Below are 71,764 nucleotides of genomic sequence, written 5' to 3' on the forward strand. Positions count from 1 at the left end.
TGTGCACGTGGACAACATGCTCCGCCGACCACCCCAGGGATTGCCAGCAGGGGGAGGAGGTTTGGGGCTGGCCCTGTGATGTCAGTGGGGCCGTGCCCGGTGACACCGGCTGGGCGTCTGGCCCTGTGATGTCAGTGAGGCTGTGCCCGGTGACACCGGCTGGGGGTCTGGCCCTGTGATGTCAGTGGGGCTGTGCCCGGTGACACCGGCTAGGGCTCTGGCCCTGTGATGTCAGTGGGGCTGTGCCCAGTGACACGTGTTATCCAAAATTGGGCCAGCTAGTAAGCTTAGGGAGGACTAATGACCCACCAGAGTTTGGCAGAAAGCAACACTTTCATTATACTGATAGCTAAGCTCAAAGGGGGGGGGAGGCAGGTCACACTCACACTTGCATACTCATGCTCCCAGGACAGGCACGGCATTGGAGATGTCAGGATTCTTCAAGGTAAGTGTCCCACAGCACAGCGATGGATGGTGCAATAAAGGTAAGTCTTCCCGAAGCATGATGGATTGCAACACGGCGAACCACTGGCCAGGCAGTCCGGGCGAAGGGCCTTCACGGGAGGTACAATCTTGCTTCGACTGGAGATGACTTGGCCACGTCTGGTTGGTCACACTCCACCTCGGGCAGTGTCAATGCAGTGTCCATGCATTGGGTGTGTGAGCGCTGCCTAATTAGAGTCCCAGACACCTTGTCTACCTGGGAGCTTTTCTGATTTTCCATCTGTTCAAGCAGCCCATTCATCCCACAAGCATTCCAGGAGGGATGGGGAGAGGGAAAGCCACTTCACAGGTATTCAGAGAGGGAGAGGAGACAAAAGGTGTGTTTGTGGGGGGAAGTGTAACAGACCTTTTGAGCATACAGGTTATACATAGCATACAGATCACTGGTGCTCCTACAACAATACCAGCTGCTGGGGATCAGGCCTTATGTTCTCATTTTGGGCGATTTCCTTTTATTCTTTGAGAGTTCTTCATCAATAAGAGTTGGCATCACTGTGTTGAGTTGGTTGAATTTCCTCTTTAGGGAAGACACTCAGGCTGTGATATTTTTCACACACTCACTTCCCGTTGGATTGCATGGGACCCAGGTCTCCAAACTAGGGCCTTCTAAAATCCCAGCTTTAAAACCCAGGGAATAAGGCAAACTCATTTGGCCTCTTCAGTGTTACAAATCCCGAAAGGGCACTAGCAGGCTGGGTCGATGGAGGGAGATTTTCAGTGCTGATAGCCCTTCCTCCTGATACAGAGTAGCATTATACAGTGCCCTGGGAGAGCATGTGTTGTTGAGAGAAAAGATGGCTCTGGACTCTTGTATCTCTGCTAGTGTGTGATGCAAGTCAATTCCCGCAAGAGACAAAAATCCAGGGTCCTTCAGCCCCCTCCCCCAGAATGTGAGTAACTGCTCTTGACATCAGTGGGAGTCACTGGTCTCCTGCAGTAGGGGAGCCTACAGAAATCTGCACTGGGATCTGACTGGTGCAGGGAATAGTTACAGGCTGTTAATTCCCTGGGCATATGAGGAGGAGCCTCTGAACTGAACCTAAAAACATGCACTCTGGACACTCATAAAGAGGTGCTTCCATTGCACAGTGCTGTTGCATTGCCTGGTGCTGCAGTGTACTACCATAGAATCATGGACATGTAGGGCTGGATGGGAACGCATGAGGTCCTCTAGCTCAGTGGTCCCCAATGTGGTGCCTGCGGGCGCCATGGCACCCGCTGGGGCATTTATGTGTGCCTGCCTAGTGCCCAGCAGGGGAGAGAAGCCGCAGCCCCGTGCCTGACGGGGACAGAGAACTCAGGCTGCGGGCGCAGTGTTCTCTGTTCCCGGCAGGCGCGGGGTCCGCCTAGTGCCCAGCATGGGAGAGACGCTGCGGCCCCGCACCTGCCGGGGAAAGAGAACTCCAGGGCTGCAGGCTGCGGGCTCCGGTGTTCTCGGTCCCTGGCAGGCGGGGGGCCCGCCTAGTGCCCAGCAGGGGAGAGAAGCCGTGGCCCCGCACCTGCTGGTGACAGAGAACTCCAGGGCTGCGGGCGCCGATGTTCTCTGTCCTCGCGGCTTCTCTCCAGCTTCTCTCTGGATTAATATATTATGGAATATTAAATATGATGTTTTTTTGTATTATTTAATGTACAAATACAAAATAAGCCTTGAAAAATTGTTGGCGCCCGCCACACTCTTCTGAAAACATGAATGTGCTACTGGCCACAAAAAGGTTGGGGACCACTGCTCTAGTTTCTGGTCCATTCCACCCCCCCCCCCCCATCACACTGAGGCAGGACCTCGTCCATCCCTGACAACTGTTTGTCTAACCAGGTCTTAAAAACACCCCACTGACGGGGCTTATCTGGCCGTGGGGTGCAGTACTGTGTGGTATCTTGGGGTATCACATTGCACTGTAGTACTGACTGATAGGATAGGCTTACCATTCGTCCGGATTTACCCGGACATGTCCTCCTTTTGTGTGCTAAAAATAGCGTCCGGGGGGAATTTGTAAAGCACTCACAATGTCCGGGATTTCCCCCTCCCCTGGCAGAGCAGAGCGAGCGGCTGGGAGGGCTGCAGGAAAGTCCTGGGCTGGACTCCGGAGCAGCTTCCTCCTCCCACCCCCCCTCCCTGCATTCTGAGCCGGCCGGCAGCTCCTCCTCCTGCAGCCCGCTCCGGCAGCCCTGTGCAGGGCCAGGGACCGGGTTTTGTGTTGTGCTGGGGAGCTCAGCCATGTGTCCGGCTGGCACAGAGCCCAACACCCTGTTCTGAGCAGCAGGGTAAGGGGGGGCAGGAGAAGGGACAGGGAGGTTCTGGAGGGGGCAGTCAAGAAACGGGTGGGGGCTTTTGGAGGGGAGTGGAGAAAGTTTTGGGCAGTCAGGGTACAGGTAGGGGGTAGGGTCCTGGGGGGCAGTTGGGGGGGGGTCTTAGGAGGGGGCAGTTAGGGGACAAGGAACAGGGAGTCTTAGGTAGGGGGTGGGGTTCTGGAGGGCAGTTAGGAGCAGGGGTCCCAGGAGGGGGCTGTCAGGGGGCAGGAGTGGGGAGAGGGATCGGAGCAGTCAGGGGACAGGGAGCAGAGGGGTTTAGATGGGTTGGGAGTTCTGGGGGGGCTGTCAGGGGGCAGGAGTGTGGAGAGGGATCGGAGCAGTCAGGGGACAGGGAGCAGAGGGGTTTAGATGGGTTGGGAGTTCTGGGGGGGGCTGTCAGGGGGTGGGGAGTGGTTGGATGGGGCGTGGGAGTCCCAGGGGTCTGTCTGGGGGTGGGGGTGTGGATAAGGGTTGGGGCAGTCAGGGGACAAGAGGCAAGGAGGCTTAGATAGGGAGTGGAGTCCCGGGGGGCAGTTAGGGGCAGGGGTCCCAGGAGGGGGCAGTCAGGGGACAAGGAACGGGGGGAGGGTTGGGGGTTCTGGGGGGGCGGGAAGTGGGAGGGGCAGGGGCAGGGCTAGGGCGGGGCTCCTCCCGTCCTCTTTTTTGCTTGTTGAAATATGGTAACCCTATGATAGGATCATCAGTAATATTACTACAGTGCCGTTGAGAACTGCTGCCACGGATTGTCTCACCATATTACCTCAGCCCTGTCAACCCTGTGTGGAGACAGACCTGATGAGGTTTTTCTGACTGGAGTTCATGCCTACTGGGCTGCCCCAGTGCACTGAGTAAGGCCATGTCTACACTAGCAAGCTTACAGTGGCACGGCTGTACCGATGCAGCTCGCTCATGTAGCCGTGCTATGCCAACGGGACAGAGAGCACTCCCAGCGACATAATTAAACCACCCCCAACAAGCAGCGAGAGCTACGTCACGCTGGCCACACTGACATGTCTGTCGGTGGAACGTATGTCACTCAGAGGGGTGTTTTTTCACACTCCCGAGTGACATATGTTCTATTGACAGAAGTGCTAATGTAGACATAGCCTTAGCTTGTGTTACAGCGTGACGCATTGTGTTGCACTGTGCTAGACAGTCCACCACAATAGAACAGCACACTGCATAACATCAGACCAGGTTGGCCCACACGTGCTAGCTGGTGGGCCTGATCCCTGGCTGCCTGGCACCCTGTGTTACCATATGGGCTGTGCCAAGTAGGTGTAGGTGTGCAGTGCAACCTGCCCATTCTCACACTGGTAGGATTACCATACATCTGGATTTTCCCGGACATGTCCGGCTTTTTGGTCCTCAAATCCCCGTCTGGGAGGAATTTCCAAAAAGCCGAACATGTCCAGGAAAATAGGTAAGGGGACCCCGAGTGCGAGTGGCTGCAGCAAAACCTACAACTCCCACGATCTGCCGGGGCACAGAGGCGGTGGCAGCATCTGAATGCGCAGCTGCCTCCTCCCCGGGCTCCAACTTTCCCGGCTCCCGCTGCTCTCTACCGCGCGGCGGGGCAGAAGCAACTTCCCCAGGACAGCAGCAGCCAGAGCCCGGGGGGCGGGAGGGAGGAGGGGGAATGCGGAGTGCTCAGGGGAGGGGGCGGAGTTGGGGTGGGGACTTTGGGGAAGGGGTTGGAATGGGGCCGGGGAAGGGGCGGAGTTGGGGGGCGTGGCCCCCGTGGACTGTCCTCTTTTTTCAGTGTTGAAATATGGTAACCCTATACATTGGTGGCCATGTTTGACGCTCACTTTATGCAGGGGTGCATGATGAGTAATGGCGGAGCGTGCTTGGTATTTATTGCTAATTTAGCCTCTTTGTTGCATAGTGAATCATTCACAAGTGGATCCTGCAGCCTTTCAAATGGGTTTGTAACCAGTCGCTGAATCGTTTGGACAAATCAGTGCTGCTTGGCCTATTGTGTGGTTGAGAAATGGTCACTTCATATAGTCTCTGCTGCCCTTCCCCCACCCTGCTCCCCAGCTCTGCTCCTCCTGCCTGCTGGACTCTGCCCCTTTCCAGCCCTGAGGAAAGGGTAGCTGATGGTTTCCAAGGAGATGGCAGATTCTAGCATTTGACCTGAGTGATTTTTTTCAGAGGAGGTCAGGCGCATGACTTCAGTGGCCTGTATGTGTGCTAGCCTCAGACACACAGCTTCATCCCTGCACAACCCAGGACTGGAGTAGCAGGTGGGGCTGCAGAACAGGCGTGGGATGCCTCAGCAGAGCTGTGTGGGGTTTCAGGACTAGACTAGCTGGGGTCACTGCAGGTGAGGATCGGGGCTGCGTTGGCAGAGCTGTGTGGGGTTTCAAAACTAAAATAGCTGGGGTCACTGCAAGAGAGGATCAGGGGTGTGTCGGCAGAGCTGTGTGGGGGTTTCAGGACTGGACTAGCTGGGGTCACTGCAGGTGAGAATCGGGGGTGCGTTGGCAGAGCTGTATGGGGTTTCAAGACTGGAATAGCTGGGGTCACTGCAGGTGAGGATGGGGGGTGTGTTGGCAGAGCTGTGTGGGGTTTCAGGACTGGAATAGCTGGGGTCACTGCAGGTGAGGATCGGGGGTGCGTTGGCAGAGTTGTGTGGGGTTTCAGGACTGGACTAGCTGGGGTCACTGCAGGTGAGGATTCAGGGTGCATTGGCAGAGCTGTGTGGGGTTTCAGGACTGGAATAACTGGGGGTCACTGCAGGTGAGGATTCAGGGTGCGTTGGCAGAGCTGTGTGGGGTTTCAGGACTGGAATAACTGGGGGTCACTGCAGGTGAGGATTCAGGGTGCGTTGGCAGAGCTGTGTGGGGTTTCAGGACTGGACTGTCACCTTAGAGCTGCATTGTGTGGCCAGAGCTGCGTGGGGTCCAGATCAGGAGGAGTGCAGGTCGGAGCCTGTATTGGCAGAGCCTTGTGGGCTGGCTCACGGGGAGCTTGAATTTATGTCCTTCCCCAGCCAGCACTGTCCATCTCTCATGTGCTAAGGCCCCTTCGTGCTTCTCCAGCTTCTCCCTCCCACAGCCACAGTGTACCTCACGTTAGCTACGGCGAGGAGACACTGGCTGACGTGAGCCTTATTGGGGAGGACGGGGGTCGGGTGGTGAGCTGTAAAAAGGGAGCTTTCCTGCCTGGGGCCTGCTGAAAATGGCACTCGAGGCCCAGCGTGGAAAAGGCCCCTGGGCACCAGCCATTTGCAACCTTCCTAGTCCGGTGCCCTGGATTGCCCGTTGACTCAGGCTGGGCCTTGTGGCTAATGCTTTTCTGGCCCTCATTGGTGGCCGCACCCCCGCGTCCCCACACGCACATACCCTAATCCCCTCTTGCCAGCCCAGCAGCGAAAAGAAAGGAGGGAAGAGAAGAGGAGGAGGGGATGGGGGGAAGGGCAGGCGACAGAGAAACTTCTTCCAACTTCTTGGGAATAAAAAGGCCCTATTCACTTTGAAGAATAGCAGTGCAGAGACGGTCACCTAGCAACCTGGAGCGATTCAGCATGGCCCAGACGCTGCCGGTAAGGAACAATGATTCCTTGCTACCCTCCTGAGAGCTCAAAGCCTGGGGGCCTTCCCAAGAAGAGTGGGGCGGACAGCGGGGCTGGGAAAGCCAGGCGTGTTCAGCATGAGAATGGGCTTCCTTTGAGACTGGAAGATGAGCTTGTCCCAGTGACTGTGCAGGGGAGGGGGGCGGGGTCAGGCCGGATTCTGATGCTGACGTAAATCGGGGACAATTCCCCTGGAGCTATACCGGGTATAAGAGAGGAGAGTCAGACCTGCAGGTCTACTGCTATGCTGGCATCCTTGGCAGGATCCTCACCTGCGCCCTACACAGCCCTATTTCAGCCTCTTCTACAGGGGGGAACACCCTGATTCCTGCCATCAGCACATGGCAAAGTCCTGCGGGGTACAAGCAAAGCCTTGATTGTCACTGGTGGAACTTACCCCTTGGCCGGAGGGTGGGCAATCCCCATGTAGACAAGGCCAGTACCTTTCTCCCACGCTCAGGGGGGATCCAGACAACTGAGGGGTTACTGACAGACAGGACCCAGTCACAATACCCTAGAAGGGCTAAAGGCATGATCCAAACCGTATTGAAATCAATAGGAGTCTTTCCATTAACTCCAGTGGGCTCTGGGTCAGACCGGTAAAGGGTCAGTCTGGGTAGGCGCAGATTTGGTTTGCTGGGAATTGCCTCCTTAGAGCAGCTTTGGGGGCTGTGCAAAATATTCACAACAGGGGACACTGCATGTTTCAGCTCAGCTCCAGTGGGGATCCCACGGGTAGCTGAGAAGCCCCGGGGAGATGCCAGTAGAGGCCACACCCAGCCACCATAAACACGTTTTGATGACCCCAGCGTCAGAGTTTTTTTCCCCCAGCAGCAAATAAATGGACTGACAGACACGTGTGAATCTGGTCACCCTTTGTAAAGCACCTGTATAAAAATAATAAAACAACACTGGTCCGAGCTGGCCAGATGATGGTTACAATTCGTGTTGCCAAACAGTTCTGAAATTCCTCCCCTTAGAACTCAGGTGGCGTTTCCATGGCTTTGCAGAACGGCCTGGCAAAGGGAAGTCGTGTCACTTGCAGCCAGAGAAACTCCACCCATGCACCCAGGCTGAATTCACAATTGGGTTCGGACCCAAAGCCCAGTGAGGTCTGTGGGAAGACTCCCGTCTGCTCTTCGGGCCAGGCCCTTGGTTTGCAGTTGGCTGCCACTTGGGAGAAAGGTTTCTGCCCTTTGTAAATGTCTGAGTCATGTTAATAGGAATGTCTCCACATCCCTGTCCCTCACCCTCTATCCCAGTTTCTGCAGAGCATTAAAGGGGGTGGGACGGGCTTGCTGGAGCATGTGTATGTGTGAGTGAAATAAACATGCTTCTCTTGAGGTTGCAGTGAGCAAAAGCCTCCCTAGCCAAAACACGGCTGTGTAGTTCGGCAGCAAACCCCGTCTAGTGCTAGCAGGTCCCAGATTTGCCATCTCTATATGACACTCAGCGATGAGCGGTGGTGCAAGGAATTACCACAATCGTTGGCCTTGAAATATCTGGGAGGTGCTAACTGCTGCGAGTGCCTGATCCTATGAGATGCTGAGCGCGTCTGACAAGGTGCTGAGCACCTCAACCGCCCCTTAGGACAGGACAGGGCCGCAAAGGAGTGAGGATGATTAATCAGATGGGGGAAACTGACAGCAATAACAGATCATCTTACCCCACGCAGTGTTCATCGGCATCAATGACCGGCTATAGCTATGCCGGAAGAAGAGTGTCTCCTGCCAACATAGCGCTGTGCAAACGAGTGCTTTTGCCAGCAAAAGCAATGTTGCTCACCGGGGGGTGCCTTTTTCACAGCTCTGAGCAACAAAAGTTTTGTTGACATAAGTGCTAATGTAGATGTGGCCTAAATGTCTAGAGATAAGAGTATTATACTAATAATACGACCTCATACTCTTGCTTCTTCTGCCAGAGGGGCTCCCAGAGCTATTCTGCTAGGTCAACCTTGTAAGTAGAGCTGGGCAAAATCTTTTGGCTGAAACTTTTCTTCGTTAAAAACTGCAGATTTAGGTCAACCGAAACATTTCGCAAATTCATGTCAAATTCACCAGATTGTTTTGGTCTAAAATAGCAAAAAACAAACAAAAAGAAAATCCAAAAAACCAGAAACAGATTTTTTTCAGTTCAAAATGTTTCATTTAGAATTTGACTTCATTTGTTTGAAAGGTTAAAGCTCAAAAATGAAACAAAATATTTATTGCTGGGTTGATGTGAACATTTTTTCAACCTGAACTAAATTTTTTTTTTTAAACTTTTTTCAGTTTGTTGAAAGAAATATTTTTGTTTCAGGTCGAACCAAAACAATTTTCGGCCAGCAAACCAAAAAGCCAGTTATTGACACAGCCTGAGTCACTTGAGAGAGAAAGCCTTTTTATGCCCATTTTACTGAGTATAAACCAAGGCACAGAGAGAATATGTGACTTACTCGAGATCATCTGGCAAGTCAGTGGCAGAATCAGGAATGGAACCCCGGAGTCCTGGTGCCAAATTCCGAGCACTAACCATTAGACCATATTGGTAACTGCCTGGAGAAAAACTAGCCCCATCTTAATGGGCGCAGTCTCTAATTGCACCCAGGCAAAAAGGAGCTAAACCAGAGTGGGACAATCAGTGCTGGATCGGTTTGGATTGAGCTCAGGCACAAACCTCCCTCCCCAAAACAATCACCGCCAATTACACGGGGGGACGGATGGTGACACATGAGCTGCAGCGGAGGAGTGGGGAGCAGGGCAACGGTTAGTCTGTGGGCTCAAGCGGGGGGTGTTAAATGGACTCCTGGTGCTCCATGCAATTGGGACTCACCACAGCAGTCCAAGCAGACTCCCTGTCCCCAACGACTGCTGCACCTCTCCCAAGAAACCCAGCTGAATGCCAGTTCAGATCCTCCACAGACATGTCTACTGCTAGCAAAAGGCTTCCAAATGGAATCATTCAAGATCCCTCCAGCTTGGAATCCTCTCTCCCAATGACAGCACTGCAAACCAAAGAACCTACAATGGCTTTTGTAGCCCCTAGAGTAATGATCAGCCCTGCACTGGCTGCATGTGTGCTCTGAGCTGGGGAGGTCCATGCTGTTTGCTTAGTTCTTCCTTCCTGCGCTGTTGCTGAGGTGCATGGGGTGCATATTCCTGGAACCAATGCCCTGAGACAGAAGATTTCTGGTGCCAAAGAATTAACGTACCTTCATGAAAATAAGTAGAAGATGACTTGAAGTCAGGACGCACCCCTGCCTTTCAAGTTTCTTTCCCACACGACCCTTTTACCAGAGAGGGTCAAACTCTCCAGCCAGTGTCCCTTCGGCCCCAGGTCAGGATCGCTGGTAGAGTTTCATGACATTTGCATCGTGGAGTTTTTTCCACACCCTTCGCTCCAGATCGAAGTCGTGATTGGTGTAGAAGATCAGACGTTTCCGCTCCTTGTCGTAATAGTGATCTGAGTACTTCTGGTAGCCATCTGTGATGAAGCCATAGGCACTCACCTGGAAAAACCAGAAGGGTCCAGTGGGTTAGAGGGCTTCAGAAATGGGGAAGTCAAGGGCTGGAGGGGTGGCAGGGAAAGAGCTGGATGGGCATGGCTATCACAGAGGGGAGCTGCTTCCAAATGGAAAGGCGAGTCTGGGGTCCCTGCAGCTGGGGCAAGGGGCCTTTTGCCTCCCACATTGCTATATGTAGGATTCCAGTCAGACCAAGCTAGGAACTTTCACTCCAAAGAATGTCCTTCTGCTCTCACACCAACTCCTTGGAAGTCAGGGGAATTATACTCCCAGCCACACAAGAGGAGGACCAGGTCAGGTCTTCTTAACCCGTAGGGGTGTTTTTGCCATTTGTCTTATCCCCAAGTCACTGGGACACTTAGACTGTCTGCCCCATGTCAGTCTGCAATGTAGTTCCAACTGGCCAACACAGGTGCTGATGCATGACTTGTACCAGGCCTCTTCATCCCATTCCTTCCCCCCTCCTCCAGCATACCCAGAGGCTGAGTGCCCTTCCCATGAGTCTGCCAGGAATATGCTCTTCCTGAGACACTATAATCAGGAGACTTAGACCTGTCTGTCAAACCTAGGATTTTACTCCTTGAAGATTTACGTTTCGCAAGCAGCACCTATCTCATACATTGTTATTATTAGGCCCCATTGTGAGTTTTCACTGAGTTCAAACTCCCATTGTTTATGGATACCCATAATACCCATTTTCCAGATGGGGAAATGGCAAAGTTAAGGGCCCCTGATTTTCCTTAGTGCTGAGCACTCACAACTCCAAAGGAAGCCCACAGGAGCTGCAGGTGCTCAGTGCTTTTGAAAATCAGGCCCTAAATGACTCACCCAAGCCCAGAGAGGAATTCGGTGGCAGAGCTGGATTAGAATAGAGTTCCTGGCTACCAGCCCCGTGCTCAATCCCCCAAACACGCTCCCTCTCACCAGCTAGGGGCTACGGGACACTGCCTTTTGCCCATCCCAGGCAGTGTGGTGGGATCAGCAGCCCCATGGAGTCCTTACCCGGTCACAGAGATGGAGGGCAGTCAGCAGTAAGAAGGCCCCTGTGGTGGGTCTGTACATTGCCCAGTAGGACTTATCCAGACTTTGGGATCTTAGAAACCTGCAGCAGGACATAAGAAGGAGGAGCATGGTCTCCAGGTGTGATGGCTTGATTGTGGGGCAGCCTGTCCATCCCCATGTATCTGATGCATGATGCACACATTCTGAAGGCTCGTGCTTTCCACAGTACATTGGGCATTTCAACATTGAGATAAGGGTCAGCCAACCTTTGATTCGGGTTTGGTCCAGTGCTTAATTTGTGCCAGGGCTTGCCAGGGCTGAGCCTTGACACCTCTAGGCTTGGCAGTTCATAGCTCCAGTACCTCTGGGGGCTTGGCAGTTCATAGCCCCGGCACCTCTGAGCTTGCCGCGTCAGTTATGAAAGTAAAAAAATTGCTTGAGCCCCAGAACCTCTTTCATTGCAAATTAAGCACTGATTTGGTCCAACCACAAAATCAGGCCAGACAGCTGGAAAATTGGGGGGTCTCTATCACCCACATGCACCTCCACCCCTCTGAGATGCTACACTCCCAGATGCAGATTTGGTTTCCTAGGGCCCTGGGGCAGAGTAAGTGGGTGGCCCCCTCCACACCCCTTCCGCCTACAGTCCCGCCCCCATTCTGCCTGAAGCCCCGCCCCTGGCCCCCACCCCTTTGTGCCTCTTCCCCCATGTCCCGTCCCTGTCCCACCCAGGGTCTTTCTGCCTCCCCCACTGTGGCCCCAACCCATTTGCTCCTTTTTACCCCCACCTCCACTGTGGCCCCAAGACTAGAGAAGCTCTGTCCCTGTGCCACACCAGGGCCGCAGCAGGGAGAGTGAGAGCTCCTCCAGTCCCAGGGCCGCAGCGGGGATCCGGGTGCTGGGGCTTCCCCTGCCACTCCCCATGCTTCTGCAGGGGACCAGGGTCGGGGCTCTGGGGCTTCTCCTGCCCCACCTGCTCGGCGCTTCTGCTGGAGTGTGGGTCGGACACAGGAACTTCCCCTGCCGCCCTGTGGCTTCTGCCAGGGACAAGGTCAGGGGCAGTGCTGGGTCTTCCCCTGCCGCCCCGCGGCTTCTGACAGGGATGGGGTTGGGGGGGGGGTGCGCTGGGTCTTCCCACATCCCACGGCTTCTGCTGGAGAGCAGGGTTGGGACGCAGGGGGCTTCCCCACCCGTCCGGAGGCTGGATTTTTTCTGGGGGCCCCCAGTTGGCCAGTGCCCCTGAGCATGGGCCCTGTGACTAATCTGCCGCTGTACACTCCAACGTCTTGACTCATCCTGACCCTGGGCTCACTATGTGCTACTATAGAGCTCAGAATTACTCCCCCAGGTGCCTAACAGGACTCACCCTCCTTCCCCTGCACAGAGGGGTGGGGTGTTTGTCCTGAAGATTGGGTGAATGAATAGCTCCATGATGCACGGAGTCCCATCAGGAAGTACCACCCCTGAAAACAACATGGGACTGCCACGCATGGCTGACTGGCTGCCATAATGGTGCCCCATCCAGAAATGCTGGTTTTGTAGGGCTGGTCTCTAACGTTGGTCTCATCCATGACGGTGTGATGCGCACACGCATAGGGAGTCCCCTGGATAGCATTTACGGGGCGTTGCACTGGTCAGGTATCCCATGATCCCATCCACTTGTAGGACGCAAAGAGCAGTTGTAGAAGAGGCTCAGAGAAGGGGAATGAAAGCTGTTGGGGGCCTGTGTGTTTTGTGTAATGATGCATTGATGAGAGACACAAGGTAGGACACAATAAAGCCCTTGCACTCATTAGCTTGGAGGGAGCAGAGTCAGAGGAGCTATGGCTGATGTCTGCAAAATAAAGGATGGTCCATTTGGGCTCCAGTTTGCCTTTCCAGGATCTAAGCACAGGTGGGCACCCAAAGGAATTGAAAGGCATGTTTTAAAGCGGGGGGGGGGGGGGGCAAAGGAAGTAGTTTTTCCCTACGCACGGAACCTGGTACAGGTGGACATTACCACGGCAAATCACTTTGTAGGTGTCTAAAAAAGATTAGACAATTATAAAAGACTAGCAGTGGGAATCACACTAGTTAGAGTAGTAAAAAATTATTCACCCTCATCCTTCAGGACATAGAATGCTGGCAGGGTCAGGAAGAAAGTTCATTTTAGGGGGTTTATGATTTCCACTGAAATATCTAGCACTGGCCCCTGACAAAGGCAGGACACTGGACAATTCGGCCCTTATCCTGCAACTTGACTTCAGAGGAACTCTGTGGGTGGAACCCCTGCACCCATGCACTGATCCATTGGCAGGATCGGGGCCTTAATTTGTTCTGATGGGGCAAATTCGATACTCTTTTCTCTTGTATGTTGAAAAACAAACTGCCCTGCAGTCATTCCTTCTCCACCTCTCAGCTTCTTATGGGGGAAATCCACCCCTTGGCAGAAGGCCAGCATGAGGGCTAGATGCCATTGAAGTTCTGCATAAGCATTGCTTGTGTTTGCTCTCTGCATGGGGGTGAATTTCACTCCCTGTATGATTGGGGCTGTGAGGAAGAGGGCGGGGATGAAAGAATGAAGACGACGAAATCCGGCAAGCGGCCTTTCAGAGACAGCCTGACAGATGGCGCTCGCCATGGCAAATAACCCCCTGCTACTGACCTGTTTTTCATGTATCTGAGGAAATCAGGGTGAATGACCAGATAATTGTCCAGACTGAAATCCTTACTGAATCTGTCCCGTGGTCTGGGCCTAGGGAAGGAAACGGAAATAGATTCAGGATAGGTGAGTGCTTGAACCACTCATTTCACTTTGTGAAAATAATCAAGCCCCATCATGCATGCTGCTAAGCAGGGCCGGTTCCAGACACCAGCTTGTCAAGCAGGTGCTTGGGGCGACCGCTCCGGAGAGGGGCGGCATGTCCAGGTATTCGGCGGCAATTCGGCGGACGGTCCCTCACTCACCTGGGAGCGAAGGACCTCCCGCCGAATTGCTGCCACAGATCGCGATCGCGGCTTTTTTTTTATTTTGTTTTGGCTGCTTGGGGCAGCCAAAACCCTGGAGCCGGCCCTGCTGCTAAGAGCTGAAACAGACAGAAATGATGCCAACTGATACTGGAGCATTTCCCAGAACAGCACAAAAACTTCACCTTCTTGTAGCTTTATAATATAAGCAATTTGGGGCAGGGACCATCTTTTCATGGTATGTGTGTACAGGAATTAAAACAATGGGGCTCTGATCCCTCAATGGGGGATAAAGGACCAAATAACAATAAAGATGTGCCCATAATGGGTTTTTTGTTTCAACGGCAGCTCTGAAAAGCTCAAAGAAAAAATGGAAACTGAATTTTTTTAGAATTTTCAATGCATCGAAAAGTTTATAAAAATACTAGTTTGGGGTTGAATAAAATGTTTAGTTCGACCCAAAAGGAAACGGTTCATGTTGATGTTGAGATATTTTTCCCCTTTAAGTTCAAATAAATAAATGAATATGGTTAAAGGTTAATTCAAATCAAAAAGTCAAAACGTTTCATTTTGAAAACGTCAAAAAACATGAAACAAAATGTTTCCATGTGTTCAGATTTTTCCTTTTTGGGTTTTTCCTCAACCAAAACAATTTGCCCAAATCTGCACAAACTTGGGAAATATTTTGATTGGCCCAAATCTGCGGGGTTTTTGCTGGAAAACAGTTTCAGTTGAAAAATGTCACCCAGCTCTAAACAGCACATTTCATTCAGGAGAATCACAAAGTATTTGACAAGCTACTGATGTACAGGCTGTAGCATTCAGACACCCATCACTGAAATGCAGCCACTTCTGGGGCAGCACGCGACAGCCATTCCTGCAGCAATGCACAAAGGAGCAGATGGGAAGTCTGACTTCTCCAAATGAAATGACAAGGGGAATTTTTTACGTAGCTCTGCACAAAGGGAGGTGAGACTGCAGCAAGCTTCAATGTTCAAAGACAGGGTCTATGGCAGTCTGTTTTACCCGTACTGGTCCAAAAATCCCTTCCTGACATTCTTGTTCAGCAGGAGAGCCTTCAGCCACTCAAAATCCCTCGCGCCCTCCAGGAAGTGAAGGTACTTGATCTCCTAAAAAACCCACCAAGGAAGAGTTAGTGGCCAACATCAGAGGGAGATGGGCATTAAAAATTAATAGCAAACAAAAGCCCGAATTCGCTGGATTTCTTGGGCACAGAGCCAAGGTTGGTTGTTGCTAATTATACCCCCTGGAAACAAAACAGGAATGTAACTGAGCAGCAAATGGTTAGGTAGTTTGAGTGCATTTACTTGTAAAGAACAGCAAAAGACACACCCATTAGTTTCAGGGCAAAAATGATTGACACAGGTCTGAGCTCTGATAGCACAGTGATGAGCAAGACATAGGTTCATAGGTAGAGAGACAGGTGAGAGAGAGTATCAGGGGGTAGCCGTGTTAGTCTGTATCTACAAAAACAACAAAGAGTCTGGTGGCACCTTAAAGACTAACAGATTTATTTAGGTGAGAGAGAGGGAAAAGACAGATTAGATCCGATCTATAACTACAGACAGAGAATCATTAACTCAGTAGTTCACACCCTTTTCAATACTGGACGCTCCCACCACCCCCAGATTTCCCCTCCCATTTAGCCAGGTAGATAGGGCAGGGTTGTCATGCTGACAACTGGCAGACATTTGTTAGATAAATAGTTTATTTGTTGAAGAATGAAGTCTGGGGCCATCCAAAATTATTCAAGAACTTGACTCAAATTCACAAATAGTTTTGGCCAAACAAACAAATAAACAAAAAATTAGAAAAGTTTGAATCACTTTGTTTCAACATTTTCAAAATGAAACATTTCAAATTTTCATTTTAAAACAATGTTTCATTTAGAAATGTCACTAGATTTATTATAAAGAACAAACAAACAAAAACCAGTAAAAACCACCCCAAGAGAAAATGAACAAAAATTGTTTCAGGTCGACCAGAAACTAGTTTTTTGGGGGGATTTTTCGATTTGGCCCCAGAACTGAAAAATCAATTGTTTGCTCAGCTTTAGTCATGACCCCGATGTCTGTTCCCAACCCCCAGCTGACAACCTCTCAAATCAGTTAGATACAATTAGGTTCGATTGAACTGAAAAGTGATCCGAGGCCAACTTCTACCCCACAGCTTCCCCTGGATTTTCCCCAATAACCCAGCCATCGGAGCAGAATTCAGTGCACCAGAGTAACCTGATCTCACACCTCTACGGCAAATTTCATCTCAAAGGTGCCCATACCACTTTACAATGACTCAGCTATGAACACAGATCACGTCATCCACCTCTGGGATGAATTACAGTAGCTGATTAGCAGCCTACAACAACACTGCATAGTGCTTTAGAACAAGACGTGAAGAACACTATTTCAAACTGAAATTGCAGGGGGGGCGGATAGGTAAATGACACATAATCCGGCCATGACACTGGGAATAGTGCCTAGCTCTTGCCAAAATAAATGTAAAGGGATGTTTAATAACCATAAATGGTCAGGGCCTCAGTATGACGTCTCCTCCCAAAGGAGGAACATCCAGCATCGCACGGCACTCTACCACCAGGCCACGTCAGGGCTGACTGAGGGGAAGAGCGACCCAACATAGCTTCTCTACAGCACTTGGGTGTTCCATGAAGACTTTCCATCCAAGTATTGACCCAACCCATCTCTGCTCAGCTAGGAGAGCTGACAAAAATCACAGCACAAGGTGGCTGCAGGCCAAAAGCCTCTACCTTGGAGTGATATAGGGCAGAACGGAGTTGCATTAATGCCAACTGCCTGAACAGGTCATGTTTTTGAGTTGGATCCATGCCTTGCTACTGGCTGGGACAGAGGCCACGGAAGCGAGGAGCGTAGCAAGCCAGAAATGCTTTACTTTACTGTGTTGGCTGGCTCAGAGCACTTCCACAGCACACTGCAAAACAACTCCTAGAGTGACACAGATTAGTGCAGTGCTCAGAACCAGGGCCGCCCAGAGGATTCAGGGGGCCTGGGGTCTTCCCGCCGCCGAATTGCCGCCGAAGACCCGGCACTTCGGCGGTGGGTCCCGGGGCAGAAGGATCCCCCCACCGCCAAATTGCTGCCGAAGACCCGGAGCGGAAGAAGCTCCGGGGGCCTGGGCCCCGCGACAGTTTTCCGGGGCCCCCGGAGCGAGTTAAGGACCCTGCTCCAGGGGCCCCGAAAAACTCTCATGGGGGCCCCTGCGGGGCCCGGGGCAAATTGCCCCACTTGCTCCCCCCCGGCGGCCCTGCTCAGAACCCTGGGCTACACCCCCAGCACTCCTAAGCCCAGCTCCTCCAAGGTGCCTCACTCAGTGGGAGTTAGGGGCCTAAATACCTTTGGGGATCTGGACCCTAGCATCTAAGTTGGGCTAGTGCAGCACCAGTTTGGCCACACCTACTTGGAATGACTCAAGTGTGCCTTGTCAGTGTGGATGCTTGACTGGGCTAACTCAGGCTCCCAGACCCAGGCATTCAGACCTGGGCTAACTCTGCTGTGACCTGAGATGCCTCTGCCCTGCTGCCCTTCACATGGGTCAGGATCAGAAACGCAGGCCATAGGCAAAGCAGAACTTTGCCAAGGGCATGTTACACAAGTCATCTGCCTGACTTACTTTTCCCATTGGGATCTTGCTGAATTTGCTCCCCAGCACCACAATAGAGGCCACCAAGGAGTAGGCTGTGAATCCATAGAAGGACGTTTTTGTTCCCACGTCTTTTTCGTAACCTTTGATCACGGCACCACTCACCCTGGGCCAGAAAATCAAACAGAATTGCAAAGTCAGCAGCATATTGGTTTAATCACTGGGCTGGCATTCCCAGCAGGGCTGGGGGAACTGGTTTGGCCAAAATAACCTTGAACCAAAACAAGCGTTGAACCTGAGCCTCCTAGGAACCGCCTCACACTCTGGGCTGGACAGCCACAGCGGGAAATGAATCCAGATGGAACCTTCCCTGAGGCTCAGAAACATGCTGTTCGCAGGGCCGTCCCTACCCATACGCAAAGTACGCAGCTGCATAGGGCACCAGGGAATTTGGGGCACCACATTTCCTGGTGCCCTGCATAGCTGTGTGCTGCTGCAGCTCTTGCTCCGGCTCTTCCCCTGGGCCCCTGCCCCGCCCCCACTCCACCCCTTCCCCAAAGCCCCCACCCCTGCTCCGCCCCAGCCCCGCCTCTTCCCACCCCTGCTCCGCCCCAGCCCCGCCTCTTCCCACCCCTGCTCTGCCCCAGATCCGCCCCCCCCACTCCCCTGAGGACTGCTGCCTGGGTCGGGCCTGCACTCACTGGCGGCGGTAAGTGCAGCGACCTGGCCCCAGCCCGCTCCGCTCCGCCGGCTCCCAGCTGTGCCGCTGGTGAGTGCTGGGGGGCGGTTCCCTCTGCCTCCCAAGGCTGGGAGCCAAGGGAGCACAGCGGGCTGGGGCCAGGGCCAGCCCCCCCATGGAGGCCTGGGGCCCCACACAACCCTCCTGCAGGGGGGTGCGTAGGGCACCAAAATAGCTAGGGACGGCCCTGCCTGTTCACACTGTTTTGGATTCCCATCCCCATTTTCACTTGCAATCTCCGCACCTCTAGATCCCAGTGTGGCACTAGAAGTGACAAAATACCACAGCCACAGCTATAGTTTTTTGTCCCAGCCAGAAATAAGATGACCTGGGAATAGCATAAGAAAGCCCATCCCTCTGAGATTTCCAGTCTGAACTACAGACCAGGGAGGTTTAAATAAGGTTGAGCACATAGGTTATTTAGCCTTGGACTTCGCAGGCCAGTAGCAATGACTTGGAAATATGGTTAAAACATAAAAAGAACGAGGAGTACTTGTGGTACCTTAGAGACTAACAAATTGATTTGAGTATAAGCTCATGGTTAAAACATGGCTCTGGAGTTTTTTGTGGGATCATCTCTGTAGAGGGAGTAGAAGGGTGTAGAGGAGAGTGGGGGGATAGAGAAAAGTGCATGATGGAGAAAGGAAAGTAACAGGAAGCTGCGCCTCTTACCGGAACACGTAGTCATGGGAGTCGATCTCCTGGCCCATTCCAGAGTTGTTTAATATCCCCCCATTCCCCACCACGGCACAGCTGATGCAGGTCGGCCTCTGCTTGCTGTTGTTGGCCAGGAGGACTTGCTGGTAGGGGTTGGGTGGCAGCATCGTTATGACCTCCTTCACCACTGAAACACAGACAGGTGGTTTCCATCAAGGAGGATGAGTGAATGGTGCATTTTTGGAGAGCTTTCGGGCTGGGAAGGGAACACCCGGAAAGTGCCATATGTGAACTACCCTGTGGGCCATCTAGTTTGTTACCCCGTTTCTGACAGCAGCCACACGGGATGCGTCGGAGGCAATACCTTCACATCTTTGGAATGCAACAATACACCATGGAGGGAAATTCCTTCCTGATCCCAACTGGCAATCAGTTTATGGCCTGGAGCATGAGGGCTGACAGCGCACCTAACTGTTATCCTAACTAGTGTGGCTGCTGCTGCTGCCTTGCCTATTGGTATACTTGCCCATACCTTCTTGGATACTTAATACACTACTTGCTTCAAGAGTCCACCAAATAAAGCAGCCATCAAAAAAACACCGTAGTCTTTGCAATGAAAAGAAACCATGGGCCCGATTCACCACGGCATTACTCTTGTTTGCCTTCAGTGAAACGCCATGACTTCAGTGGGGTTATATGGCAGTGATGCAGTGGTAAATTAGGGCCCATGCCTCAGGGTCAGCACAAAATTGGGAGCTGATGGAGGGACTGGCCTGCTCTGGGAACTGACAAAGAAGTGGAAGACACCTCCCTGAGGAACCATTGAGGGCGTGTCCCAGCTTGGGAGTTCTGTCCCGGGACTTCGAGTGGGGAGAGGGCACCCTGTGAGCGTCAGGGAGGGAGCAGGCCCAGCCCAGCCCACCATCCCTTTGCTGGACGCACATGAGTAATTCAGCTCCATAAAGCCGAACGGTGGTTTGAAATGCTCCAGGCGTTCCCACTCGCTGTGGTTGAAGTGTCTCCTGTCTATGAAGAGCGTGATGTTGGGCAGGAAAAGGTCCCTCAGCCAGGCAGACTTGGCGGCTTTGGCCCTCACCGCATCGGGGCAGCGCTGGAAGCACAGAAGATAGGGTTGTAAGGAAGCAGACAAGGGTTACGTGATGGCCGCCATCTTAGCTGCTACACCAGGGACTGAGCCAGGGCCTTCACGCTGCAGCAGTTAAGTGCCAAGCCCTCCCAGACGCAGGCTGCGCTAGAATACCCACCCAGGGGCACTTGCTCTTGCCTCAGAAAAATGCCATTATGGTTTTATGATGCAGAGGCTGACCAGGCCTTGCTGAATGCGCTTGCTGCCCCCTGCCCTGAACGAGGCCTCCATGGCCTTATGCTCCTGGACACAGAGCCCATGCCATGCACAGCAGGACATCCCCTTGCACCAGCTCTCAATGTGCATATCTGCCCAGGCCCCAACCACGCCTCCTTTCTTTGGAGCCACACCCCCTTCAGCCTCACTGTGGTGCACATCCCCTTACGGCTGCTTCCACTGGGTTACACGCCTCCCTGCTTTCTGCATCTCCTCCCACAATGCAGGCAGCATGCTGCCAGCTCTGAATTAACCCATTTTAAAAATCAAAGGTAAAAGCATCACTCCCTTCAGTGTGCTTCTACTTGCAATGATCAGGAGTTGACTGTTTGCGTGCAGGAGCAACAGAAACCTGCACCTGATCAGTTCGATCCTCCACCTGCAGGTACAGGCAGAGAGCGGCTCTGGCCTGGCTGATCTTGAGCACAAGCTAACTATATGGCTGTTTGCGGCACTGTTCTTTCAGAAGCCTGGAACTCGCAGGCCAGCCCTTTTTTATGTAACCCACACACCTCCTGAGTGTGGTGTTCGGTCCCCTCTAGTGGCACCGAGACCCCTTAGAGATTAATGAGTCTGGTCTACAGCCTTAGCTAAGGGCCATGTGGCTTTTAGCTCATGCAGTAGAGGCTCATGCATGTAGTTTCAGCGGTGCCCTGGTTCGATCCTGTTACACTCTTATTATTATTGATTTGTGTTGCGATAGCACCTGGGAACCCCAGTCTTAGACCAGGACCCTATTGGGCTGGGCCTGGTACAAACCCAGAACTGAAAGACACGTCCTGCCCCAAAGAATTTACAATCCAGCTCTAGCTGTGCTACCAGAAATAGAGGTAACAATAGGACTCACTGCAGCACGAGCTGGCTACGCCCAGCTCAAGTACTCCTTTGCAGGAAGTTAGGGCCCTGAGCTTATCTGGGTTTAAGAGACTGCCTTAGGCCAGCATTGTAGCAAATCTCACAAGCCGCATCAGCCCTTCAGGCTGCACTTTGGGCAGCTCAGCAAAGTGAGCGCTGATTGACAGGAAGAAACTTCCCAAAATCTAGTTACTTCCTGCAGCAAGTTGGTTTTAAGCCCCAAGCTTCTGTCTGCGGCCTGCGGCTCCAACTCCCTGAAGCTTTAAGGCCTAGTCAAGGATTATTGCAGTACAAAATGGGTTGATTTCTGAGCTATTAGCATTGACTGGAAGATTAACTAAACTCTGCTCAAGGCCGTGCGCTAGTTAAAGGCACCTTAATGACTTGTAGGACAGCTGCACCAGCCCTGCCTGCATTCATACTCATCAGCACTCTTCAGATACGCAGGGAAATCATTGGTTTCAGAGTAGCAGCCGTGTTAGTCTGTATCCGCAAAAAGAACAGGAGTACTTGTGGCACCTTAGAGACTAACAAATGTATTTGAGCATAAGCTTTCGTGGGCTAAAACCCACTTCATCGGATGCATGCAGTGGAAAATACAGTAGGAAGATTGTATATGTGTGTATATATATATATATATATATACACACACACACACACACACACACACACACAGAACATGAAACAATGGATGTTACCATACACACTGTAACGAGAGTGATCAGTTAAGGTGAGCTATTACCTTAATAAATGGACACAAATCAGACATCAAGAATTATAACATTCAAAAACCAGTTGGAGAACACTTCAATCTCCCTGGTCACTCGATTACAGACCTAAAAGTCACAATATTACAACAAAAAAACTTCAAGAACAGACTCCAACGAGAGACTGCTGAATTGGAATTAATTTGCAAACTTGACACCATTAAATTAGGCTTGAATAAAGACTGGGAGTGGATGGATCATTACACGAAGTAAAACTATTTCCCCATGTTTATTTCCCCCCCTCCCCCCTTACAGTTCCTCACACCTTCTTGTCAGCTGCTGGAAATGGGCCATTTTGATTACCGCTACAAAAAAAAATTATTTTTTTTTCTCTCCTGCTGATAATAGCTCACCTTAACTGATCACTCATTACAGTGTGTATGGTAACACCCATTGTTTCATGTTCTCCGTGTGTATGTATGTAAGGGTGCGGTCTCACCCCTGCAGCACCCCCTACTGGTTGCTTGGGGGAATCAGCTCATCCAGCAGCTGGAGTGCCCTCTGCAGGCCAGTGATCTGCCTTGTCCCGACTTCTGGCCCCTGTGTCCCTCCCAGGACCCAGGACCCCTATTACTGGGATGCTGCCCGCTGGCAGTACCCCACAGATCGGGTCTCCCCTCCCTGGGGAACCCCCACCCACTATCCCCACCTTGCCTCAGCACTAGGCCACTGCCAGTCACCAACTAGCCCCCACTCCCTCGGGCAGACTGCAGTATAGGCCACTCATCACTAGCAAGGAGGGTTTGGACCTGCTGCCTTAGACTAGCCCTGGGCTGCTCTCTGCAACCCCCAGTACCCCTTGGCCTAATACTAGGCCACAGCCTGGGGCTTTCCAGGCTGGAGCTCCCCAGCCCTGCTCCACTACAGGTACCCTATGTCTAGCTCTCTGCAGTCAGGCCCTTCTCTCCCTGAGCACAGAGAGAAACTCTGACTTAAGTGCTTGGCTCCCTGCCTTTATAGGGCCTGCCGAGTCTGTTTGGGGCGTGGCCCCAGCTGCAGCCACTTCCCCCAATCAGCTCAGCCTTCACAATGCCTGCTCCCTAGGCTATCTCAGGCCCTTCCAGGCCGGAGCAGGTGTCCACCCTGCTACTATATATATATATATATATATATCTCCTCCTACTGTATTTTCCACTGCATGCATCCGATGAAGTGGGTTTTAGCCCACGAAAGCTTATGCTCAAATACATTTGTTAGTCTCTAAGGTGCCACAAGTACTTCTGTTCTTTTTAGGGAAATCATTGTGACATATTCTTGATTGTGAATGCTGCAGGCGTTATTTGGAAAGCTCACAGATGCTCACAGCCAGTCGCCTTAGAATCCCTGAGACTCCCACCGCTGCCACGCAGTGGTAGGTCAACAAACCACAAAGGGGATGTGTTGAGTCTAATCCATGGGTTGGCTGGAGTTACCCGTTCCCTTCTGTGGCCTGTCCACACAGAATGTGAGTCTGTTACTCAAGCATCACATCATTGGGCGCTGGCCGGATAGTTCTGTGTCTGTGAGATTTTCATCCCTGCTTCTGCACACTGACAGCATCTACTGTCCAAGGCTCCTCAGACAATTTCACTAGCCCTGTGGCCTCACCCCACTGATGTGAGTTATTGTTATTTGTATTAAGCTAGTGTAACCCACACACCTCTTGAGTGTGGGGTTCTGTCCCATCTAGTAGCACCAAGACCACTTAGAGAGAGAGAGAAAATGAATCTGCTCTACAGCCTTAGCTAACAGGCAGTTGGCTTTTAGCTCATGCACTATGTTCCCGAAGTCCTCGGTTCAATCCTGCCTGGCGACGACCAGGGTCAGTTGGCATTACAGTAGTACCTAGAGATCAGTGCTGCTAATACACAGTCAGGCAACCCCTGCCCCCAAAGAGCTTACAATTAACTAGTCAAGATAGCCAAGAGCAGGAGAAAGGAAGAATTATTATCCCCATTTTACAGATGAGAAAGAGAGGTGAAGTGACTCGCCCAAGGTCACACTGAAAGTCTGTGGCAAAGCTAGGTATAGAACCCAGGGTATAGAACCCTACCCCCATTTGACTGCTATAATCACAAGAGCCTTCTTCTTCTTGAGCTAGGTGAGTATTAAGCCATGTTACAGGTGGGGAAACAGAGGCATTGGACCAGTACGGGCTGGACTTTCAGTGGTGCTAAGCACCCACAGCTCCCATTGATTTCAGCTGTACATTCTGAGAAACACCACTGCCTTCCACTGAGATCAGAATCCAGCCTGGTGCATACCAAAGGCAATGGGGACAGCCACGGTGTGTGCCAGCGTAACACTGAAAGACCCCACTTGTCGGTGGCGGGATCGAACCTGGGGCCTCGGGGAGCTTAAAGCACTGGCCTCTACTGCATGAGCTAAAAGCCAACTGGCTCTTAGCAAAGGCTCTAGAGCAGAGTCATTTTATCTCTCTCGCTAAATAGTCTCGGTGCCACTAGCGGGGACACACCACCACCTGCAGAAGGTGTGTGGATTACACCAGGTTCCAGCTACTAGCTGCCTTTGGGCACAGGTGGATTTCCTGAATAGCTTTGAAAGCTGCAAATGAAGATGAATGGTCTGGCAGAAGCCTGGAAGGCATCTACAACTCTCTGAGCCCAGCAATGGCGAAGCAGGAAGGATGGAGGGCAAAGCCCCACACAACGCTGCTTCGCCAACAGAGGAAACTGCGCTGTGCACGCAAGTGCTGCCAGTCTCCTCTTTTGCGGTTATTGTGTGACACTTGTCTATTACACTAATGGGAACACACCTAATTCTATTTGCCTTTTTTTTTTTAAATGAGTGCAGTGTAGAGAGCAGTGAAGGATGTTCCTGCATGTCTATTGTTATCCATGCAAATACCGTATCAACAGCAAAGCGTTATTTCACTTGGGCGGTTTGGTCTCTAGTGACTCAGGTCATTCCTTCTCTGCCGGCAGCTGCATGACACTGCTCTAGGCTTAGAGCTTGTCACAAGCTCCTAAATTCACACAGGGCCAGCGTGGCACAATAGGTGGGTGGATGATTTCTAGGGGAAAACCCAGTGAAGCAAGATGTGCAGGAGATGGTGAATCAGTAACAAGCGCTGCTTCTCCCCTGAGACTCACTATCAGAACCTATGCACCCTTAGGGGCTGAATGATGGGTCATATTTTGGGTGAAATCTAAAACATGAGGTCCTGGCATATGTGTTCATTAAATATCCCATGCCACTTTTTGTAAGACTCTGGGAGCCTCATCCCCCATGTGCTGGCCAAAATCCAACGCGAGCAATTAAGTTCTGCCTAGTGAAATTTTGTGTAGTTTTAGTTGAATAAGGTGTCCTTAACTTCCTGTCTTAAACTGACACCCAGCGTCACTTTGTGCTGGTCTGCCAGCCACTGCTCTCCACCCCAGAGATAGCTGCATTGGAGCAGTGGGCAACGTGATTTCTATGGGGAAAAAGTTAATACATTCATTTGGGGATCCATTTGTGACCCAAAAACCCCTTAATGACAACTGGCAAGGCGGGTTACAGGAATATCGTGATTCTGGGTATGTACATTCTGGGTCACCAAAGAATGTCATGGGAGTTCTTACTGGTCATTCATAGCATTGTGAAATGTATGTACAGATACTATTGGAGTTATGTACATATACTGAAAATATGTTTTAAAGTCTGGATCAAGGCAGAGCTGACAAATAGGCTTTTTGTCAGACAAGGGATGTTTACTGACTGGGTGCACTGTGGAAAAGTAAATTAAGTATTGTCTCATTCACAGTGGGTCTCCTGTCACCTGTTTATGCTGAATGCCGATGAAAGATTGTAAGAATTTCAGAAAGAAACTAACAGGTAGAAAAATACAGTGGGAGAAGAGAACCTTATATGGAGATACACTTCAAAGGTTTGCTGGACTATATTTGGGGAACAAAAAAAGACACCCCAGCATCTTGCACCTAGGAAGTAAATGGGCAGTGCATTTACATTCATGAAAATGGGATCACAAGCAGATTTGGTTGGAAACATAGCAGGAGACTTTGGGCGAGATAAGACTTCTTTAGACAGGAGATTAGCCTGTTAAGTTTAGTCTCTATGACTTTATGTGTAACCTTTTGTTTCTCTCACCCTTACTCCTAGGTGCCGACTTTCTTAAACACACCCCTGACCGACAAAAGTTTTACCAACGAAAGTGCAGTGTAGACATGGCTGTGTCGACACTGCCACTTTCAGCGCAAAAAGTTTAGTCATTCGGGGGGGGGGGGGGGTGTTTTTTCACACCCCTGACCGACAATAGGTTTACTGATGAAAAGCGCCGGTGTGGACAGCACTGTGTTGGCGTGAGACACTTTCCCGCTGACAAAGCTACCATCCCTCATTGGGGGTGGCTTTATTTTGTCGGCAGGAGAGCGCTCTCCATCCTGCCGACAAAGAGAGGCTACACTGCATACCTTACAGCAGCACAGCTGTAGCAGCACAGTTGTGTTGCTGTAAGGTGCACAGTGTAGACATAGCATGAGTTAACACTGACATAATAACTGAGGGTACGTCTACATTACCCGCCGGATCGGCGGGTAGTGATCGATCTCCGAACGTGCTCCCCATCGACTCCAGAACTCCACCGCTGCGAGAGGCGGAAGCGGAGTCAACGGGGGAGCGGCGGCCGTCGATCCTGCGCCGCGAGGATGCGAAGTAAGTCAATCTAAGGCTACATCTACACTACAGGGGGGAGTCGATTTAAGATACGCAAATTCAGCTACGTGAATAGCGTAGCTGAATTCGACGTATCGCAGCCGACTTACCCTGCTGTGAGGACGGCGGCAAAATCGACCTCCGCGGCTTCCCGTCGACGGCGCTTACTCCCACCTCCGCTGGTGGAGTAAGAGCGTTGATTCAGGGATCGATTGTCGCATCCCGATGGGACGCAATAAATCGATCCCCGAGAGGTCGATTTCTACCCGCCGATTCAGGCGGGTAGTGTAGACCCAGCCTAAGATACGTTGACTTCAGCTATGCTATTCTCATAGCTGAAGTTGTGTATCTTAGATTGATCACCCCCACCCCCTCGCCCCCAGTGTAGACCAGGCCTTAGCTTCACATTTAGCACCCCTTCAAGATGAATTGGAAGAGTTCTCACATCCTCGGGTGGTGCTGTTTCTTTCTTTGTGACTCAATACACAGACATCTTATTTGTATTGTGATGGCTATCACCACTTCATTGCTAGAAGGGACTGAACTGAAACGGGATCATATAATATAATAGTATCCGGAGTAGTTATGAATCACTGTCAATATGTAAGTGCTAAAACCCAGCCATTCTCTTACCTCTCCTGTTTGGCACGGTCACTGACTTCACTGCAAGAAAAAGTACAGATGGATACAACACATGGTTCCAATAGGGGTGTCCAACTGAACAAAACATAGTTCCAGATGGCACCAAAAACTGAAATTTCTGTTTTCTTTCCAAAACAAAATTCAGCCCAAAATGATTTTTTTCCCCAGTTTTTCATTTAGTTAGGGTTTGGGTTGTTCTTTTTACCTCCTTTCAAAGATTTTAAAACAAAACTCCCTAAATTTCAAAACAAAAACCATTTTGACTTTTTTTTAAAAATTTGTTTCATTATTTATTTAGATGAAACTGGTTGCTGCATTTCACCGGACTTGGGGAATGGTTTCAGTCACCCTGAAATTGCATTTTGGGGGGGGGGGGGGGGAATGAACTCAGCTCTACATGACACCCCATCCCACTCTTGTGGTCATTAATATTTCCATTCTTCTCACCACAGTCATCAATAATTCCAAGTGTGGATGATAAAAGTTAATCTCTGCCTTCTCCAAAGTAATTACGGCCCTGGGGAGGGAGACATCTGATGAGATACCAGAGAGTGACAGTCACGGCTCCTTTAAGTGCTTTCTCTGCCAGGGCACTGAGCTTGGCGAGGATTGGCAGGGGAAAGGTTCTGAATTCAACTCCCTCATGGTTCACCCTGTGAGAGTTCTCTGCATATTTGTTATGAGCTGGCAGGACCTGAGAGATGCAGAAAACATGAGTGTGACCGGGGAAGGGAGGGGGTGGAGAAGCAGAAATTAAAGGTAAAAAGTCTTTGATGTTGCCAGTCTGGATATGGGAGAAACACCTAGCTGCCTTCACGTTCTGTAGACTCCAGAATAAACCCTGAAAACTTGGCATTTGGGTTTATGTTTCTCATGGGCTTTATTGGTTTGCCTCAGGAAGCCATTTATGGGGCTGAAATGACAAGATCTGATCTTCTCATGATCTTTCCACACACCAAGATCTGAAATGTGGCAAGAAGACCAGGTGAGCTAGTGTTTGAGCCCAATAATTACTTGCTGGGGAAAAAACTATACACAAATACAAATAGGCTCTGAGTCTACCTCATCCCATATTCCTTCTAAAAATGCAAATATTCCCTTTCATTCCCTGCTGGGAGACCTACTCGATGCTTCTTTATGATTTGGACTATGCCCCCAGACACAAAGATGCCACTATTTCAAGCTTATTAATGGGTGGTCAAACAGGGTTCCACCAGGCAGTACACTGGGGCAGAGGGATTTATTTCTGGTGGGATAGAAGAGGGAGGGGGGAAGGATTTTTTTTTTTTTTTGCAGAAAAATAAGGACTGTCCCTCCTAAATATGTACAATTAGCCTGTGTCAGAGGCTAATCCCAGGGTTGGGCTGGGCAAGGTGTATTAAGGTGAACTCTGCTTCCTCTCAGTAGTTATATATTAAACTCTATTGTTTTGAATGAAAGGCCAAATTCTGCCCTGCCTTACAATCCACACATGCCTCCTTCATTTGAGCTCAGGGCATCTCCTGTGCATGCAGCTACCTGTCCATGCCAGAGGCTAATCAAGAAATCCATGAAAATATGTGACTTGGAAAAACTAATGTGGAGGCTAACAAGGAGGTAGATTTATAGGAGACCGTCCAGCTGTATACATGGCCAGAACACATAGTAATCACTTACTGACTGAGAGGATGAACTGTCCAAGAGATAGCGGTCCTCAAAATCCCACTGAGGCTCGGACTTGAAGTCGGCAATCCTCAGCTTTCTCTTTTCTGTCACTGAAGGAGCCTGAGTCGTGGCGTTCTGCATTGTGGGAGCGGCCACATTCCACACCGGGAGGCTGGGATGAACCTTGCCTTTTGTAGAGGGTCTCAGAGCACTGAGCTTAGTTGACACAGGGGCCTTCTTTGGTTTTGGTTTTGGTTTTGCTTGGTCTTGGTATATGGTCTTTGCATTGGCTTCCTTCCCCTTGGGTGCTGGTAAGGCACTCTTAGCCTGGGTTTGCATCTTGTTGGATGCTATTACATTCTTATCCTCTGCTTGCTCCTCCATGGACTCTCCTTCATCTGCTGCCATTCTCTTAACCATATCTTGCGCCAGCCTATTTCTGTCTGTGTCCAGTATCACATTTAGCTGGCTCGAGGAATCCCCTTCAACGGGCCCAGTGTGGAGCTTGTTTTGTCGGATGACCATTTCTTTGGTATCTTGCAAATAAATGACTGGCCTAAATGTAATCAAAAGAAAGGCAAATACACCACATGTACTTCAGCCGAATGACACCCCCTCCATCCCCTTTACCACATTAATGGCTCTTACCCTCCAAACGTTTTATGACACTACTGAGTACAGCAGTTACCCTCTCTAGGGCTCCACTTTTGTAACCTTCACTGAGTTTCTGCTGGGAATTGTCATTATGTGTTGCTCAAAGGAGACCTGCCTGAACTGGTTTATGATTTAGCCATAAAATGGATATTCAGCACCTTGGACCCATCAGACATGAATCATGTGATTTGCCCCCCTCCACCCATGAGTAAATCAGACGTAATTCAGACTATTATACAGATGGTTTTTGAAATATTCATGACCAGCGGTAGCTGGAAATCAATGTAGGGGCAGGGAGGAACCTATTTGCAGCTAGGCACAATCCATGGCAATCATCCCAGGACAGTGCCGCATCCCACATGAAAGAGACAGGACTATGGTGTAGTAAGCAGAGCAGAACCTTTATTCAGGATACTGGACAAACACTCTACCTGTAGCCCCCTTGCTCTCCAGCTTGCATTCTCGCTGAGTAATGTTGATGCACTTCACAGTTCCCAGCCAGAATGGGTCTGACTCCTGGTCCAGATTTGGCATTCATGGACTATACTGCGGGCACCGCTGCTTTTCAACACTTAGAATAACAAGCATGATGTTGGGAAGAGTCATCTGATGTCTAGAAAAACTTCTGTGCTACAGGGATACCAGCTACATACCGCTTAACCTAACAAGGTGCAAATGGGGGAAACTAGGGCACAATTCTGAGATGCTGGGTGTCCCCTACTCATACTGAAGTCAATAGAAGGGGATTGTGCTCAACACCTGGCAGGATCAAGCCCCATGTGGGACCCAGAGCCAAAATCAGGGACACCAGGAAGTGATTAGAGCAAGGTAAGGTCGGAATGAGGTAGGATTTGTTCCTGTAGTGGAAATGGCACTTTCTATGCAGTCTGCATTTCCAAAGTATGGAACGTACAGCAGTCCGAGTCAGAGAACACTGACTGCCCCTTCCTTGCAGTGACTAGGGACCTCTACTGAGCTGGTACAGAGCACTGATAAATGCTTGTTTTAAGGAGAATCATCAGTAGAGCCCTGCATGGTTCCAAAATTTATATTCGCATGCGATCCACAAACAAGGTACTTGGAAGTGGATATCCACAGATATGAAGCGGATATCCGCAGATTTGCAGGGCTCTAACGATCAGTCCCAATGTGACCAGGTACATCCCAGCCTTCCAGTGAGCTCAATGGAGCATTCGTGGGCAACAGCAGCACAGCAGAAGGCCAATAAAAGGGGTAAAGACACAGCACCAAATCCTGCCCTTTGGGGATTACATGTGAAAATCCATCGTGCATGTGTACTGTAAATGCTGCGCTAGCCCAGGGCAGGGAATGGCAGCAGCTGGATGGACCTGCCATACAAGGGGCCTAAAACCACCTGCAAGCAATGGGGCAAAGCAGCCTGAAAGTCACAAAGCTTCATCTTTCACATAAATGGGCTTCAAGGCTGCTGGCTCAATAGAATAGTTCTGCCTCTTCCCACAGTTCCAGTTTTACTCCAGGCTGACTGTCACAGCTGGCTCGTGGGCAGCCAGACCTAGTGGTCAGAGCCAGGCTCCACAGTCACGAGACAGGAGTCAACAGTTGGTCAGGTCAGGATACTGAGATATCAGAAGCAGGAGACAAAGTTGAGAGCAGAACCAGGAATCTGTAACCAGAGTCAGGCCGGGTCAGGATACCAGGGGGTCAGAGGCAGGAGGCAAACTGTGATCGGAACCACAAGTTGGACACCAGGAGTCAAGCCGTGTCAGAATGCCATGAAGCCAAGCCAGGGAAGCAGGAGCGAGAGGCACCCATTCCAGAACAGGGTGACTCTCAGCTGCATGGACAACTTCCTGTTTCTGTGCTGGACAAACACTCTACCTGTAGCCCCCTGTGGACCAATCAGGACCTCCAGCATTCTGCCAATCAAGTTCCAGGACTGGAGTCCTCTGTCAGGGTTCAGCTTTTGCCCTAGCTCCTGTTAGCAAGTCCCTGGGTGGCAGGTTGGAACTTACTAGCTCCTAAGAGTCCTGTGGCGCAGCGTTCAAGACCTACAGTTCCTGATGCTGATTAACGAAGGGCATAAAGTCCTACTGACTTAGCAGCATGGAGGCAGTTGAGCTGGTTGATGTAAAGTTAGCAGGCCATGTTTTCAGCTTGTGTGAATTGGCAAAGCGCCACTGACTTCATGGGGGAAGCCCAATGTACCTCGGAGATGAAACGCGTCCTGTAGCTACCCACTGTGCAGAGGAGCTTGCCTACTGCACCCTCCTGTAGGAAGGCAGCCAGAGTCCAGGGTGTGCTCATTTGTCATTTACCAGTACACACTGGAACTGCAGTATGCAATAAAAAAAACCATAGCAGTTAGCTACAGACACCACACATTACAGTACCCTGCAACAGGGCAAATGGCTGGCATCCTGAGAGGAAGGCAAAGATAGACTCTAACAAGGTCACCTTGTCACAACCGGCAGTGGGCAGAGGTGCTGGAACAATTGTATAGTGGGGTGCTGTAAATCCTGTCTGTGATGGAAACCACTTCAAGTTGGGGGTGCTTTTGTGTTTTTGAAGAAAAATGATCAAAATGAAAATTTGTGGGTTTTAAAAAATTCTTAACAATTGTTGTTGTTATTTTTGGAGGGTTCCCTCACTGTTACAGAAACAACAAGGAGTCTGGTGGCACCTTAAAGACTAACAGATTTATTTGGGCATAAACTTTCGTGAGTAAAAACCTCACTTCTTCGGATGCATAGAGTGAAAGTTACAGATGCAGGCATTATATACTGACACATGGAGAGCAGGGAGTTACTTCGCAAGTGGAGAACCAGTGTTGACAGGGCCAATTCGATCAGGGTGGATGTAGTCCACTCCCAATAATAGATGAGGAGGTGTCAATTCCAGGAGAGGAAAAGCTGCTTCTGTAATGAGCCAGCCACTCCCAGTCCCTATTCAAGCCCAGATTAACGGTGTTGAATTTGCAAATTCTATGCAAATTCAACACCGTTAATCTGGGCTTGAATAGGGACTGGGAGTGGCTGGCTCACTACAGAAGCAGCTTTTCCTCTCCTGGAATTGACACCTCCTCATCTATTATTGGGAGTGGACTACATCCACCCTGATCGAATTGGCCCTGTCAACACTGGTTCTCCACTTGCAAAGTAACTCCCTGCTCTCCATGTGTCAGTATATAATGCCTGCATCTGTAATTTTCACTCTATGCATCCGAAGAAGTGAGGTTTTTACTCACGAAAGCTTAGGGTGACCAGATGTCCCGATTTTATAGGGACAGTCCCGATTTTGGGGTCTTTTTCTTATATAGGCTCCTATTACCCCCCACCCCTTGTCCCGATTTTTCACACTTGCTGTCTGGTCACCCTACGAAAGCTTATGCCCAAATAAATCTGTTAGTCTTTAAGGTGCCACCAGACTCCTTGTTGTTTTTGTAGATACAGACTAACACGGCTACCCCCTGATACTTGTCACTGTTACAGTGTTACTTTCTCACATATTTTTAGTCCCCACCCCCTTTTAAGTGGAAAAAAAAGGGAGGGTCCTCCCCCCCTCACACACTTTCTCTAAAACCCCCTCCTCCCTGGAGATCCTTAAAAACCCTTGAAAAGCCAAAACATTTTTGTTGTTGTTGGACAAATGAAAAGTAAACATGAAAACCAACAAACGAAACAAAAACTACATTCTGTTTTTTGACCATCCCAGATTTTTGCAACATGTTTGCAAAGTGCTTTGCGCTCCTGAAATGGAAGATAAAATGGGGCTAATCCTGCCCCCCACCCCCACCCAACCCTAACCCCAAATGCAGGACTACCAGGCTCAGAAAGCTAAGTTACCATGGTAGTGGTCCATGTGGGGTGTCGTGTCATGGAGAGGCTATGCAGGAAGCCTCCACAACATCTGTGCAGGGCCCTGATCCATTGATCTCTGCACTGGTGCAAGACAGGGGATTTGACTACGGACATGGGATTTGCAAACTATACACTGACACTTGCTTTTAAAAATATACTGGTTTTAAGGAAACATTGTTCCATGCGTCTCTACTGTATAGAGGTAATAACTACCTGGGTCGTATGTCACATACTAGTGCAGAGTGCTTCTGTCTTTTGGCTCGTCAATCCAATGGCTTCATACATGCGTCATTTGACATGCAACAGGCAAAGGAACACATCAGCAAGTCCCCGGGAATTTTAGAGCGGTTACATTTTTTAGAGCTGTTACATTTTGAAATACATTGTATAAAATGCCAACATTTTCAGAAATAGCCTCCAATACAGTGTGAGCGTAATTACATCCGTTTGGAAGTCCCATTGCCTGATTTACAAATACAACCAGGTAATTAGGTCTTTAAATGGATGCAGCTGGAAGTGCCATTATTTCCACCTGCAGTAATGGAGGCTGGGGTGATCCCCAGCCAAAAAAACAGAGCCAAAATGTTTAGTTTTTTCTTGAGAAAATTCACTGTTGTCTGCATGCTTTCGAAAGGACAGACAGGCCTTGTCCCCATAGGAAAGTTCTTTGGTATAAACTAAGGTGTGAACTGAAATCGATATAATTTTACCAGTATAACCCCCATGAGGATACTGTTGTTCCAACATAAACCATCTGTTTGATAGGGGAGTTGGAGAAGGCTGAGGGTTTGCTTCCCATAAGGATGCAGGGGTGGAAAGGAGTTTCAGGTGGTGGCTGTGGGGTTGAGTTCCTGTTGGGATGATTATTTTATTGCTGCTAAGATTTCATTGGGCAGGTGGAGCCCTTGGACAGGTGTCTTTTTATCATCTGAAATCTAAAGAAAAGAAACTAAACCAACCCCCCGCACACACTTTTATTTATATTACTTATGGGGTTTAAGCTAAACCAGGGGTCGGCAACTTCTGGCACACAGCTCGCCAGGGTAAGCACCCTGGCGGGCCGGGCCAGTTTGTTTACCTGCCACGTCGGCAGGTTTGGCCGATCATGGCTCCCACTGGCTGTGGTTTGCCGTCCCAGGCCAATGGGGGCGGCGGGAAGCCGCGGCCAGCACATACCTCGCCCACACCGCTTCCCGCAGCCCCCATTGGCCTGGGACGGTGAACCGCAGTCAGTGGGAGCCGTGATCGGCTGAACCTGCCGACGTGGCAGGTAAACAAACTGGCCTGGCCCGCCAGGGTGCTTACTCTGGTGAGCTGCGTGCCAGAGGTTGCCGACCCCTGAGCTAAACCAAAAAAAGCCACATCTACTCTGGAATAAGAGTGTCCACATGGAGGTCAGTTTAAATTCACACCTTAGGTTATACTGAACAAACGTCCTGGCCCCAGTCATTGAACTCAACCCAATACCTCTTCACTTCCTCAGTGAGGACAGATCTTGGTGGGTTAAACTGCATGGAACAGTTCCTTTGGGAAGGATCCCACGACTGTACTGCTGGGTTGCTTTCTATAATGTTATTATCTGCATTATATGAGTTCCCTGATTCCGAGTCCGACTTTCCTTTGTTTGTTTGTTTGTTTGTTTGTTTGTTTGAGATTACCAGTATAATTTTGGCTCAAACTCCAAATCAACTCAGATTGCCGAGCAAGCGTGATGATTCAGCTGCCCCACACCTGAAGGGGCTCTTCGTATCTCATTCTGCTCAGAGGTAGGTTTCTTTCCCTGGCTCCCTAAAATAATTGAATTTGGAGAGTGGCAGAGTTGGCTTGGATGGTATTTTAGCCCTTGAAATGTAGTCTGAGTGCTTATTTTGGTTAAGGAAATTTGCACTACCTGTATATTGATTCCCTACTTTGCACTAGTGCAAAGTATTTGCATTAAGGGTTTGCTTTGATGCAAATTTCCCTAAATTAGACAAGCCCTGAATTAGAGGTTTTAGAAAACTTTAAATATATTTTATGCATACATAACAATTGTATTAATGGAATATCTGCAGTATTGTTTATATAAATAATGTTTTAATTTAATATTTAGTCAAGAGACGTAATGATATACATAATGTACCATCTTTTTTGTACCGATATTACCCAGATCTTGCTCCTTGCTTTCTAGCGCAAGGTTTTGGGTGTGGGTACACACACACACACACACACACACCAGTATATAAAAAGTTTCACACTTAGAGCTAGAGAGATTAGAGAGAGTACACTACATGGATAGTTTGTTTTAGAAGGAGCTGGATCTCTTACCTGAGAAGACATTTTTCTGCAAAGCCGAAGAAGGAGCTAAAAGAGACAATGAGGAACAGAAAGACTGTCACAAAAATGGGCCAGAAGATCAACCGGGGCACCTTAGCAAATCTCCGGAGAGATCGCATGGTCTCGCTTTAGCCAGGACTGGAGGTGTTCTCCTTCCCTGCTACAGGTGTATTGCACAATGAACAAGCTGGCCGTGTCACTCCTCAGATATCCCTGGCCAGTAGGTGCACACCCTCTGTCCCAAGACTCAGGGATAGTAATAAATTCTGTATGCTGAGCTTTCTCTGCCAAAACAAAGGTTGGGTGTTGGTTTTTTGTTTTTTTCTCCATGCCAATATTGCAGCAGCTTTGTGAGGATTCTGTGGGCTTGGCAGGTCCGTGGGCAAACACCTATTGTTTAAACTTGCTTTGCAAATGTTTCTTGATGGTTGATGTAAAATAAATACCCCTCTTGTATCTGTTTCAGGCAAAAACAGGAGCAAATAAAAGCCTGTATGAATGATGAGGTTTACGTTAGCTACACTTACAGACTAGTTTTCAGAACAGCATCTAGGTGTGGGTTCAAGTCAGTTCTAGCGATATCTACATTATTACACTAGTGCTTGGTAGCTCCAACCACGATCAGGCCCCTGTTGTGCCAAGCACTGTATAGACACATAGGGAGAGACCGTCCCTGCCCCCAAAAGCTCAACAGCTAGATACATAGATGCCCAGGCCACAAGTCTGACCTCTTTATAATACAGGCCATACTTTTAAACATGATCCAAGATGACCCATAAGCAAGTCCAAAGTTAAATCCATTATAAAGCATCAGGAATTTGTTTTTTTAAAGTGAATTTAGTACTTGGGTGAAGTGCCACATTAACGGGCCTGGAGCTGGAAATTTTCTCTTCCTCTCGCGAGCAGGCACAATATCAGTAGTGGCAATGCAAGCTTTCCCCAGCCTCTGCTGCCTATTTAAAATTGGTCAGGAAAATCCCCCACCCCACCCCAATTTTTTTTTAATTGGAGTTTACCAGTTTGTCGACATTGAACGTTCTACAGAGACGGAGTGCCTTTGATCATGTGCCAGTGGAACCCAGGCAAATTTCAAACCCTGCCTGGTTCCCTGCCAGCTCGTCTGGCTGGCTCCTGGGAGCCTAGCTACCTGACAGCCACGGAGTCAGGAACCCCTGGGCTACCGAGTCTGCAGCCCCTGAGCAGTCCACCAGGTGGACACCAGTGGAGCCAGCACACCATTCCTTTTTGTGGAACATTTCAAAATGGATGCGGTTTGTTCCAAAACGTACTGAAACTTTGGAAATATCAAAATCCTCCATGCAATGGCATGACCTTTATCTGCCCAGCTCTACTGCCTCCGTGCTTCAACTCTGAGCCACTTAGAAAGCTATGAGGCCAGTACATTCTTCATGGCCTGTGATCTCTCTGCTGGGCCTACCAGTCAGACTGCTAATTCATTAGGTCCAGGTGTGGGACTGGTTTTTTGAGCCACGGGCTTCTGTCCCGCTGGGTATTGTGTTGAATGTCCACCTGTCCATTTCATAGAGGCCACCGCCGAACAACAACTTTTGATCACATCTGAGTTAGGCTACAGCTGGATTCGAACCTGGGTGGCCTATGGCAGAAGTGAAAAAGTCTAGACTGTGCTAGCACTCCCATAAATCACCCAGTTGGACATGTTCAAGCCATGAAAGTCCAGGTCCCTGAATGGCCGGATCCAGCCTTGCACATTTTTGTTGTGAAGTGTCAGATTTTGATTGGTCCCCTGTTCAAATGTGCCAAGGAACAATAGACTGAATAGAATTTCTCCCTGTCGGGCCCCAGTGATAGCAACAGTCTAGAGGGTGAGGGGCTGGGGGAAGGGATTTATTCTCCCATTATAACAAAAAAAACTTCTTCCTAGCTACGGCCAAAGAGCAAAGCCATGAAACAGGGCCAGCAGGAAGAGGGAGTGTTTGTCTCCTGGTCCTGAAGATACAAGGATGTTTGGATAGGACAACAGTATTCATCCTGTGAAATTCGAAATAGGAGGAATACCTGAGACAGATACAATGGGCCCCATTTCAAAGGTAAAATTATCTGCTCTTTGGAATGAAGAGCCACACAGAGAATTATTATCTCTGGCAGGGGTAATTTAGCAGCTTGGAAAGGGAGAGTAGTGAACTACTCCTCCCGAGGTAGGGAAATCACTCCAAGGCTGTTTACAGTTTCACACTGGCATTTTAACAAGAGGCCCTCCCCGGTGCAACCCTGCAATTAATCTAGGTTTCATGACTGTACTGCCGAACACGTGGCATGCCTAGCATATCTTACAAACTTTAGGAGGACAACGCTGCACCACGAGGCATCTCCAACACTTTTCTAAGACACTAAAGTGACAAAAGCCCTGTGTAATTATTGAGCTTTTTTGTGTGCCCAGATCAGGTAATTGCCCATGCAAACACTCATTTGTGCATGCAGCCACCTAATTTTCATATGCAAGCAAGATGTTTTGCTATTGTAAACAAGCATTACCAGAGTTTGCGAATTTCACTTGGCTTGCACAGTCCTTTCAATGTCTTGTCCAGGGAATCTTGTGTATTTGCACTGGTGTTAATGACCCTATCAGCTGCAAGGAAATAGAAAATCAGGTCCATTGTGTGACAGAACTTTCTAATGATATCTCACAAGACCCATCTTGCATAAAATACATCTTAGCTATCATCATGTTATAACAATATTTCCATGAAGAACATGGGGCGTAGTGTCACACATTGTTCCTTTCAAACTCATGCACAAGTCAACCTAGTCGCAGCTCTCCATTTACACAGCATTAACTCTTTGCCTATAATAGGGTTACCATTCGTCCGGATTTACCCGGACATGTCCTCCTTTTTGTGCTAAAAATAGCGTCCGGGGGGAATTTGTAAAGCACTCACAATGTCCGGGATTTCCCCCCTCCCCCGGAGCGGCTGGGAGGGCTGCAGGAAAGTCCCGGGCTGGACTCCGGAGCAGCTGGAGAGGAGCTCCGCCCTGCATTCTGAGCAAGTGTCTCAGCACAAAGTGCAGCCCTCCCCTTTTGCAACTGGGAGCGGTTTCTGCCATGCAGGGTAGCAAAACGGGAGCGAGAGCACTTTGTGCTGATACAAGGGCAGCTCTCCCCTGCAACCCGGTCCGGACCAGGGACCGGGTTTTGTTGTGCAGGGCCAGGGACCGGGTTTTGTTGTGCTGGGGAGCTCAGCCACGTGTCCGGCTCGCACAGAGCCCAACACCCTGTTCTGAGCAGCAGGGTAAGGGGGGGCAGGAGAAGGGGCAGGGAGGTTCTGGAGGGGGCAGTCAAGAAACGGGGGGGGGCTTTTTGGGGGGAGTGGAGAAAGTTTTGGGCAGTCAGGGTACAGGTAGGGGGTAGGGTCCTGGTGGGCAGTTGGGGGGGGGGTCTTAGGAGGGGGCAGTTAGGGGACAAGGAACAGGGAGTCTTAGGTAGGGGGTGGGGTTCTGGAGGGCAGTTAGGAGCAGGGGTCCCAGGAGGGGGCAGTCAGGGGACAAGGAGCGGGGGGGGTAGGGGGCTGGGAGTTCTGGGGGGGAGCTGTCAGGGGGCAGGGGTGGGGAGAGGGATCGGAGCAGTCAGGGGACAGGGAGCAGAGGGGTTTAGATGGGTTGGGAGTTCTGGGGGGGGCTGTCAGGGGGCAGGAGTGCGGAGAGGGATCGGAGCAGTCAGGGGACAGGGAGCAGAGGGGTTTAGATGGGTTGGGAGTTCTGGGGGGGGCTGTCAGGGGGTGGGGAGTGGTTGGATGGGGCGTGGGAGTCCCAGGGGTCTGTCTGGGGGTGGGGGTGTGGATAAAGGTTGGGGCAGTCAGGGGACAAGAGGCAGGGAGGCTTAGATAGTCCTGGGGGGCAGTTAGGGGCAGGGGTCCCAGGAGGGGGTAGTCAGGGGACAAGGAACGGGGGGAGGGTTGGGAGGTCAGGGGGGGTGGGAAGTGGGAGGGGCAGGGGCGGGGCTAGGGCGGGGCTCCTCCCGTCCTCTTTTTTGCTCGCTGAAATATGGTAACCCTAGCCTATAAAAATTGCTCAAAATGGTATTGATCCAAAAGACTGTTACCCATCCTTCAGCTCCACTGACTCCACTGTGAGTTCCATGTGCGTAGAACCTCTAGAAAACTAGAATAGGCATGAAAGCTTGTTGTGTTATCATAATACTCCTAACCCTGTAAAGGTCTAACACAAAGATCCTTGGAATAGCACTGACAAGCAGACCTTTATTTCACTGATTCCCTGCCATGCAGTGCACAGGCATTTAACATTCCCACCTCCCAGCCTCCACCATGGGGAGGAGAATCGACCCCAAAGAACATTTGTGACGGGTTGGATCACAGAACCCCCCTTGGGAGCTGCCACCTGATATGCCAAGACTACCTCTACCCCTGCTTTCCCTGCCAGCTCAGGACTCCAGCACCGTGTCTTGCTGAGCCAGACACTCCCGTCTGCTCCAACAAAGACCCAGGGTCTGAATTACTTGCCCCAAAGCTGCAGGTTTACCTAAAAGCAGCTCACAGAAGTATGCTTGTCTTTAACACTCAGATGCCCAACTCCCAATGGGGTCTAAACACAAATAAATCCGTTTTACCCTGTATAAAGCTTATACAGGGCAAACTCATAAATGGTTCGCCCTCTATAACACTGATAGAGAGATATGCACAGCTGTTTGCTCCCCCAGGTATTAATACATACTCTGAGTAAATTAATAAGTAAAAAGTGATTTTATTAAATACAGAAAGTAGGATTTAAGTGGTTCCAAGTAGTAACAGACAGAACAAAGTAAGTCACCAAGCAAAATAAAATAAAATGCATATCTGTCTAATCAAACTGAATACAGTAGACAATAAGCTTTGTAATGATAGAGACCTTTTGCATGAAGCATATTCCAGTTACATTATATTCACACATTATCATATTTTTATAAAATCATATAGACTGCAACATCACACCATTCATTTGCTTTTTAAAAGAATGACTTACTGTATATTCTCACAGGTGAGACACTCTCCTAATTATTCATCAATCCCCCAAGAGTCGATTTAGGTCTCGATTCCATACAGTGTGATACGTGGGACGACTATGGCACCTGTGCTCAGTGTGGCTTCATTCCCACCCAGCCACTATGCAATGCAGCATCCGGGCCTGAATGATTAAATACAAAATACAGCTTCAGTTATGAAATATAGTCATTAAACTCTCAGGGCTAAATTCATCCCTGATGTAACTCCACCAACTTCAATGGAGTTACACCAGAGACCAATGGAGCACATTATCACAGAGTCAGATTCAGAATGAATTCAGCTTCTGATTCATTTTTGCTATGTGATGCTCTCGCTGGCCACAGATTCCATTATATATCTCTCATCCCCTGTATGATAACCATGTTACCCTAGTTAACCTCCTGTGACAGTCTGTACCCTTATGTTCACCCCTTTTACAGGACTATAATACATAGTATATGTATTATACATAGCATATGTATTATACATAATACATAGCATAATAAAGTATGCCTTGTGAGGTATCATTTGAAAACTCATACCTTGCTGATCATTATTGTCCTGATAAAATGTGTGTGATGGCCTTGCATGTAAAGTTATAGGATTCTTCTGTACAGTATTACTAGACATGTTCCGAGTCTGGGGAGAAGCAGGTACAGACCAGTTCCCCAGAGACAAAAGGCTAGCCAATGCCTCAGCCAGGTGTCGGCAAAATCAAATGGACCATCACCTGGTTAAGTGGCCATTCTTTGGCAGGAAAGAGGATGTGGGTGAAAAGCTACATCTTCACAAAGAAACAGCTAGGGGTTCCTATCCACACAGACTTTCTGTCTCCTGAATCTCAGCTGGAAATGATTCTTGAAGAAGAGAAAGGACTATAAGAGAAGAAAGGAGGTGCCCCATATTATTCCTTCCTTTCTCTCTACCTAGGACAGGGGTGGGCAAACTACAACCTGGGGGCCGCATCCGGCCCTTCAGACATTTTAATCCGGCCCTCAAGCTCCTGATGGGGAGTGGGGTCCAGGGCTTGCCCTGCTCTGGCGCTCCAGCCAGGGGCTTGCCCTGCTCCGCACATGCTGTGGCTCCTATGCGTAGGGGCCACCAGGGGGCTCTGAACGCAGCCCCTGCCCCAAACGCCACCCTGCAGCTCCCATTGGCCAGGAACTATGGCCAATGGGAGCTGCAGGGGCAATGTCCGCAGATGGGGCAGTGCACTAAACCGCCTGGCTGCGCCTCTGTGTAGGACCCAGAGTGGGGACATGCCGCTGCTTCCGGGAGCTGCTTGAGGTAAGCACCGCCTGGAGCCTGCACCCCTGATCCCACCCTGATCCCCCTCCTGCCCTCCGAACCCCTTGGTCCCAGCCCGGAGCTCCCTCCTGCACCCCAGAGCCCGCACTCCCAGCCAGAGCTCTCACGCCCCTCCTCCCATCACCCCAACCCCCAATTTCGTGAGCATTCATGGCCTGCCGTACAATTTCCATACTCAGATGTGGCCCTCAGGCCAAAAAGTTTGCCCACCCCTGACCTAGGACATCCACATCTGAAGAACAAAGGAAGGAGCTTTGGAGTTGGAAAGGGATCCGGTCTGAGATTCAGCCAGTAAGACTGTTAAAACATGTGATGCGAGATTCATTTAGCTTGTTAAGTTAGACATTAGTTGCATTTTATTTTTATTTTCTTGTAACCATTTCTGACGTTTATGCCTCATTACTTATAGTCACTTAAAACCTCTCTTTTGGAGTTAATAAACATGTTTTAGCTAAACCAGCGTGTTTGGATTGAAGTGTTTGGGAAACTCCATTTGGGATAACAAGATTTGTGCATAGCATTTTCTATTAACAAAATGACACACTTTGTATGCGCTTGTCCAGGAGAGAGCTGGACAGTACAAGACGTACATTTCTGGGGAAAAGTCTGGGACTGGGAATTCGCCGGTGTTGCTCTGCAGTGTAATTCATGCGTGGCTGGGTATAGCACTCATACACAGGGCCGGCGCTTCCACTTAGGCGACCTAAGCAGTCGCCTAGGGCACCAGGATTTGGGGGGGCGGCATTTTGCCACCCTCGGCGGCAATTCGGCAGCGGTGGGTCCTTCACTCTCTCCGGGACCCGCCGCTGAAGTGCCCCGAAGACCGGGAGCGCAGAAGGACCCCCCCGCCGCAGAATTGCCGACGACGACCAGGAGTGCGGAAGGACTCCCGCCTAGGGCGCCAAAAACCCTGGCGCCGCTCCTGCTCATACAGTATGAGTGGGAGTAACTTATATGCTGGAGGCTGTGTTTGAGGAGACCAGGAGTGGTAACTCTCACGGTGAAGCAGTGTAAAAGACACTGCAGCTTGGAGAACTGAGGGGACACAGCTGGTCATCAGTCCAGATTTTCATTGTACCCTGGGTAACGTCACACCTACCCAAGTTGATCGGTGTATAAAATGACTACCTGCACCTGAACAAAGGAACCTTAACATTTCAGAATAAATCTCTCAACACAGTCATGCATTTATTTTATTCCAACAAGCAGCCTGTTCTAACCTGCTTTATTCTGACAACAACAAAAAACCCTCACCCCCAAAGCCTAGGCAGTTTTGCATGTTATTAAGTGTCATTATATGTATTATTCCAGGGAATAGTTAAATTTTAACCCTGCTGATTTGAGGGAAGGGGCTCATAGTGTTGTTTCAGTTGAAATACTGCTGTCTGCTGAATTCTTATCAGTCATTAAGCACAACTATCAATCAATCAGCCAAATGTTTATGTGCATTGTGAGGATAAAGTAGGCCTGCCCAGGTAACATTCAGGATAAGTGTTTGGGTAAGAACCAGTCTGGTCACTACAGGGAAATAGGGTTTCATGGAGTTACACCTATGTTGCACTCATTCAGATGTCACTTCCTACTCCAAGTGGAATGACTGGGCCCTGCAGGGGCTCAGCCCCTCTGAAAATCAGGACCTAAGAACCTAATTTACATAATTGCAATGGAGACAAATGGTGTTAAGCCAAGGCTGAATTTGACCCTCAGAGTCTCAAACTTTCTAAAAAAGAAGTTCTAGTTCAACCACAAGTTATTGGGCTCAATCCATGAATCAATGGGTGAAGTTCTGTGGCCTGCGCTATGCAGGATGTCAGACTAGCTGTTCATAATGGTTCCCTTCTGGCCTTAAAATCTTTGCAGCTGTGAAAACTCAGCACCCAAAAAAATGAGGTATCAAAGTCAGCGGTTTGTGCAAACCTTTTGGCTTTTGCATCTCTACCAGCATGAATTTCTTAACACACGCAAATAGTGTATGACTGCAGGCACCAAATGATCTGGGAATTTTTCCCTAGTAATTAAGAGTGGGCATCTAATTACTGAAGAAATTGGAATGTAGACACAGTGTAACAGATATCAAAGAAATCCCATGTTAACCCTGCACCTTGTCATTACACAGACAGCAGCCACCTTAGCACTAGCGAGGTTCGTGGGGGATCAGAAAGGAAATATTTTCTTTGTTCTGTTAAGGAATTTTGCCAGAGATGGCAGCGATAAGACTCTTTAGATAGGGTAGAATGGGACTGTAAAGTATCTGAATCTGCTGCAGGTACACCAGTCTGGAGCTGGGGGAATTTTTGTATTTTTCAGGGCACCAAAACTATTGGTTAAGTGGAGGTTGAATTCAATGAATAGTTTCAGATGAAAAACAAATTGATTAAACAAAAAAAAAAGTCAAAATGCTTTGCGTTGGCCATTTCAAAACTAAATACCTTTTGGCGTTTCATTTAGAAATGGTGCTTAGTTTTCAAAATGTAGCTATATTTATTTAAAAAAAAAAGATGAAAAACACCTGAAAATCTAAACCCAAAACAAAGCTCCCAAACTTGTGTTTGATTTTTTCATTTGGTTTTGGGTGTCTTTAATCGAAAACAAAAATTTATTTTTGGCGTGAAAACCAAAAAGATTCAGCTTCAGTTCAAAATGAAACCGTTTTTCTTTTTTAGTTCAGATCCTCCCTTCCCCCAAACCAAAAAAACAATTATTTGCTAAGCTCTACACGAGCCAAAGACAAGTTTCTCAAACAAACCATAAACTTCTATGCGGCGATGAAAGGGGATTTAGAAAGACAAACTTCTTGTAGATATTCATTTCCTTGTTGAATTAGTTCAAGGTCAACTGCCTTGCGGTTTCTGGCAACAGTGTCCAATCCACTGCTGGAAATGACCCACTATAGAATAGATCTTCGCCAGCCAGCCTATTTAGATCATCATGCTCAGCAGTGAAATAGGCCCAGGTTAATGTTCCAACCTCATATTACTGATCATAAATGACATAAAATCTACTGTGGTAACAAAAGGCTATTCAGAATTTCAGTTAAAATCTATTATTAGTTCATCCTGTATATGCTTCATCTGGAGACAATTTTTCTTTTGAAGGTGAATGAGTCAATGATTTGGTGGAACTTTTCCATCTAACATCTGTGATCCAATACATTTCATTACATACACTGGATGTGCAAAATATATATACACCTCTACCTCGTTATAACGCGACCCGACAGAACACGAATTCGGATATAACGCGGTAAAGCAGTGCTCCGGGGGGCGGGGCTGCACACTCCAGCGGATCAAAGCAAGTTCAATATAACGCGGTTTCACCTATAACGCGGTAAGATTTTTTGGCTCCCAAGGACAGCGTTATATCAAGGGAGAGGTGTATTTGCTCCTTCACCAAGTAAACAAACTGGATTCTGGAAAGCGCTGCAACAGAAGTTGATTTTGCATCAGACTGCAGAAAAACAAAGCTGGCTATGAAAGCCCTAGTCCCATTGTTAAGAAAGGTTTGTTGTTTTTTTGGGGGGAGGAGGAAGGGGGTCAGTAGCTAACATAAGCTTTCTGTGTGGGTCACTGAAGGAAGCGCAAGGAGTTATACCTATGAGCACTTCCTCTGGATAGCACCACTGCACAGTTATCCAGCCAGCTGTGAACTTAGCCATTCCTGGATCATTTCAAAGGAAAAAAAGAAGCCATCTGCAACTAGAATGTAGGAAACTGTTCACATCACTCACCAAACTCAAACCACTGATGCCTGGCCAATGGCACTGTGGGTTGTGGGTGCAGCTCTGCACGTTGACTGAAGACTCATCACAATGACCCAACAACACTGGGATAAGGCTGAGTCCTGCCGCTGAGTAAATACTGTGACAGGTATTGCAACCACCTGCACTGTTTTGGGGGACGTATTGTCTTTAATGTTTAAAGCATGAAAACCTCAAAATACCATTATATTGAGATGGGCCAAACAGCATGAGCTACAGAACATGCATAGCCCGTGCTACCAACACTGGACACTTGTGTTTGTATGTTCGTGGCCCATGGGGAGGTGGAGGTGGGGGCGGGGGGAGGGCCTGTGAAATCTGGAATCACAGATACCCAGCCTTTGAAGCCTGACCACCCAGCGAACATGGGAAGGGACGGGTTTTACCTGTGGGAGGAAAAGGTTTGGGGATTTGGAGGCTGAGTTAAACAAACTCAGACCTGTTCTACATGAACCAGGGGCACCGGAACGGGGGTGGGGGACTCCCGCTTTTGAAAGTGGATGGGCCTGGTCCCTCAATTTTCCCACAAGACCCTGCCCCTGACCAGGCTGGAAGCTGGAGCCCAGCCCAGGCAGCTGTGGGGAGACACAGACCCTCCACCTGGCGCTGGGGACATGGGCTGGGGGCTGCTCTCAGGCCCCGCCCCCCCCAGACAGGTGGAGGGGCTCAGACTCCCCAGCCCAGCTATGGCTTTGCCAAGGGGGGCTGGGCCTCGTGGGGAAGAGGGGCCTCGTGGCCCCTCACCATTTTTAGGAAGGCTCCGTTGCCCCTGAAACATGTAAGTCGATCTAAGTTATGCTAGTTACGTTACATAAGTAACAGAACTTAAGTCGACGTAACTTAGATCGACTTACAGCGGAGTCCACACTATGCTACGTTGACCGGGGACATACTCCTGGCAACATAGGTTCCGCCTCTCATTGCGGTGGATTATAGATGTCGCCGGGCCAACGCTCACCCGTCGACTTTGCGTGTCTTCACCAGACCTGCTGCAAGAGCGCCGATTTAGCTGTGTAGTGTAGACAAGGCCTCAGACCTTCTTTCTAATCCAGCAAACAGACATTATCTTTTGTCCGGAGCAGAGATAGGAGCAGCCCTTGCTGAAAGGTTGGAAGATTTTAGCCTGCCAAGGCCCCATAGGACTGACGGACACTTTCTGATACATTTAAATCCTTGTATTTGTTTTCAATCCTGGATGAATGTGCCGCTTGGAAAGAGCGGTGTGGTGACTTGTAACTGCTGGCACACCAGGGCCTGGCCCAGAATCAGACTTGTCTACAGGAGGGCTTTTAGCCTTTGGCATAGTATACCAAGGTGTGACACATGGCTAGAAAGGGTTAAATATCCTGCAAAATAAATACCCTCAAAAGACATGTGGGGAAATAACGTTCGTGTTTTTGTGTATTTGCACATGTATGAGTAGGGTGGACAATGTAATCAACAGTCCCTGTCTATGCTGTATTCTGATAATTCAGAGGGTAGCTGGATGGAGGCCTGAAGCTGGATCACTTTAAGGGAACTATGGACTTCTGAGTAACCAGTGAGGTAATAAAGGGCATGGCTACACTTGCGAGTTAGAGTGCATTAAAGCAGCCCAGTGCGCTCTAACTCACGCCGCGTCCACACTGGCAAGGCACGTAGAGCGCTCTGACTCCACGGCTAGAGCATTCCTGGTACTCCACCTCGGCGAGTGGAATAACATTTGATGCGCCCCCGGTGGAGCGCTGCAGCGCCAGTGTGGTCGCCCTGGTCTGTTAATGCACTCTGCTCGGCCTCCAGAAGTGTCCCACAATGCCTGTTCTAGCCACTCTGGTCATCAGTTCGAACTCTACTGCCCTGCCCTCAGGTGACCAACCATCAGACCCGCCCTTTAAATTATCTGGGAATTTTGAAAATCCCCTTCCTGTTTGGTAGGGGTGTTAGTCTGTATCTACAAAAACAACAAGGAGTCTGGCGGCACCTTAAAGACTAACATTTATTCGGGCATAAGCTTTCGTGGGTAAAAACCTCACTTCTTTGGATGCTCATCCAGGCATGAAGAACAAAGAGTCTGGTGGCACCTTAAAGACTAACAGATTTATTTGGGCATAAGCTTTCGTGAGTAAAAACCTCACTTCTTCGGATGCATAGAGACTATGCACTCTATGCATCCGAAGAAGTGAGGTTTTTACTCACGAAAGCTTATGCCCAAATAAATCTGTTAGTCTTTAAGGTGCCACCAGACTCTTTGTTGTTTTTGTAGATACAGACTAACACGGCTACCCCCTGATACTTGACAGGCATGAAGTGCTCTCACCGAGTCTTTCCAGGTGACCATACCTCCACGCGCCAGGCGATCCCCAGTATGGCACAATGGCGAGGTGCTGAACCTCACCATTGTTGTGGGAAGGAAGCTGTCCAGTCCCAGCTCCGCTCCAGCCATAAGAATTACAATACCTTCAGGCAGATATCAAGGGACATGATGGAAAGGGGCCATGACCGGGACGCACTGCAGTGCAGGGTTAAAGTGAAGGAGCTGTGGGATGCCTACCGCAAAGCCCGCGAGGCAAACCGCCACTCTGGTGCTGCCCCCACGACCTGCCGTTTCTACAAAGAGCTGGACGCGATACTTGGGGGTGACCCCACCTCCACTCCGAGTATCACCATGGACACTTCAGAGCCCAGTTCAGCAAGGCAGGAGGAGGAGCAAAGCAGGAGCGAGGGTGATGCGGCAGAGGAAGACACCCGGAATCCCTAGATGCATGCAGCCAGGAGCTGTTCTCAAGCCAGGAGAAAGGTAGCCAGTTGCGGTGGCCGGTGCTTAGGGAAGGACAAACACCAGAGGAGATTCCTGGTAAGCGGTTTTTATTTTGGGAAGGAAGTTATTCGGTGCGGGCTCTTGGGGCGAGGAGGGTTAGGGCTGCATGCATGCCTAGATGCAGAATAGGGCATTGATGTGCTCTCTCACACCGCAGTAATCGGCCCCAGTGATCTCTTCAAAGATCTCAGCCAGAACTTGGGCAATGCACTTGCGCAGGTTTCTTGGGAGAACCACTGTGGTCTTTGTCCCAGTCAGGCTAAAATATCTGTGCCAGTGTGCTGTGAGGGGGACCATTGCTGCACACAGGCAAGCTGCATAGTGGCCAGGGCAGAAGCTGCATTGTGGTAGAAGACCCTCCCTTGTTTCCCAGGTCACCCTCAGCAGCGAGATATCTTCCAGGACCAACTCCTGTGGAAAATGTGGGGACAGTGTTCAGTATAAGGGCCCGCTACAGCTGTTGGCTCTCCCCAGTGCACAGAAACCAAGAGGATAGTACAGCCATGAAACAATCAGTCCCCCTTGACCCTGTGCTTATTCACCATTTTGGGGCTCCCGTGGGTTATGGGCGCTCGCTTTGGGATGGGCAAATTATGCTATCGTGTAGACTGTGCTTGCCCTCCTTAAGTACGGGTTCTTATCGCCACCAACTGCCTCCAACACCTGTAGCTTCACCACCCAGCCCTGAAAACTATGACCCTTACCCACTGCACTCAACCCCCGTCACCATGCAGTATAGCCATCTTGAAGTGCAGCACTCATTGCACAAAGAAGAACAGGAGTACTTGTGGCACCTTAGAGACTAACAAATTTATTAGAGCATAAGCTTTCGTGGACTACAGCCCACTTCTTCGGATGCATATAGAATGGAACATATAATGAGGAGATATATATACACACATACAGAGAGCATAAACAGGTGGGAGTTGTCTTACCAACTCTGAGAGGCCAATTAATTAAGAGAAAAAAAAAAAAAAAAAAAAACTTTTGAAGTGATAATCAAGCTAGCCGAGTACAGACAGTGTGATAAGAAGTGTGAGAGTACTTACAAGGGGAGATAGTCAACGTTTGTAATGGCTCAGCCATTCCCAGTCCTTATTCAAACCGGAGTTGATTGTGTCTAGTTTGCATATCAATTCTAGCTCTGCAGTCTCTCTTTGGAGTCTGTTTTTGAAGTTTTTCTGTTGTAATATAGCCACCCGCAGGTCTGTCACTGAATGACCAGACAGGTTAAAGTGTTCTCCCACTGGTTTTTGAGTATTTTGATTCCTGATGTCAGATTTGTGTCCATTAATTCTTTTGCGTAGAGACTGTCCGGTTTGGCCAATGTACATGGCAGAGGGGCATTGCTGGCACATGATGGCATATATCACATTGGTAGATGTGCAGGTGAACGAGCCCCTGATGGTATGGCTGATGTGATTAGGTCCTATGATGATGTCACTTGAATAGATATGTGGACAGAGTTGGCATCGGGGTTTGTTACAAGGATAGGTTCCTGGGTTAGTGGTTTTGTTCAGTGATGTGTGGTTGCTGGTGAGTATTTGCTTTAGGTTGGGGGGTTGTCTGTAAGCGAGGACAGGTCTGTCTCCCAAGATCTGTGAAAGTAAAGGATCATCTTTCAGGATAGGTTGTAGATCTCTGATGATGCGCTGGAGAGGTTTTAGTTGGGGGCTGAAGGTGACAGCTAGTGGTGTTCTGTTATTTTCTTTGTTGGGCCTGTCTTGTAGGAGGTGACTTCTGGGTACTCGCCTGGCTCTGTCAATCTGTTTTTTCACTTCAGCAGGTGGGTATTGTAGTTTTAAGAATGCTTGATAGAGATCTTGTAGGTGCTTGTCTCTATCCGAGGGATTGGAGCAAATGCGGTTATATCTTAGAGCTTGGCTGTAGACAATGGATCGTGTGGTGTGTCCTGGATGGAAGCTGGAGGCATGTAGGTAAGTGTAGCGGTCAGTAGGTTTCCGGTATAGGGTGGTATTGATGTGACCATCGCTTATTAGCACAGTAGTGTCCAGGAAATGGACCGCTTGTGTGGATTGATCTAGGCTGAGGTTGATGGTGGGATGGAAATTATTAAAATCATGGTGAAATTCCTCAAGGGCTTCTTTTCCATGGGTCCAGATGATGAAGATGTCATCAATGTAGCGCAAGTAGAGTAGGGGCGTTAGGGGACGAGAGCTAAGGAAGCGTTGTTCTAAGTCAGCCATAAAAATGTTGGCATATTGTGGGGCCATGCGGGTACCCATAGCAGTGCCGCTGACTTGAAGGTATATATTGTCCCCAAATGTGAAATAGTTGTGGGTGAGGACAAAATCACAAAGTTCAGCCACCAGGTTAGCTGTGACATTATCAGGGATACTGTTCCTGATAGCTTGTAGTCCATCTTTGTGTGGAATATTGGTGTAGAGGGCTTCTACGTCCATAGTGGCCAGGATGGTGTTTTCTGGAAGATCACCGATGGATTGTAGTTTCCTCAGGAAGTCAGTGGTGTCTCGAAGATAGCTGGGAGTGCTGGTAGCGTAGGGTCTTAGGACAGAGTCTACATAACCAGACAAGCCTGATGTTAGGGTGCCAATGCCTGAGATGATGGGGCGTCCAGGATATCCAGGTTTATGGATCTTGGGTAGCAAATAGAATACCCCTGGTCGGGGTTCTAGGCATGTGTCTGTACGGATTTGTTCCTGTGCTTTGTCAGGGAGTTTTTTTAGCAGATGGTGTAGTTTCTTTAGGTAATCCTCAGTGGGATCAGAGGATAATGGCCTGTAGAATGTGGTGTTAGAGAGCTGTCTAGCAGCCTCCTGGTCATATTCCAATTTATTCATGATGACGACAGCACCTCCTTTGTCAGCCTTTTTGATTATGATGTCAGGGTTGTTTCTGAGGCTGTAGATGGCGTTGTGTTCAGCATGGCTGAGGTTATGTGGCAAGTGATGTTGCTTTTCCACAATTTCAGCCTTTGCACGTCGACGGAAGCAATCTATGTAGAAATCCAGTCTGTTGTTTCGTCCGTCCGGAGGACTCATTGCACAGCACTCCAGCCAGGAAGACTGAGTATAACAGGACATACACAAATCTGTGATTGTACCGTTCCCCACCCCACTCTCCTTGCCCTGCTTCCCAAGCAGTTGTGTTTCTTTTCAATAAATGAATTTTCTTTTCAATAAATGGATTGTTTGGCTTTGAAAATATTCTTTATTATTGCATAAAGCAAAAGATACTTTCCTGGGCTAAGGTAACAGGCACTGCAAGTCAGTGTAGCAAACACAGACTCCTACTAACATTGGAACTACTGCACTTCACGCCCGTGCAGAGCATCAGACATTACTGGTGGCGTTCAGCCTCAAATTGTTCCCTCAAGGCATCCCTAATCCTTGCAGCCCCATGCTGGGCCCCTCTAATAGCCCTGCTCTCTGGCTGTTCAAATTCAGCCTCCAGGTGTTGAACCTCTGAGGTCCATACCTGAGTGAAGCTTTCACCTTTCCCTTCACAAATGTTATGGAGGGTACAGCACACAGACATAATTGGGGGGACGCTGTCATCGGCCAGGTCCAGCTTCCCATACAGAGCACCAGCGGCCCTTTAAACGGCCAAAAGCGCACTCTACAGTCATTCTGCACTGGCTCAGCCTGTTGTTGAACCGTTCCTTGCTGCTGTCAAGGCTCCCTGTGTAGGGTTTCATGAGCCACGGCATTAAAGGGTAAGCAGGGTCTCCAAGGATCCCAATGGGCATTTCGACTTCACCTACGGTGATCTTCTGGTCTGGGAAAAAAGTCCCGGTTTGCAGCTTCCTGAACAGGCCAGTATTCCGAAAGATGTGTGCGTCATGCACCTTTCCGGGCCAGCCTGCGTTAATGTCAATAAAATGCCCACAGTGATCCACAAGCACCTGGAGAACCACAGAGAAATAGCCCTTCCGATTAATGTACTCTGATGCTAGGTAGGCTGGTGCCAGAATTGGAATGTGTCCCATCTATCAACCCTCCGCAGTTAGGGAAACCCATTTGTGCAAAGCCAGCCACAATGTCATGCACAATACCCAGAGTCACAGTTCTTCTGAGCAGGATGCGATTAATGGCCCTGCAAACTTGCATCAACACGATTCCAACGGTAGACTTTCCCACTCCAAACTGGTTAGCGACCGATCGGTAGCTGTCTGGAGTGGCCAGCTTCCAGATTGCAATAGCCACCTTCTTCTCTACCGTCAGGGCACCTCTCAATCTCGTGTCCTTGGGCCGCAGGGTGGGGGCGAGCTCCTCACACAGTCCCATGAAAGTGGCTTTTCTCATCCGAAAGTTCTGCAGCCACTGCTTGTCATCCCAGACTTGCATGATGATGTGATCCCAGCACTCAGAGCTTGTTTCCCGAGCCCAAAAGCGGCATGCCAAGGTGGTGAGCATGTCCGTGAATGCCACAAGCAATCTCATGTTGTATGCGTTATTCGAGTCGATATCGTCGGAGTCTTCACTGTCAGTTTGGATCGTAAGGAATAACTTGACTGCCAAACGTGACGTGGTGGCGAGACTCGTCAGCATATTCCTCAGCAGTTCGGGCTCCATTCCCACAGACCGAAAGGGAAGACCGAGCAAGCAGCACAAAAAACGTTGAAAGATTGCGCCAAATGTGGACGGAAGCAGAGGGATGCGAACCGATGCATCACGGGACATTGGGACAGGACCCAGAATGCCCCGCACTCCCCACAAGCCACAGCATGGGAAGAGGTGCTCTGTGGGATAGCTGCCCATAAAGCACCGCTCCCAATGCCCCTTTCCCTACTGCACTCTCCGAAGGCTGGTTTAACTCAAAGTGCTTTACATCTGCAAGTGTAGCCATGCCCAAAGAAGCTGTTTTATGCTGGCTTGGTGAATCTAAGGGTATGGCTACACTGGAAACTTCAAAGCGCTGCCGTGGGAACGCTCTCTGGGCAGCGCTTTGAAGTGTGAGTGTGGTCGCGCGCGAGTGCTGGGAGAGAGCTCTCCCAGAGCTCCTGGTAATCCACCTCCACAAGGGGACTAGCTCCGAGGGCTGGGAGCACAGCTCCCAGGGCTCGGAGCCTGTCTACACTAGCGCTTTAAAGCACTCAGACCTGAGCCAGCAAGTTAGAGTGCTATAAAATGTAAGTGTAGACAAGCCCTAGGTATTGGAATATCCACCAGCTTTGTGGGGATTGCCTGCCCCATTCTTTGCAGTTCACGCTAATTGAGTGACCACAGCTGGCCCCCACTAGAGAGTCAGGCTTGTGTACACAAGGGCTTTTAGCCATTGGCATAGCTATACCAAGGTAGCTGCCCCAGTGCAAACTCTAGGGTCAGATATACAGTGCATCCAACATTGACACCAGAAGGTAAAACGCCTCTGAAGAAGAGTTCTAAGTGTGTGAGGATGAAAGCCATATAGAAATCTAGGGCGAAATCCTGGCCCCCATTAAAATCAGTGGGAGTTTTGCCATTGGCTTCCATCATGGGGCCAGGATTTCATCACTAATGATTTGGCCGTATCCTGTGACATGAGGAGTCGCTGTTCCAGACGCTAGTCAGCTGCGTCTACGTTCGCGTGCTGGAGCAGTTCTGAATTTCTTTATCCAGCCATCCCCGTGGCCTTTATCCATGTCACCACCAGGGCTTTGCGAGAAGTTTTGCACATAAAATAAAAAAAAAAACCTGGGAAATTTCAGTTTTAAACCAGTGTGATGGAAAGGAGGAAAATATCCTGCTCATTGGCTTGGCAAGGAATCCCACTAAGGCTCATACGCCAGTAAGCATGGAATTATTATAGGCAGGCGAGCAGGTAATTTACTGGCCGAATGACTAGCTGGCCCTCTGACAGCCTCTATAATTCCTGGGCTAGCCAGAAGCACAGATAGCTGCCATGCAAGTGGGAGGATTCCAAGAATTAACTCACTGTGCACACCACATCCTCCTGCATTCTAAAGGGAAGCACAAAGGGGTGGATTGTCAAAAGGTTCTTGTGGCATTAAGGAATGCAGACACCTGTAGGCATGAATGCCAAGCAACAACAAGCATCATCATCTCAATCCCACTCCAGCTCCTTTGGTAGAGTCTACTCCAGCCTTATAGCAAGTCTAGCCATTTGTCACCATGCTGGATATCATGATATTTGGGCAAAACCTACCTGTCTTCTGCTGGGAAGACTCAAGCAAGTAGTTGGCTAGGACAGGAGAATAGTGCATTGTGCTGGAATGGTGGAAACATTTTGGGACACTCACTCTCAGCAGCACTTTGTAGGCATGTGATTCCCCTGTGTCCAATGGAGCTGCCCAGTTTAAATCCAGTGAACACATTGGGATGGGGGGGGGGGGGAGGGGGAGAGAGAGGCTGTGTCATGGGCCTGGAGCTTTTTAACTCTAGTGAGCTCACAGGTCACTTTTCTTTTAGCAGTCTTGTTGCCCCTTTTCAACTCAAGCAATCTAGTCAAGGTTTGGATGTTCAAGCTGAGAGTAGAAGTTGGTGGTAGTCAGGTCTTGATGCAGTTTTGTTTATTTACAAAGAGTATAACATCTTCTGCATGCAGAGGGAATCTAATAGCAGGAAACAGTGTTGTTCGCGCACAGGACCAAAAACACTCTTTTCAGCCTGCACGCCTGACCCATCAGCCTCTTCCCAGCTTTCTTCCAGAGTCAGGTACCTAAACTCATAGTGTAGATCAGGGCTATGAGTCTACACCGAACATAGAGCCTTCCCCACTGCCTTCCAGCTTTGGAGGTCTCTTGCTGAAGTCTTAGCTTCTTCCTCTAGCATTGTAATAGTTTTCAGTTCTGCATTTCCAGGTTGTCCTTGGTCTACCTCACTGCCTCTTGCCCTGGGGTTTCCAGTTCAGTGCCTGCCTTGTTACCGTTTTTCATAACTCCATGTGTGTTGTAGCTATCTTCATTTTCGTTCCATAGTTTCCGGTCTTATCAGTTTCATCATCTTCCAAAGCTCTTCATTTGTGGGGGATTTTCCCCTACCTATTTGATGTTGAGGATTTGTCTAAGGCAGCTGTTTATAAAAATGTGGAGTTTAAAAAATAGGGTCTTGACAAGTTTCAGCACCATATAAAGAAGACTGACTTTACAACGATTAGCTATGGTGTTTTTTAAGTGAAGTAATTCTTTTAGAATATTTAAGGGCAAGAGGAGGCAGGCAACTAGAGGAGAAAATAATGATTGGGGGGGGGTATCATTTATCCCTTTTAATGTTCGGTGTTGCAGTCCTGATCTGTGTAACAAAGTAATTTAAGAGTCCATTCATATAACATGTATTATGGTTTCTTAGCTTTATATAGCACCTAGTACTAAGGCACCCCACCTTGCACCCCCTCCAGTGGGGGAACAAACACACTCACCTCAGTTTCCCTCTTTCAGAGTCCTCAGTAACTCCACACCGGCTTTCTTGACTAACACCCTCCTTGGGGACAGTATTACCAAAAATAGTTCAAATAATCCATAACAAAAGTCCCAAACAGTCCATTTCTCCTATCAAGTGCATACAGTCCTTCAAATCCCACATCCTCTAGTCCACCAACATACCACACTCCAGTGTCTTCCAGAACACTGGGACTCTTCTTTGGTTTTCTGTCCTTCTACTAGGACGAAGTGCAAGGCTGCTCTTCCAGTGGAAACCTCTACTGCCATTCTGCAAGGAGTTCATCCTCACCAGAGGAGTATCCCTCATTCCCACTGACCCTCAGCCCTCTAGCTCCAACTCTCCAGCATGGAGATATCAGCAGGTAAGCCAGGGGTTCTCAAAGTGGGGGTTGGGAGGTTATTACATGGGGGGGGTTGCAAGCTGTCGGCTTCCATGCCAAACCCCACTTTCCATCCAGCATTTATAATGGTGTTAAATATATTTAAGAGTGTTTTTAATTTATATGGGGGGTTGCACTCAGAGTCTTGCTATGTGAAAGAGGTCACCAGTACAAAAATTTAAGACCCCTTGAGGTAAGCCCTTCCGTGGCTACTCTGCCTTCAGCCATCTCTGGCCCTTGGCTTAATCTCTCTGGCATAGAAATCCGCAGTCAGCTCCCTTCAGCCTTCTCCAGCCCTGGCTTAGGGAGGTCAGATAGCAAAACTCACTGGCTGTTCTCCTGTCTTCAGCCTTCCCCCAGGAACCTCCAAAAGTCTCCTGGTCTCTGGCAGGTCTCATCTGCCAGTCTCTCCCCTCTAGGCCCCAGGTGCTCTCTTTTAAGCCCCACAGGGGTCAGATTTGCTGCAGATGCACTGACCTATTCCCTCTTAAAGGGTCAATGTCACCCTGTGACACACCTCTTACCATAAAGCAGCCCCGTCATTCCTGATCAGCTCCCTGCTTTATATAAACGCCAGGGGCATTCCAGGAAGTGTCCAGGCAACAGCGCAAATCTATAGCTGCCACGACCATTCCTGCTCCTTGCTCTTAAATTCCTGATTTGACTTCAGCTTGATTTGGACTTCGCCACCTGACTTAGACTCTGACCCTTGGTATTGACCCAGGCCTGGACTGACTACAACCTCCTCAGCTACTCCTAGCCTCAGGTTTGCCCCTACTCTGACCCTTGGCCTTGATTGCCCTTGTTGGGATCCTGATACTCAGTTTTTGTTAGTGTCTCAATGGAAGGTACCACTGCTGTGATAGTGGTGTTGAATAGAAGAACAGAGGAAGGCTGGAAACAAGACAGTTTTGAAAGTTTGGGCTCAGCTCTTGTCTATGTTCACTAAATGTGATGGTTGTAGTCCTGATTAAAAAAAAAAAAAAAAAAAAAAAAAGATCTTCTCCACTCCTCTTCCCTGTTAGTTAGTTATTTTATTTATTTTTAAAGCAACCCAGTGAGAAAACCATTGGGTGGTAGACGTAGCTGAGAGGACTAGCAGGTCTCCTGTAGTGGCGTGGCAAAACATTTGCTGTGCTACAACCTTTTGCTTCTGGGCCATGCAGTCTGGACCTCAGAGAAATTCCCATGGAGACTCCATTATTTGAAAGTTGGAAATGTTGCATCTACCCTGGACACGAAGGGTGGGTACCCTAGGGACCTGGTTCAGAGTTGTACTTTACTGAGAAAGCACTAGCCATCTTTTTTCTGGAAAACTTCCCATCAGTGGAGCTCTGTGCCATCTCGCACTGGTCTGAGATTGTCTGCACAATGTGATAGCCACCAGCTTATCTGCACTAGTACTCTCTCTGCTGCTGCCGCCACCAAAAGTGTGGCCCCAGCAATAGTAATGGTGGGAAATTGCAAAAGGAAAGAAGTCGAGTGTAGACATAACTCCACCTAGGCTCATGTCCACTCTGTGGCAGAGAGGGGCAATGCTCTCTACTTACCTGAAGAGGACTGAGCTTGAGGGTGGCACCCAAGCAAAGGACTCCCTGGATAAGGTGCTGTTTGTTGGCAGACACTGCATAGTGAGGATTTGCTGGGGGGAAGAACACCACGGTCTGCCCTAGCGTGGGCTCCGCACAATAGGGATGGAGAAAAAGGTGAGTACCCCCCAGTATGCTGCTGTGGGCTTTTGTGGGCTCCAGTGCTCAGCAAGTCATCCCTCTTATTTGCAGAGGGAGCTACTGTACCTGTGATACCTCACACGTCAGACTGAAAACTCAAATATTTGTAGTGAAAGCACCTGCAGGCTGACTGCCAGCTTCATCATTAAACTTCCAAAGGAAGAACCCATGCAGGTCACTGTTCTAGATACGTGTATTGAGGTAAGTCCTGCTCTCTGCTAGCAGGGGTCCTGAAAGGCTACAGTGGAAGTAGCATAATTCTGCTGCACAGGTGTTCTCCCTGTCCACCTGTGAGAGGAGTAGAGGGTAGGATCAGGACCACGCAGATCCAGCCATTCTCCCTTCTGGGGCAAAGGTTAACCATACTTGGGGGGAACAAGGGGTGTGTGATGGCTTCAACCCCACTTCTGGGATGCCATCTGGTGTACTGGGGTGTCACTGAGCCCCTCCTGCTCCACTAGTCTGGGTTCCCTCTCCTGTTTTGCTGAATTGGGCTTTCCAGCCTCTTGCTACACAGACAGGTGTGACGGTGCTGCCCGTGGGAGCCAGCTGAGGTCACTCAATTAGGACGAACTGCAAACAGAACGGGGCAGACAAACCCAATCACTGGTGGATATTCCAATACTTAGATTTACCAAGCCAGCACAAAATAACTTCTATATTACCATACAGGTTACTCAGAAGTCCAAACAACGCAGTTCCCTTAAAGTACCCAGCCTCAGGCCTCCATCCAGACACACCTGTCAGATATGATGACTACTGAAAACCTTATCATATAAAAGAAAAGGTTCTTCTACTCCCAAAGGATCAGCCACATACCCAGGTCCAATTATAACTTAGATCTTACGCAAAATACACGCTATAGCCAATTCTTATTAACTAAACTAAAATTTATTATAAAAGAAGAGAGAGAGAGTTGGTTAAAAGATCAATATACATACAGACTTGAATTCAATTCTTGAGGTTCAAATACATAGCAGAGGTGAGCTTGTAGTTACCAAAAGTCCTTTTAGAAATAGTCCATAGGTTATAGTCCAATGTCCATATTCAAGGTGGCTCCATGACTGGGGACCTCAATCCTTATGGCTTAAGGTTTTCCCCTCTTGAAACCCAAAGCAGATCTAGCTGAATAGCTCCAACTTCCTAGTTGGAGATGCAGGAAACCTACTAAAATACTTTAGGATCTGTCCAGGGGAAGAGTGCTCTAGGAGATACTAAAAATGGAAAGACTAAGACAGAAGTGAATTAAGTCGCATTAACAGGATTTTACCAGGGCATTAGAACAACAGTCACAAGTACCAATCTTCAGATGCCCCAACTTCACACATGAGCAAGGCTGTCTGACACCGCAGGGGCAAAAACAAACACCAAACTCAAGTGTTGGGCTCTGGCTAAGCAAGGTTGCCTCTGCAAAATGGGAAATAATATGATGCATAGCAAGCTTTTCTAGGATGATTCTGGGTTAACTTACCGCACCTTACTGATCCTGCAAACATCCACACCAAAGCGGAGCAGTGCTCACTTTTGAGGGGAAAGCTTCCCAGTTAATCTGGGGATTACTTTCCTTTTAGGCACAATAATATCTGCAAGGAGCTTAATTTAAAAAACAACAACTGGACATCATGTTGCTGCGTAATCATGCAAAGGCTGGAATTGTAAGAGGTTGATGAGGGCAGCTGGTTAGGGCACTGCTTGCCGTTTTCATGTATTCTAATCAGAGTCCAGCCAACAGGCTCGGACAAATTTTGGTTAAGAGGCAGATCACAAAATATGTGGGGTTGGAGGGTGTGAGCTACATTTTAAATAGAAAAGGTTTGCACACACTTCTCTCCTCCTCTCCCCTCCCCCCCCCCCCCCGTTTACCTCTTTGAAATAAAACAATCTTTTTGAACTGCACAGGAACCTTCGGAATTAGAATAATAGTGACGTGTGCACACAGCAACAGTACCATCCAGTGGACTAACAAGTTATTACCAGTGCATTGTTTGGATTGTTTCTGATTTTTCTACAGTTGCCAGCAAGGTCCAATTCAAAGGGTAACACAGCTGAGCTGTGTGACAAAAGGTAGCAGAGCACCTAGCTAGATTTCGCTGCCTGCTGGAAAGTCCATGTACGTTACCTATTTCCATCCTTTTCCAAGTCATGTATGCATGAATTGCCTTCTAACAAGGATGCCCCTATATCACTGCTGCCATCTTCAGAACAGTGACATTTTGCACTTATCCCCACTGAATGGCTTAAAAACACAATGCAAAACAAAAACAAAACTGTGCATTACTTGCTCATCTCACGGTGTTGCAGCATATATCAAAATTAAGATGTGAAGTCATTAGTTTTTCAGGTACTCACTGACCTAGTGGGAATGGCTATTAATCAAACAGATTATGGGGGGAAAACAGCACTAGCAGAATTTTAAGTGTTACAATTTCAGCAAGGTGGCTGTATATTTGCACAGAGACTGGTTTTTCAACCACAGCCAGCCAGAGGACAATAAGAACATGAACATAACCTGGAATTTAACCATTTCTTCCACCTTTCCCAGGCAGCCAGTCAATCTACAGCTGTGCCTACACCAGCCACCTCACCCATAATTCTTCACTAGCATTGAGCAAGGGTGGAAGAAAGGCCTCGGGCATTTTATAACAATGGTTAAAAAAAAGTCTGAGCCTCCCTGCAGCTACATCTTCCATCACTGCTACCACTGGTGGAGATTTACAAATTCACACCTCACTGCACCAGCCTGGGATCCCTCACCCTAGGGGACAGGGAAGAATTCATCCTCAAGGAGGGTAGATGGTGCTGCCACTACACCCCTCCTTTTGAGTTTTCCCTCTGCAAGTTGAGAGGAGCAGATTTACTTTACAGTCAGGGCTCCACAGGCATTTCGCAAACAGAAGCTACTGTGGGGAAAAAGAACTAGGTGGCCTTCTTTATGGCAGCCAAAGTAACACCGAAGGCCCAAGTTCAGGCCCTCTGACAGAAGCTGACTATACAGACGGCCTTTACATAGAACAGTACAGGCCAGGGCCTGAACAAAACTAAGCTGTACAAGCCCCTGTCAAGGCTATGACTAGAGGAGGGGAAAAGGGGGGGAGGGAGCAATGCAAAAGGCTTAGCAACATAATAACTGCTTGTTTATGAAAGATAATGGCTTATATGACGAAATTGTTTCTAGTAAAGGCCAACTTCCCCTATAGTTCCAGCTATCTGCCAATCAGCCAATCATATATCATCTTTGGGCGTCCCATGCCCTTAACCAGAGAAACCGGAAAAAAACAATACGTACCCTGACGAAAACAACACTCCAACTGGTGCCAAGTACCACCCATGTCGGAAACCCCCCACCCAATAGGCACCCAATTCTCGTAAATAATGAGGGAGCTACCAGGAAAAAGGGACAGACCCCAACTCTTATTTTCACATAAACGACACATTATTTGTACTATGCTTGCGGTTTGAGCGAATAAAGCAGCCTGCGTGCTGTGCTAGGTGTGGTAGTTTTCGGACTATTACCCCAACACGTTGGTATGTTTTGCAATAAACTGGCCTCAGGCTTGAGTCTGAACTAAAATCAATGCGTGGGTGACTTTTTCCACGACACTACCAAGGTCATGAGTTAAATCAACATGTACTCCTGCTACATGTCCCGCCCCCACAGTCAGCACTGCCAGTTTTGGGACTGCAGTGAGATCCTACGGGTTCCCTTTCCCTGCAAGAGGAGGTGATTGGCTTCTTCACTTCTTCCCTTCCTAATGCCCCCAATTGTTTGGTCTATTATATAAAAACCACACTCACAGCCAATAAAGTCAACAGGCTGCTGCCATCAGAAAATGCAAATTATTTTTGTTTACCTGCCTCTTTGGAAATGGAAATAAGGAGACACATGGACTAAATACAAGATATTTATCTTTTATTAGTTTATTGGTCATTTTCAGTACACTTTGGTAGTTAACAAGTGCCAGTGACTGGGAGCATTCAAAATCTGAAACACATGATACTTCCGTTTCTTTAACTACCCATAGAACAGTTCAACGACAGCCTCCCAATCTACTACTTGAGGGAGAAAAGCACATGGAAAGGACAGGATTCCATTTTACCTGTTGGAAAAGGGATGTCCCATAGTTGTGGATACTTATTCCCAGTTTTTCCAGCTTGCAATGGTCTCTAGTGTGCACCCATCCTTCTCACCTGGAAGGATAGCATTTACATTATGGGAATGCTTAAAAGACACAACCAAGTTGGGCCCCATTGTTCTGGGCACTAAACAAACAAATAGATACAGTCCTGGGTATAAGTCTTAAGAACCAGGAGTCCAGAAGAGGACTGTTTTTCAATGGGAGCATTTAATATTTCTAAGTCAACATGCACCTGGTTTTTGGTAACTCCAACCATCCACAACTCCCATCGATTTCCAATGGTGTTGTGGACCCTCAACACCTCTGAAATGAGGCCCTGTAAATATTAGGCTTCTTAATTAAACAGCTTTCACAAAGTTACTATGTTAAGTCTATAGTGGAGATGAACATAAAGTTTCCATCAGATTTTATTGAGACAAGTTTTTTATTTAACAGGCTTCATTTTGTGATAGGCTATAAAGTTCTCAGAGGTTAAACTTGTGTCGTCATGACTATTTGGCACAGGGGCTTGGGTACAAAAACCAAGTGCAGAAGACAAGATTGAGTACACTTCATTTTGGACTATAGTAAATGAAAGCAAATATCTTTTCTTCCCCAGTTTCACAACACATCTCCCTAAATACATCAATGCATAGAAGATAAAGGTGGACAAGACCTATTAGAATATCCAGGTGGTCTCCTTGCCAATCTCAGATTATTCTCTACAGTACATGTTCCAATGCTTTGCCTGGCCTAGTCTTAAGTGCTAGTGCTTCCACCTCTTCCCTTACAAAACTATCCATAATCCAGAAGTGTCTCACAATCCAGAATTTTTTCCTACAATTCTGCAAGTTTCCCTCTCAATTGCATAGTTCTATTCTTGTGCACCACAATATATAAACTCATCTGAAATAATTGTTAACTCATGTCACCTCCCCCTTAGCTGTCATTTGTAAAAGCTAGACACATTTACCTTTTAATCCAAGTCACACCTCTAGCACCCTAATCATTTGTACTGTCCTTCTCTAAACTCCACCCAGTTTGCTGGCTCTGAGCGGTCTAAAAGTGAAAGGGACATTTCCAGGTGCAGCTGCACTGGAGATGTATAAGAAAATGTTACCTTCTGCTTCTTGGGGTATGTCCAGACTACCCGGTGTATCGGTGGGTAGCTATCGATTTATTGGGGATTGATATATCATGTCTCGTTAAGACACGATATATCGATCCCTGAACGCGCTCCCCATCGACTCTGGAACTCCACCGGAGCAAGCAATGGTAGTGGAGTCGACGGGGGAGCTGCAGCAGTCGATCCCGCGCCGTGAGGATGGGAGGTAAGTCAGAATAAGATATGTCGACTTCAGCTAGAAGTTGCGTATCTTACATCGACACCCCCTCCCCTCCCCATAGTGTAGACCAGGCCTTGATGTGTCTCTATATGCAGCCCAAATTGCACTGGCCTTTTTTGTTTTTTTGCAACCACATCACATTAGAAAAACCTCGGTTGTAGTGATGCCCATCATCACTTCCAAGCCTCTTCCAACATTCCTGTCTTTCTCTGCATATTTTTTAATTGTTGCTCCTCAAGGATATTTAGCTAGACTAAGTTCTTTGGGATACAGGTTATTTTTTACTATGTGTTTGCACTGGGTCAAATTTTAAAGTGCAAGTGACTTAGATGCTCAAGTCCCACTGATTTCCATTGAGACTTCAGCTCCTAGGAGCCAGTCTCTTTCGGGACTTAAGTTCTGGTGAAAGCTTTTCCCTTTAGTGTACAGTACAATGGGAACCCAATCTGAGTTGTGGACTCTGTTAGGCACTATGCTAATGCAAATAATAAAATTGTTGGTGTTCGATATTAATTTTCTGTATTTCTAACTTATGTTCCTTTGGGTTGTGTCTCCACTCCCCATTAATCTTATGATCTCAAGCAGTGCCTGCCTCTCAATAAGAAACAGGGTTCAGATTGCTTCTCCTCTGCTAGAAAACTCTATGTTCTGCACCATAGCTTCGTCCTGCAGAACTCTGGAATCTTTTGCTATTGCTCAATACCTAACAGATACCTGGGCAGTTAGAATACCTCATGAATTCTTAGGTCTTGCGGTCTTCCTGTTCTGAATGTCTGTAATAGATGCCCACAGTTCTGTTAATGCAAGGGGAGATTATCTGTACCCAAACAATTCCTTTCATCACACCTGATAACCTGGTGGCACCCTCCCATCTTCTCCTGTACAGATTAGTCTCCTCTTTACTGACATTCTAGTCCTCAGAATTATCCTGAATTTCTGTGTGCCAACTTCATTATAATTGTCACAATTTAATCTCTGTTTTCTCTGCACCTGATGTTTTTATCCAAACAGCAACTCTATATTCTGCCTTACATTGTATGTTCAGCTCAACCCACAACCTTAGCACTTGCTTTCTGGTGAACACTCAGGGATTCACAGTTTGGGACACATGACACATTTGCCAGAAAAAAAAAACCCATTTCTATAAATAGGAATGCTTCATTTTTATCTTTTGGACTTACCTTGAACATTGTAGACTCCTACTGCCCAGTGTTGTTTCCACAAATGTAGTTTGGAAATGTGCACGTGCCCATAAGCTGATAACTTGGCTCCTCCATTTGACATTTAGAGGACTTACAGAAGAGATCATATCCACAAAATCAGTCATAATGCATATAAATCTTATCTTTGAGACAAGAAACTAAATCCAGATAGTTGATAAAAGGATTAATAGCAGTCCTAATATTTTTCCCAGGACTGCCATGTTCAAACCCCACAGTGATCAGCAACCATCTAAAAAACACTAGACAGATAAGGTTATAAAATTAACATTGCAGCATCTGAAAAGCTTTTTTGTTCTTTCAATCCTGGTGCATTCCTTCTACCTTGTCAATGAATGAGTCTTTGGCACTGGTAATAACCTCTTAATACTGATGAAAAACAAGTGCTGCTTTTGCAACTTGCTAGCTACACATAGCATGCATTTTCTTATTGTCTGACTACCAATTAGAACAATTACATCTTTCCTAATCTTGTTGATTACAAATAAAAGGACTGATTAGAGACCTAATTAGAGTGAAGTAACTGACTGAAAACTACTATAACTTATAAAGAAGAACAGGAGTACTTGTGGCACCTTAGAGACTAACAAATTTATTAGAGCATAAGCTTTCGTGGACTACAGCCCACTTCTTCGGATGCATATAGAATGGAACATATAATGAGGAGATATATATACACACATACAGAGAGCATAAACAGGTGGGAGTTGTCTTACCAACTCTGAGAGGCCAATTAATTAAGAGAAAAAAAAAAAACTTTTGAAGTGATAATCAAGCTAGCCGAGTACAGACAGTGTGATAAGAAGTGTGAGAGTACTTACAAGGGGAGATAGAGTCAACGTTTGTCTGTAACCCTCCAACCTAAAGGAAATACTCACCAGCAACCACACATCACTGAACAAAACCACTAACCCAGGAACCTATCCTTGTAACAAACCCCGATGCCAACTCTGTCCACATATCTATTCAAGTGACATCATCATAGGACCTAATCACATCAGCCATACCATCAGGGGCTCGTTCACCTGCACATCTACCAATGTGATATATGCCATCATGTGCCAGCAATGCCCCTCTGCCATGTACATTGGCCAAACCGGACAGTCTCTACGCAAAAGAATTAATGGACACAAATCTGACATCAGGAATCAAAATACTCAAAAACCAGTGGGAGAACACTTTAACCTGTCTGGTCATTCAGTGACAGACCTGCGGGTGGCTATATTACAACAGAAAAACTTCAAAAACAGACTCCAAAGAGAGACTGCAGAGCTAGAATTGATATGCAAACTAGACACAATCAACTCCGGTTTGAATAAGGACTGGGAATGGCTGAGCCATTACAAACGTTGACTATCTCCCCTTGTAAGTACTCTCACACTTCTTATCACACTGTCTGTACTCGGCTAGCTTGATTATCACTTCAAAAGTTTTTTTTTTTTTCTCTTAATTAATTGGCCTCTCAGAGTTGGTAAGACAACTCCCACCTGTTTATGCTCTCTGTATGTGTGTATATATATCTCCTCAATATATGTTCCATTCTATATGCATCCGATGAAGTGGGCTGTAGTCCACGAAAGCTTATGCTCTAATAAATTTGTTAGTCTCTAAGGTGCCACAAGTACTCCTGTTCTTTTTGCGGATACAGACTAACACGGCTGTTACTCTGAAACTTATAACTTATAGTATACTACAATCCTAATTACTACAGTATGGCGAATTTACCTGTGATCTGATTTTGACTGTGTGAATTTTTCCCCCCACACACAGATTGTGATCTTAGAACCCTGGAAAATAGGAGTAAAATTGGATATGGTGTTTAGGAGATATGAAGATTTCAATAATAAAAGTGATCTGACTTCTTGAACTAATTTTAGCTCATCATAACTCCAAAATGGGTTGGCCTAGGAACTCATTGTTTTAGCTTGTTGTATCGTAATGAGAAGTGCTGCCTTTGATTAATTCTGAGGAACGTCTTAATGGAAGTTATTCAAAATCCCATCCACATTCCTTTTGCCTTAAATGCAGATTGCCACAATGAGAGAGTGTGGGAGGGAAGGCAGCAGACAGGAAACACAGTGGTGTGGCCTACAGGAAGAAACCCATATGGGGCACTCAAATGCCAGTCTAGGAGGACTGAAAGAAAGCCATATGGCTACGTCTACAATGGCTCCTGCTTTCTTTAAGGCCATATGCCAGCAGAGAACACTAGTGCATCTCTTCACTGAAATGGATCATATTCAGAAAGTTACCCAATGCCCCAAAGAATGCCTTACTTTGACCCCTAGCATAGATGCACGATTACTGTACCTAGAACTACAAACACTAGACAAAAAGTTAAGTGGCTTACATGAGCCACTGCAGGAAGCAGATCACACCTTCATATTGGATACATTTGTACAAAACCAAACCCATGCACTCCACAGCTCGGCAAACAGGAGCAGATTTAAGATGTCTGCAGCCACTGGCTGTGAACTTAGTCCTCATCAAAACCACCTTCATTTGAAAGCCCTGCATTAAAAGTTCTCCATCTTTCTCGTTAAGTACAACAGGTGAAGAGAATGGAAGGTTGGCGGGATACAGGGGTAGAGTTAAGGTTGCTTGAGTGGCCACAGATGTGCATTCCCACACTTCCAAGTTTTCTAATTCTGGCTTTCAAACACTGGTGATTTTACCGAAAAAACTCTCCCTTCAAAAAAAAAACACACACCCTACAAAAGGAAGAGCAGACTTATGTCCTGAATTCATTACAACTTTTTTCCATGTCCTAGGCTATTTTGTTCTGATAAAATGCATTTTGCAGAGATCAGTTCAAACTTGATCACCCCAATCTCCACTTATTGCTTGACGAATTCTAAATGGTTAATTTCATAGAGCAGCCAAACAAAATGCCAAAATGTTGTTCCGAGTATTTCTTACCTAGTGATCCAGCTGCATTCTCCTCTAACAGGCAAAGTTGCAGTTGACTGTTAGTAATTTGATCAAACTGACAAGGAAAGTTGGGAATGTCTACTTACCTCAACATATAGTTTTATATAACTTATGGCCAGTAGGCCATAGCTCTGACAGCATGATTGTACTAGGATCCTTTCAAGTTTTAGGGGCAGATTCTCTGCTCCTAACCTCTGCCTTTGCAGCACTCAGGGAGTGCAAATCCACACAAGTCCCTTGCTGCCAAATCCCCATGTGGGAGAATCTTCAATGTGCAAAGAGTTCCTGTATCTCCCTCTTTGCAGCCCCAATGCAAAGAAAACATCACTTGTAGGGAAGGGGAGAATCTTAAGGGGTATGCCGTCCAACAAGATACTGGGGCGATGGCATGGCACGGCACATCTTGCACTGCTCCAGATGCAGCTCTGTCAACAGGTCTGTTTCCAAAGCGGTCAGTCCAAGCGCTTTCCAAGGCTATCACAGACTAAATTGACACAAGAGGAAAAAGAGAACAGTTTAGCCAATGGCCATCTCAAACAGATTTACCTGATTGTGGGCCTGATCCAAAGCCCACTGAAGTCAAATTCTACTAACATCAATGGACTTTGGATCAGGTCCTATGCATGCAGTGACTCTGTGACAGACTGTACCCCTATGTCCATTCTTTTTACATGACCATGATATATTTTGGACAAAGTAGGCCTTGTGAGGTATCATTTGACAACTCAATCTGCTGGACATTATTGTCCTGGTAAAATAAGTGTATCAACATTGTATGTAAAGTATAAGATTCTACTGTATAACACGGCTGTAACATGCTCCAAGTTTAGAAAAGCAGGCACAAACCAATTCCTCAGAAACAAAAGACAAACCAGCAACTAAGCCTGGTGGCTTAAGCCAACCAAGTCAAGTGGATTATCACCTAGTTAAGTGACCATTCTTTGGCAGGAAGAAAGGTGAGAGAAGTTTACATATTAGCAATGGAAAACAGCTAGGGGTTCCTGTGTAAACAGATTGGCTGCCCCCTGAACCCCAGCTGGAGAGGACTTCAAGCAGGGGAGAAAGGTATAAGAATAGAGAAACACACACAACACAAATTACCTCTCTCCTCCATTCTTCTATGCTCACGGCAGGAACAGCAATGTAAAAGACACCCCAGGTTGGTGATCTGAGGGGACACAGCTGTCCATCTGTCCAGATTGTAGCCTGGATAATGTCACATGTCCTCACCAAGGGCATGGCATATCCATATTCGGTATCCTACAAGTAATCGTGCATAGACCAGGACTATGGGACAACATGGATTCCCTATGTAGTTTCCAGGAAAATAGACTATAGGAACAAAGCCAAATCTCTGGATTTATTTCTTTGCATATTGTCTTTGAAGATCAAGCTATTAAATTGTTAGCAACAATCAAACAGAAGTGATACATACAGCATATACATATACGCACTAATAAAGATGTTCCAGTTTCCCCTTCTTTTCTATACATTATTGATACTTACCCATCTCTGCAAAGTATTTTGAAACCTACAGATAAAAGCTCTATGTACGTTTAAGCATTATTTCAGACAATGAAAACTATATTCTAGACTTTCTCTAGTAAATGCAAGCACTCAACAAAAAATTGATGCTATATACCCATGGGAAAGTGCATCTTACCAGATAAGACGACAAAGACTTATTCAGAAATAGAAAAGAATACAGCAGTTCATAAGAGTAACACAAACTTGTTATTTGACTTGTGTATAAACCAAAAGAATTAAGTTTTATTTGCATACAGCTTCACAAGAAGAGGTAACTCACTTTCTACATTTTACTAAAGGCTAATGTTATTAACTCCATAGAAGCTCATTAATACAGGTAATTTTACAAAATTCAGTGTTCTACAACAGCAAAAAAGTGGGGGCAAGCCTCTTATTTAGGAACCTAAATTTAGGCATCCAGTTGGAAAATTCTGGCCTAAATCAGTAACACTGTCCTTTTCCCCACATCCGTTTTGTATGTAGCGAATATTTCTAGGGAATCAATCTTCTGTTAAACAATCAAATGTAATGCATTTCCATCCTGAAAGTTCAATTTGAAGGTTAAATACACCCAAACCAATGACAACATAACCATGGGCAAAGACCAGAGCTGGAAAGCTGAAGCCACCACTGGCTTTTGTTCCTTGTGCTAGAGGGCCAATTATGTTATTGAGATGTCAGAACTGTCACCTAGACACAGCAGAAAGTCAAACTATATGACCTAACAGCATCTCTAAGGCCTGACTGCCCTTACAAATCTGTGCAAGTCAGGAGTAACTCCATTAAAGTAAATGAAAATGCACTCTGTTTACATCAGTGTAAAGCAAGTATCACACTGTCCTCAATTTGTTTGTTTTTTTAAATTCTCTGGTCGGCCTTTGGGGAGGGACAAAAGAGAAGGAAACAATACAATAAAATAATAATTTGTTAATGCCACCTGACAGCCAACAGAGCATCATTCATTAGTACTTATTACCAATGATCCACTCTTTAAGGGGAATGGTCTGATCATGCTAGTTTGAAAAAGGAGCAGAGGAAAAAAGGGCTAACTCCTTGAGAACCCCATTTCTCTGGGTATGTATATAAAAATGATGGTAGTATCTCAGTACCACATGCGAGTTCTAGCCAAGACTAGAACCATCAAAAACAGAGGCTGGTACAAGCTAATAAGTGAAAGGCTACCACAGCATTTACAAAGATATACCATGTAATTGCTTTTACTACCATATTAATCATTATGGAGCACTGACATTTAGGCCTATAAAGCCTTATTCATAGAGATACCGGGCACAGGCATAGGGAAAAAATACTTGCAGTTTAATTGCTATATTAAAAGTTTTACTCAGCACTACTCTGAAGTTTCACTTCATACTATAGAAAAACTAAGTTGTTTGACAAAATTAAATTTTAATTACATCATCATTTGAGTGTCATTGACAGACATCAAGAGTGGCATTCTGCCAGTGCCATTATAGAAACCAAATAGGGGTGGGGGGAAAAATTGCAAGCATGTGTCAGTTCTACCTGAAGATCATAGGAACCCCAGGGTATGTTGCTTATAATCTTTATGAAGTAGTAATGAATTTTACTTAAAAGTGCCCCACAATCAGCTCTCCCAGCCATGTTAACTTTTGGGTTGCAATGCAAAACAAAATGCATGCAAGGTTTTGCTATTCTGCAGAAAGCTAAACACTGGTAGGCACTTCACCAGAGCATACAAATATATCACAGCTTTGAAGAGAAGAACACAAAAATCATAGCTTTATTAATGTACAAAAAGTTACAGTGCTGTTCACATTACAAATATGTTCCACCTACAAAAATGCTCAACAACTATGTACAGTCAATTGAAAGAGGTCATCAGCCAATTTCTCCATTCTTGGGAGATTCCATCATTATTACAGCCTTGCCTTAGAGAGGCGCTCCTAGACTACCCCAAATCTTCCACCTCCTGTCTTCCAAAAGATTTGCAGGTAACATGGACAACTTTTCTTCTTGCCCATTTCTGGCAATTAAGCTTATGGTATTTCAACCCCCTTTCACCCTCATTCCAGACTCCCGTGCAAAGACAGGAAGTCGTGGAGTTACTGCCATTCCCAGTCTGATGACCTCTCAGTATAAACCACTCCATAAACAAAACATACACATGTGTTTTGGCCAGTATACCATCAACAGTGTTATTCTGATCCTTCTAAGCAATGACTTGTAGGCTTAACACAAACATAGGGAAAGAATTAGATGGCATTTCAACAGTCAGCTCTTTGATTGCTATTCATATAAATGATCTCAAAACAAGAGAAAGTTTCTCACTGGACCCTCAGGAGAAAATTCCCACTAGTTATGTGTTCTTATACAGACATACAAGAAAAAAAAATTATAATCCCTAGCTATTGAGCACTTAATATCTTTAACAAACTCTTTGAGGTAGGTAAATGGGTAAATTTGAAATGGGACTACGAAATGGTAAGATGAGGCACAAAGAGGTAAGTGATTTGTTTGCAGGTCAGCATCCAAGCCAGTAGTGTGCTGGAAGGTAGAGTTCTTGATTATAGCCAGAAATGAATGTGTTATTTGAGGACAGGTTGCAGAGCAACTGATGGTGAGGAAGCCAGTTTTGTCAAAACCTCTATTGCAGAGCAGGTTACTAGTCAGACACTAGATGGAAGCTAGACTCAAATGAGAACGGG

At 47.8% G+C, this 71,764-nt stretch overlaps 2 protein-coding genes across 2 annotated transcripts in view; both read right to left on the reverse strand.

Moving 5' to 3' along the window:
- Window positions 1-7,253: 7,253 nt before the first annotated feature.
- Window positions 7,254-35,733, reverse strand: ST6GALNAC1 (ST6 N-acetylgalactosaminide alpha-2,6-sialyltransferase 1). The gene is made up of 9 exons (XM_054046703.1): window positions 35,580-35,733; window positions 28,792-29,335; window positions 19,798-19,966; window positions 18,871-19,042; window positions 17,490-17,625; window positions 14,850-14,953; window positions 13,522-13,611; window positions 10,878-10,977; window positions 7,254-9,860 (listed from the first exon to the last, which is right to left on the reverse strand). Exons 1-9 carry the CDS (start codon window positions 35,705-35,707, stop codon window positions 9,690-9,692), a joined length of 1,614 nt encoding a protein of 537 aa, XP_053902678.1. The 5' UTR covers window positions 35,708-35,733; the 3' UTR covers window positions 7,254-9,689.
- A 35,088-nt stretch (window positions 35,734-70,821) lies between these two features.
- LOC128847874 (uncharacterized) overlaps window positions 70,822-71,764 on the reverse strand; it is an 8,433-nt gene continuing 7,490 nt past the window's right edge. The window contains exon 3 of the mRNA XM_054047605.1: window positions 70,822-71,764. This exon is cut by the window's right edge and continues 3,166 nt beyond it. The gene's annotated coding sequence lies outside the window, so the exon portion shown is untranslated.

Source organism: Malaclemys terrapin, chromosome 13 (assembly GCF_027887155.1).
Source record: "Malaclemys terrapin pileata isolate rMalTer1 chromosome 13, rMalTer1.hap1, whole genome shotgun sequence".
Classification (NCBI taxonomy): domain Eukaryota; kingdom Metazoa; phylum Chordata; order Testudines; family Emydidae; genus Malaclemys; species Malaclemys terrapin.

Excerpts from the sequence above, each read along its gene's own strand:
- ST6GALNAC1 (XM_054046703.1), bottom strand. The coding sequence starts at position 35,707 with ATGCGATCTCTCCGGAGATTTGCTAAGGTGCCCCGGTTGATCTTCTGG. Across the intron at positions 13,612-14,849 it reads GGATTTTTGGACCAGTACGG|GCCCAGACCACGGGACAGAT; the intron begins GTAAAACAGACT and ends TTCCTTCCCTAG. Across the intron at positions 9,861-10,877 it reads CCCTCCATCTCTGTGACCGG|GTGAGTGCCTATGGCTTCAT; the intron begins GTAAGGACTCCA and ends TGGTTTTTCCAG.